The sequence below is a fragment of the Eschscholzia californica genome, unplaced genomic scaffold (assembly GCF_041429995.1).
Source record: "Eschscholzia californica isolate CP2 unplaced genomic scaffold, dmEscCali1.0.p SCAF_6, whole genome shotgun sequence".
NCBI lineage: Eukaryota > Viridiplantae > Streptophyta > Magnoliopsida > Ranunculales > Papaveraceae > Eschscholzia > Eschscholzia californica.
In genome coordinates, this window is record NW_028238483.1 from 9,490,442 (window position 1) to 9,562,252 (window position 71,811).

At 36.9% G+C, this 71,811-nt stretch overlaps 4 protein-coding genes, 1 long non-coding RNA gene and 2 pseudogenes across 5 annotated transcripts; 4 read left to right on the forward strand and 3 right to left on the reverse strand.

The window, feature by feature from the left end:
- The first annotated feature begins 2,099 nt into the window (after nt 1–2,099).
- On the forward strand, nt 2,100–2,687 carry LOC147531626 (uncharacterized protein At5g39865 pseudogene; annotated as a pseudogene).
- Nucleotides 2,688–8,053: 5,366 nt separating this feature from the next.
- LOC147531627 (putative protein phosphatase 2C 59) lies at nt 8,054–17,087 on the reverse strand. Its single transcript, XM_086647528.1, has 9 exons — nt 16,631–17,087; nt 16,081–16,328; nt 10,801–10,928; nt 10,538–10,636; nt 10,297–10,455; nt 9,838–9,924; nt 9,652–9,743; nt 9,007–9,081; nt 8,054–8,680 (listed from the first exon to the last, which is right to left on the reverse strand). Exons 2-9 carry the CDS (start codon nt 16,155–16,157, stop codon nt 8,489–8,491), a joined length of 909 nt encoding a protein of 302 aa, XP_086503654.1. The 5' UTR covers nt 16,158–16,328; nt 16,631–17,087; the 3' UTR covers nt 8,054–8,488.
- Nucleotides 17,088–24,289: 7,202 nt separating this feature from the next.
- Nucleotides 24,290–27,320, forward strand: LOC147531628 (pentatricopeptide repeat-containing protein At4g33990-like). The gene is made up of 2 exons (XM_086649615.1): nt 24,290–26,517; nt 26,917–27,320. Exons 1-2 carry the CDS (start codon nt 24,559–24,561, stop codon nt 26,944–26,946), a joined length of 1,989 nt encoding a protein of 662 aa, XP_086505741.1. The 5' UTR covers nt 24,290–24,558; the 3' UTR covers nt 26,947–27,320.
- A 282-nt stretch (nt 27,321–27,602) lies between these two features.
- Nucleotides 27,603–29,020, reverse strand: LOC147531629 (protein ENHANCED DISEASE RESISTANCE 2-like). Its single transcript, XM_086649616.1, has one exon. The coding sequence runs from the start codon at nt 28,782–28,784 to the stop codon at nt 27,777–27,779; it is 1,008 nt and encodes a 335-aa protein (XP_086505742.1). The 5' UTR covers nt 28,785–29,020; the 3' UTR covers nt 27,603–27,776.
- Nucleotides 29,021–29,631: 611 nt separating this feature from the next.
- Nucleotides 29,632–35,485, forward strand: LOC147531630 (uncharacterized; annotated as a pseudogene).
- Nucleotides 35,486–54,197: 18,712 nt separating this feature from the next.
- Nucleotides 54,198–54,994, forward strand: LOC147531631 (uncharacterized). Its single transcript, XR_015227725.1, has 2 exons — nt 54,198–54,440; nt 54,617–54,994. It is a non-coding gene; the product is annotated as an uncharacterized LOC147531631 (long non-coding RNA).
- Nucleotides 54,244–62,514, reverse strand: LOC147531632 (nucleotide-sugar uncharacterized transporter 2-like). Its single transcript, XM_086648308.1, has 8 exons — nt 62,248–62,514; nt 57,610–57,761; nt 57,305–57,513; nt 57,135–57,228; nt 56,556–56,722; nt 56,285–56,455; nt 55,571–55,701; nt 54,244–54,901 (listed from the first exon to the last, which is right to left on the reverse strand). Exons 1-8 carry the CDS (start codon nt 62,318–62,320, stop codon nt 54,819–54,821), a joined length of 1,080 nt encoding a protein of 359 aa, XP_086504434.1. The 5' UTR covers nt 62,321–62,514; the 3' UTR covers nt 54,244–54,818.
- Between the last annotated feature and the right edge of the window lie 9,297 nt (nt 62,515–71,811).

Below are 71,811 nucleotides of genomic sequence, written 5' to 3' on the forward strand. Positions count from 1 at the left end.
ACACGACTAATTGTCAGACTTTCTTTGGATAATAATGGTATTTATGTTAACTCCAACCATCAAGAAAAGTAGTTATATGTTCCGACCTCAAAGATCTATAAAGGTATGCTCAATAAAAGTATTAGATAGTACGGATGGGTCAGATGACGAAGTCTGATTCGGTAGCTTAACCCCCAGAAACGTTATTCTTTTGTCTTTTGTTACAAAAACAAAGATGAATTTTTTTTGTCATTTTCCTCTATCCAAAACTTCAGGGCTCTCTGCCTCCAAAAACCTTCTCCGCTTTATGGATTCCTCATTTGTGTTTCTAACAGGGCTTCCTGGATCTCCTTTATTTGTGCAAATTACTGTCCCACCGAAAAACTACTCCATTTTTTCAACTCCAAACCTAGTTGTTTAAGCTTATCCCTTAACCCACCTCTTCCTTGTCTCCAGTCCTCTTCATTACACATTCGAAATTTTTATGCAATATCTAATATTTTTGAAAATGAAACGAAATGCTAATTTGGTCAAAACTCATATAATTTTTTTTTTTTGGTCTCTAGGATCAGTCAATTTTTTTAATCTTCAGCTCTCTAGGTAAATTTTTAATTTGCAACAGTTTTGCAGCACGTTGCGACAACTTTGCAACAGCTTTGCAATAACGTGCGACAACTTTGCAACACTTTGCGACAACTTTAACACTTTGCGACAGCTTTGCAAAAAATATTGGGTTTTAACCAAACAAAGTACAATTGTTTAGGTTTCTACCCAAAATAATATAAATTTTGATTTTTTAACTCAAAAAATATAAGGGTTATTTCCCAAATGGCCCCCAACTTTGTGACCAGCTTCCTGCTTGGCCCCCTAGATTAGCAAAAATATCCATATGGCCCCCTTTTTCCGTTATCTGTAACTGTCCATTACTCTCACTCCTCCACCTCATTTCCTCTCTCTCTGCCAAGTCACCTGAAACGCCACATTATCATCTTCTCCGGCAAGGGTCGCCAGCCGTACAAATCTTCAAAAAAAAAAAATTAATCTTTTTTTCTCTCTCCTCTCTCTCTCTAATTTTTTTTTTCTTTCCTCTAGAGAGGAATCACGAACAGACCTGGTCTGTTAGTGAATCCTCTCTCTCTCTCTAGATCTAGAGAGAGAGAGGAAAGAAAAAAAAAAATTAAAAAGAGAGAGAGGAGAGAGAAAAAAATTTAATTTAATTTTTTTTTTATGGTTGAAGGTCGCCGGCCGGAAATTTGGCCGGTCGGAGAAGATGATGATGTGGCGTTTCATGTGACTTGGCAGAGAGAGGAAATGAGGTGGAGGAGTGAGAGTAACGGACAGTTAAAGATAGGGTTATTTCCCAAATAGCCCCCAACTTTGTGACCGGTTTCCTGCCTAGCCCCCTACTTTGTCAAAAATACCCAGATGGTCCCCTTTGTTAGATTCCGTTATAACACCGTTAACCAGTCAACATTTCTCTTTCTTCCATCTCATCACCTCTTTCTGCCACCTCATCGTCTTCTCCGGCAAAAGTCGCCGGCCGACCAATTTTCCGGTCGGCGACCTCAAACATTAAAAAAATTTTCTTTCCTCTCTCTCTTAAATTTTTTTTCCCTCTCTCCTCTAATTTTCTTCTTGAAAAAAGTAAATCCACAAGAAATAGTTGGGGTCGAGATTTCCTTCGAGGAGTTCCTGGTTTTCTTTATTTCTCTCTCTAAAAAGAACTAAAAATCCTCCATCTTCTCTTTTTCTCTCTAAAATTCTCACTCTAGAACTCCAACTGAGAGTTATCTGTTAAACTTATTCAGATTCAGGTCAAGTTCGTAGTTGTGTTTTGTGAGTTCAATCCATGTTAGCTAATCAATAATCAACTAAGAAGTTATCTATTCGATGGAGGTTTGCTTAGGTAAGCTATTTGATTTTGTAGGGTTTTGGTATTTGATTTGGAGATCTCATCTCTTCGAAATGAGATGGCTTGTAGTAAGCGGTTTCCCTTCGTCGGCGGACAGATCGGAAATAAAAGCTGACCTCCTCCTTCCCCACCTCTTTACCATCCTCTAACCTAACCCATTTATCTCCCTAGATCATTCTCTCTCATGTGGCAATCGTGGGGGAAATAAATCCTTCGTTCCTGGTCATCTCCAGTTGCAAATCACTATCTTCTCAAACTATCATCAGACCCACCACCATCATCTTTGATCTCTCTTCTTCCAGATTCAGAAAAGCGAATCGTAATTAACTTCACAAGTCCTCGATTTGTTCGTAGAACATTTGAAGATTGTAAAACTGTTAGATCAATCTTTAAGGGTTTTCATGTATCAATTGATGAAAGAGATCTATCAATGGATGCTAGATTTTTAGAAGAGTTAAAGGGGATCTTAGGAAGGAAAAATTAATTAACATTACCTAGGGTTTTTATAGGTGGGAGGTATTTTGGTGGTGCTGAAGAAATCAAACAACTTCATGAAAATGGTGAATTAAAGAAAATAATTCAAGGGTTTCCTGTAGCTGAATCTGGGGCTTGTGATAGATGTGGTGGGTATAGATTTGTTCTTTGTGATCAATGTGATGGAAGCCATAAATGTTTTACAGAGAAAGGTGTAGCATTTAGAAGCTGTTTATCTTGTAATGAGAATGGTTTGATCAGACGCCCTTCTTGTTCTTCTTCTGTAACAACAACCCTTTCAAATCAAAACCCATCATCATGATTTAGGGGAAATTAGAAACATAATTAAGCTTAAAGAAAAAGTGTTAATTTTCCCTTTTCTTTTTGTGTATAGAGAGAGAGAGTGAGAAAACAGGAGAGGAGAAAGTTTTTTTTTTTTTTATATGTTTGAAGGTTGCCGGCCGGAAAATTGGCCGGGCGGCGACCTTCGCCGGTGAAGACGATGAGGTGGCAGAGAGAGGTGATGAGATGGAAGAGAGAGAAATGTTGACTGGTTAACGGTGTTATAACGGAATCTAACGAAGGGGCCATCTGGGTATTTTTGACAAAGTAGGGGGCTAGGCAGGAAACCGGTCACAAAGTTGGGGGTTATTTGGGAAATAACCCTTAAAGATAACGAACAAAGGGGGCCATATGGGTATTTTTGCTAATCTAGGGGGCCAAACAGGAAGCTGGTCACAAAGTAGGGGGTCATTTGGGAAATAACCCAAAATATAACTTGTAACTAAAAAAAGTTTAAAATTGGGTCTCCATCCCAATTTCCTGTATTTAAAATTGTCGACGCATAATTCCTATGATATCTTCGTAAATATTTAACTATAGCATTCAAGAAACAAATTCCCGAGTGTATGTTTACCATAACTCTATATTTTTCCATGATATGATAGTCAAAGCTTCTTCGGTTTGCCCGAGTATAAGGGGGTCCTCAAAAACCAAAATCAATTAAATTACAAATCTATTATCAATTGTCTAAACTGTTTTGTAGGTTTTCTGTTAATGCCTTTCTCTCTCCACTTTTACATTGCTCCAGCAAAGAATAGTGTTAATGCCTTTCTCTCTCCACTTTTATATGTCATTCACCTTCACTTGGAAATCTTTGGATATCTTGAGAATTAAAAGCAAGTGTTAGTCGACCGATTCCTGCCATGACATATAAACTGATATATAAAACCGATCATGTTTACAAACCCATCAAGTTCTTGGATGGCCTAAACACCTGACCAATAGGTCTAGTTGGTTTCCTCCCAAAGTAAGTTAGGCAACCTTCCCTATGTACTGCAGGCTGTGAAGTTGATGTTGAGAGGAAGAAGATACTTGAGAAATAGGTGGTTGTGAAGCTCCAACTAGTATTTTGGTCCGGGGTATAATCCTAATATAGCTAAATAAATGGAGGTCATATACTAAAAATGTTTCTAACCGTGGGATTAGGACGGGGTATTTTGGTCCGAGGTCGAGCATGTGACTCGCACGCCCCTCACATAACGGCTCCTTGACAGAAAAATGGGCTTTGGGGCTTAATGCCTAAATGAAAATGTTTTTAGAGTGTAGTCCTGATATAGCTAAATAAAGAGGGGTTAGCCAAAACGCCTAAAATTGGGCCAACAATAAGCCCCGGGCCCAAGGCAGATGGGTTATAAGAAGCAGGTCCAAACGCGTCAGACCAAGTCAGAAGGGAGAGGGAAATTACCAATTTGGATATCGCTTTTTCTGAAATTACGAAAAATGCCCCTCCCACAAAATTCTTTCTCTCTCACATTCTCTCCTTTATAACGTGACATGTGTACTTTCTCTCTCTAATTTTTCTCTGTTTCTAACTACTTCACCTCTTTTCACCTTATTTCTCTCTCCCTTATTTATCTCTCATAAATTCTCTCTCTAACTACTTTTATCTCTCTATCTCTCTCCATTATTTTGTTTTTTCAAATCTTAACTACTTTATTTTGTTTTTTCAAATTCGTGAATTAATTTTTTTTTTATCCGACCAAACCTCCAAATCTTAACACTCTATAAGAAATCTTAACAGTTCATAAGAAATTTGTGAATTAATTTTGTTATCCGATCAAACCTTAACAGTCCATAAGAAATTTTTGAATTAACTATTACTAAAACTGAAAATTTGCGGATTAATTTGTTTTTTCTCATAAATTTCTTCTCTCTCTATTATTTTGTTATCCGATTAAACCTCCAAAAAGGTAAAAGTTTTAAGAAATTTCGAATTTTTCTCTCTAACTTTCCAAATTTATTTATTTAACCGATTCCTAATTTCTCTCAAATTTTTAACCAATTTTTAACCAATTTCGAATTTTTCTTTTCAACTTTTCACTCAAAAGTCACAAAACATTTTGTTATGTACTGGACATATTTTTATGTACTGCCCATTTTGTTGTGTACTAGACATTTTATGTATTGAACATTTTCTTATGTACCGGGAACTTTTTTATGTACTGACCATTTGGTTATGTACTACATACTTTTGTACTGGGGATTTTCTTGTGTACCAGAAATTGTTTTATGTACTAGCCATTTGGTTATGTACTGGACACTTTTATACTGGGAGTTTTCTTATGTACCGGGAATTATTCTACGTACTAGCCGCATTTGGTTATATACTAGACACTTTTGTACTGAGAATTTTCTTGTTTACTATGAATTTTCTTGTGTATTGGAGATTGTTTTATGTACTGAACACTTTTGTACTGAGAATTTTCTTATGTACCAGGAATTGTTTTATGTACTAGCCATTTGGTTATGAACTAGACAGTTTTGTACTGGAAATTTTCTTGTGTACCGGCAATTGTTTTATGTACTAGTCATTTGGTTATGTACTTGACACTTTTGTACTGGGAATTTTCTTATGTACCAGAAATTGTTTTATACTAGCCATTTGGTTATGTACTAGACAGTTTTGTACTGAGAATTTTCTTGTGTACCGGGATTTGTTTTATGTTCTAGCCATTTAGTTATGTACTGGACACTTCTGTACTAGGAATTTTCTTGTGTACTGGGAATTGTTTTATGTACTAGCCATTTGGTTATATAATAGACACTTTTGTGCTGGGAGTTTTCTTGTGTACCAGGAATTGTTTCATGTACTAGCCATTTGGTTATGTACTAGAAACTTATGTACTGGGAATTTTCTTGTGTACCGGGAATTGTTTTATGTACTAGTCATTTTGTTATGTACTGGACACTTTTGTACTGGGAATTTTCTTGTGTACCAGAAATTATTTTATGTACTAGCCATTTTGCTTTTATTTCTGTTTAAACATATTTTCTCTCTCCAATCTTACTACTTTCCTTTTCTCAAACATTTTAGCCTTATATATTGGTAGATTTTTCTAAAGATTTTTTAATGAAAAAGATTTCAGAAGTCGGAGCCATATTCCTATGTTGTTCAAAAGCTTTGCAGAATTCAATTAAACTTCGGCAATCAACTATTGCTAAAACCTCAAGCAACTAAACCATCTGAAATTAGCAGGAAATCAAAATTACCTGAAAATCAAGACAAATAAATTAGAACCCAAAACCCTTTTAAGCAATCCCAAATATAATTTTGCACAAATTGAAATTTCTCTAAAACCTATGAATCTCTGTTCAAGAAAAAGATTTCTTTCCCCATTAAATTTGAAACTGAATCTGACTTCTCCAAAATCCTAAACCATTCCAAAATATTTCCAAATCTGGATTTTTCAAAATATTTCTTCACCATAAACTTTCACCAAATTTGTTCAAGAAATCAAAATATTCCAATTTCTTCACCAAATTTCTTCACCATTAAACATTCACCAATATTTCTTCACCGAATTTGACTTCCCAAAACCCTAAACCATTCAAAATATTTCCAGATCTGGTTTTTTTAAAATATTTCTTCACCTTTAAACTTTCACCAAATTTGTTCAAGAAACCAGACTGAATCTGACTTCTCCAAAACCCTAAACCATTCTAATATTTCTTCACCAAATTTGTGTAAGAAATTTCTTAGAGAGAGAAGATAGCTTTTGAAATTTGTTAGAGAGAGAAAGAAGATATCTCTGGAATGTTTTTAGAGAGAGAGAATGTAATGAAAATAAAGAGAAAAGGGTATTAAAGGTAGTAAAATAAAAAGACACATTCTTTATTGTACTTGTCATCTCGGACCCACCAAAAAAATGACAAATTGGACCTGCTTCTTATTTCTGTTTTGGTTGGGGATAAAGCTTATTTACCCCCCTTTTTTTAGTCCTCTCCCTCAAAAAGGCCTAAATAAATAGGGGTCATATACTAAAAACCCCTTTAAAGAACTTATCATACTCACGTTTTTCAATTGAATCTATTTTGACATTAAGGGTTCGTCCGTTTGATACGTGTGAAAATGCGAGTAAGAAAGTCGTTTTCGCAGGAAAATCAGTTTTCCGTCGTTTGGTTGGCCGCTTTGGGTAAGAAAATCGAATTTCTAAGAAAAAAAGTGTTCAAATGGTCTAATTTTTTTCTCACCTTTTAGATGGGAAAGTTGATTTCTCACTTTCTCTCTCTCTCTCTCTCTCTCTCTCTCTCTCTCTCTTCCCATAACTATCTCCTCCTGTTTTCTTATCGTACTTGTCAAACAATTATTTCTTTAATTTCACATGGGAAAGAAAGTGATTTTCTTTCCCGTTAGAAAGAATTAACTCTCTTACTCAGGCATTCTCGCGTATCAAACGGACCCTAAGTTGTAAAACATCAACAACGGTGAAGTCAAAAGGGACCGCGACCTTAGGGCGCGGTGTAGCCAAAAGGGAATCTTCTTTGACATTAAGTTATAAAATAACATTTTACTATATATGTGTGTGTGATGGTGGACCGTGAATGTGACAGTCGTTTGGTGGTGGTGACCTAAGTGACAAAATATGGTAGCGACCTAATGAAATGATATATAAAATAAATCAATAAATTCTTATATATTAATGTACTTTGATATTTTCAAATATTTTAAGAGTATGTACACACACATATTTATTGGTGTCCGAGGTGTCTTTGACAAGGCATTGTTAAGAGAAACTTAATATATTTTGGTGCAACCCCAATACCCCACCACCTGATACTTGAGAAACCCGAAATGTCTAACAGACTTGGACGGGTTTTAGACACCTAAATTTTTAAAATAACACCCATGATTAAACCCGAAAACCCAAACAGACAAAGAGTTCTAAAGCTCGAACGCCTGAGGTGATGAATCATATATGCCTGACCGGCCCTACAAACCTATACGGACTTATGTATTGGTGCCCTTTGACATGGCATTGTGAAGAGAAACTTAATTATATTACATATGTTTGTGAAAACCCGTCACTCGACCACTTGATACCCGAGAAACCCAAAATGTTTGACGGGGCGAATTTTAGACACTACAATCTCTAAATAACCCACCCGATTAAGCACGAGAACCAACACAGAGAGTTCAAAAGACAGAACACCTAGCCTGATGATATAAGCCTAACCGGACCGAATCCCACCCCCATGCAACCTCTGGGGACGTTACTTTCTTGCAAACCTCTACACAACTCAGAAAGAGCTCGTGGCACAAAATAACCTACCGCTATTTTTAACAAAAGAGGAAACTTTGGCCATCTTTCCCTTTCCAAAAACTAATGCAAGACCCACATTTCCACATTAAAAGAAAGATGAAAATCTTATTTGTGTTGGGAGTTTGATTTGATCACCTGTAGACTACATGGAAAGTGGTTACCAAAATGTTAAACTACAAATTTAAGATGTCTCCACTGACTAGCCAGAGTATAGCAGCCAAAAGCCATCTCTGAGAATTTATTGGAGTTGTAATTCTTTCCTAGAAAACATGATCCACTTTTAAACTAAAACACCGAAAACCCAAGGACCTTAGTTTCGGGTCTTCACCAATAGATGAATGTATAACTAGAGACTTGATCCAAACTTCTAAAAAAAAATAGCTGATTGAAATACAAAACCACACTTTAACAGCTAGAGAGAGACAGCTGTGGAGAGAGGAAAGGGCAGCAGAGAGAGAAAATGCTTCTTCCTACAAACTTTCATGTTGGTCTGAGAGCTGGAGCTAACGCCCCCGACACCTCAGGGGTTGTTGTTTTGAGATGGTGAGGGCCGACCGGATGACCCACCAGCTTGAGCTCGATTGGGCATATCTAAGAAACGGACAACCACACAAGTTATGTTGTCTGCACTGCCCCTTTGATAAGCTTCCTGCATTAGTCTCTTGGCCGCCTGTTCTGCATCTTCAATGGGTTTGATCATGGAAACAGCCTCCTGCGACACATTTCAACCAGACAAAGGAGATGCACAGCACAGATGTCACAAGTTGTAAATAAAATTTTGTTCTTAACAGAAATAGTATTAGGTATCTTGTTTCTTTACTCTATACATTAGAAGTTCCAGTTCCTACCGGTAAGAATCGGGTTCCGTACCGGTAAATATCCAGAAGGGAAATCTTATGCAACTAAACATACAGCTCTCCAGATATTTCACAGTATGGCTGTCGCTGACAATCAGCATGACAACGAACAATTCCCATTTTTCTTATGCAGTATTAGAAACAAGCATTGGTACGAAAATAATAAAAGAGAAGAAAGAACCTCATTTGTAACGACATCCCAGAGTCCGTCACTAGCCAAAATAAGAAATTCAAGGGAACTATCAACCACTTCTTCCTGCATTTTGCAATTAAATATATATGAGCAAAAAAAATCTCAAAACTGAAAATATAAGTCAATAAGCAAATCTTATTTCTTCCTTAAGAACTCTATTACTCAGCCAAAATACGTACAGTTTTTTAAATCAGTGATGGTAAGCAAGTAGTAAATGACGTTTAACTTTTTCTTGAAACGGAATAATTATTGCTCTAACGGGTTTTCATTGAAACAAAATATTGTACAAAAACGCAGGTAAATGTGTGAAAATAAAAAAGCAACAGTTATGATGGTTTCTTTGTAAAATGATTTTGAAACAACAGAGAAAGGATGCATTGAAAGACTGTTTTAATGATTTTGAAACAACGGGAAAAACAGGAAAAACAAATGAGGGTTATTGGAAAATGGCGCTACTTCCGGGCTGATCGTAGAAGCTGGTTTCTAACACTGCCTTAAATGAACACATTGTTCAGTAGGTTAATTTTTGGGAGGGCCAAATATATCCTTGCTTTCCTACAATTACAATTTCATTTGCTCTCTCATAAATGCTTCAGTAAACCCTAACGTTAAATCAATACTGAGGCTCAATACCTGAATTTCAGGATCTGCAACAACATATTGTTTCAGGAGTCTATCACCAAATGCACGGGATACAGCAAGTACACCACCCACTCTCCAGGTGCCTGAGCAACAGTATGGTGGTTAATTATGAAACGAAGAAGTGCATTGTGGAAAAATAAGAAGCATTGCTAAATTAATAAGACATGATGGTCTTACCAGCCCACATAACAAACCCTCCGGCATCTTCAATGCGTTGCCGTTCATCACTTTGATCTGGCTTGTGATCTCGAGAAACAGCAATAGCTGCAGAAAATTGCACGACTTCAGTTTGAAAAGAAAGGTTAACAAGGTTAACTAGAACAAATCTTTGAGTCATTTCCGAGAGTCCACCACATATTTCGATGGTTAATACGATATATAAGGACCGCTACTACAAGCAGTACTACAGATACGTTGCTTCTGTAGGCATAAATTTTTTGATAAATTGGTATATCGTCTATGCAAAACAGAAAGATGCAATTAAACACCCAACATGAATCGAATAGATAAGAAAGCTAGTTCATCTCCCATAAAAGTTTTACATCTATCGGAATGTCTTTGTTGGGTTCTGTTTACAAGAAACTAGAAGTACAATCTTCAGGATTCTTGATAAAAGCAGAAGTGCCTAAAATTTACCAGTTCCACCCCTGCAAATAACAGCTCTGGAATCTCCCACATTTGCAACTAGCAAGCGGTCACCAACGAGAATGGCGGTTGAAGCTGTTGAGCCAGCATCTCTATTCTGATTATTCTCGGATTTCAGAAATTCGGAGTCAGTGTGATTGTATGCATCAGCTGCAGAGATGAAGGCATTTAAATGAGCAACACAAAGAAAAACAAAAACCAAACACTTCCAGACTGAGTACAGAACTAGCACCTATAGCTGATTTGGTATCGGAGATGAACTTTGGATGACTGATCAAGTTACTGAAGAGGTTTTGTTTGACATACTCTGCAGCCCTTGCACCGCCATGACCTGAAATAAAGGCAAGAGGACATATACTACAAGTTACCTATTTTCGAAGGCATCCTCTAAGCTATAACATATTTCAACTATGTGGTCATTTTCTAAAAGACTAACCGAACCCACTCAGGAGTCAGGATAACAATACATTTAACGAAAATTCAATTACCACATACCATCAAAGACTCCAAACAGACCAACTATCTCTCCCTCAACTCCATCAATCCTGGTCTCATAGAAATCTTCCATTGATGACCTTTTCCCTGGGGAGCTTGCATATCCATAGCTAAACTTCCCATTTTGGCTGTTGGCAAGAAAAGCTTCCTAATTAGCAGCATATTCATCCACAACAAAATATCTGGAGGAGTCCCTTACAAAACACCAACTCCAGATCGGCAGTAAGCGATATGTTCGTACAAAACGAGGAAGCACCTCAAGTAAAGCAATTCATCATAAATAGATGCATCAAAATTACACACAATGATAAAAATTAAAAGTAATATAATCCACCTCACTAATTAGTTCTCCCTCCATACAACCTGATATCTCAGTAAAGTCTGTGAATCCTTACAGAACTAAACATCTTTTGCGACTTTAGATCAAATAACGCAAACCAATGCATAGCAACTACTCCATAGTTGCAAAATGAAATATTTACAGTGATACAGATGGTCCTCCAACCAAGAACCGAGTGAAGCAGAATAGCAGATGAGGGTGCAAGTGTTCAACTGAAAGAGCTTACTAGCCCATCAGACGAAATGCACAAGATGCGCACCTACGGGGTAAATCTAAATCTAATATATATTTTACATTTTAATGCAACATTCTAAGGGAGAGGTGATCACATTTCCATTTGGAACACCTCACTGAAATACCATACATGGAGGTGGAAAATCCCAACAAAACCAGCCATGCAGATAATCATTCCGCAAGTTATCCTCTTGGAACTTCTAATCCCCGCAAATCAGCCCTTGAAGTATTGGTAAATTTAAAGTGCGTCTCTATCTTCGATTACCAACAAGCCTAGACGCATAATGATGCTCTACAAGGTTAGGACAACATTCATGTTAAAGTAGGCCCACATAAAGTCGAGTTCCAAACCAGAGTATTGGGGTCAGATGTTCAGTACTTCGGTGTGATAAGGTATGAAATAAGTCTTTCCACTAAAAATTCCTGAAAACAAGATTGAGGAGTGATAAAAATTTATTCACCAGTTAAGATTTGGTAATGCAAATCATTGTTTAGGTACACAGTAGTTAGGCGCGAAATTAGTTACGACAAATAAAGAAAATGCCATCTTCAGCTGCAATAAGACGACTACTAACTAATCTAATTCTTTCCCCGCAACATATCATAACAAAGCGCAAATATCCATTAATTCGTAGTAAACAATCTAAAACAAGTGCTGTCAATTAATTTTGATGGCCTTATGAGCCATTGATGCCAGTGCACTCAATAAAGCTCAGTAGGTGATTTGTTTTTTGAAACTTTGAATTAATAGTAAATGAAAAAGGATGTGTACATAGTATGTGGAGTCGAGACACCACTACAAACACCCCATTCTAGCTCTGATCTAAATGTTACATCATCATAGCCTCCCTATTAGCAACAAAGTCGAAAAAGGTTTTATCCTTTGCCCACACACTGTCCTACTCCAATGGAGCAACAATGCCAGGATATGCTCCACAACAAGAATACTATTTGGATTAGATTCTTTAAAACAATTATCATTTCTGTCCTTCCATATCGCCCACATAATTGCTATTGGAATCATGATCCATAGGTCTCTTCTGGACTTACTCTGAGGAATTGCCACTGTTTTATTGCTTGATCAATCGACGTGGGGTTGCACCACTTATTTCCTGATTTGGATGCAAGAAAATCCCAACAGAAACAGGCTTTGTCACAGTGCAGTAAGAGGTGATCTGCTGTTTCTTATTCCCTCTTGCATCTTACGCATCTATTTCGCATTGCCATCCCACAAGTTTTAGCATATCCATTGTTGGAACTTTAGTTTTCAATGCTGCCCATACCATAAAGCACACCCTGGTTGGGATAATCGAAATTCAGACGAACTTTTGTATTTCCTCATAGGGAGTTGGTTTCGACCTCACCATTCTCTTATAACACTGTTTCACTGATAGACTTCCTTTTCTTCAGTTATCCAGACCCTACTGTCTTCTTCTCTCTCCTATGGTTGTATATTTACTGTTGTTTCCATGAGGTGTGGTAGAATAGGAATTTCCCAGTCATTCAGATTTCTCCGTAAGCTGATTCCATGACCCATGACTCCAGTTGAACATTTGAAAAACAGTTGCATCCTTCTTGTCAGAAAGATGAAATATCGCTGGAAATCTGTCCCTTCAAATCTATATTTAGGCACCAAGTATCCAGCCAAAAATTGATTGTTTTCCCATCTTCTAGCTTTCATCTTGTGATTGACTTAAAGGTATTGTACCTGTTCTGGAACCCTTTCCAGACTCCACACTTCCACAGTCATTCTTTAGTGACGTTGTGTTCACATCCTCCTCTCCATACTTCCCTACTATTCTCAAGTCTTTTCCATTGCAAACCTCCAGGTCCATTTAGGCAGCAGTGCATCGTTCACTATTCTCGAGTTTTTTTATCCCCAGGCCTCCTCCTGCCTTTATATCTTGCTATATCAAGTTCCAAGCAACCCAATGTATTATTTTTCAGCCCTCCTTATCGTCCCAAAGGAAATCTCGCAGCCTCTTGTTGATTCGCTTCAGAATGTTTGTTGTTGGAATATCAAACAGAGAGAGGTAGTATAAAGGTATGACCGCAAGGACTGCCTTAACGAGGGTTAATTTCCTTCAGTGAGACAGAGTTCTGGATTTCCATGCTCATAGGCCATAGCTTCCTGTATTATTCTCTAGAACTGGGCTTCACAGCATCTTGCACCTATAACCTTGTCCTAAAGGTAAACCCAGGTATGTAGTTGGGAGAGCTTCCAAGTTGCAACCGGAAATGCTGGTATCTGCTAGCAGTCTGTCTCCTCTAGAAAGTGGTATCATCATGTAAACGAATGCCGCTTATCAAAATCTATAACTAGATTTTAGAAGGATCTTTTATTTTTTTGAAGAGTTTGAATTAATCTTTATTGAATAGAATAATGAAAAATTACAGTAAGACTGAGGAGCTTATGAGTTATATATTACTTCATAAGCTCCTCCCAATGCAAAATGAAATCCATGTAAGTCAGGCTCTTTCCCAGTAGAACTTTCTAGTCCAATGGAATAAGGGTCCTTGGATATCCTCAACCTCTAAGCCACTCATAGCATTACACTCCGTAAAGGTTCTGATATTTCTAAACTTCCAAATAGACCAAACTATTGTGCTTGGGATGAGATCCCTAGATCCCATCCTTCTCCACTGCTCCAAGATCTCCTGAAGCTTTCTCGGTATACACCACTGAATCTCAGAGGCCTTGCCAAAATTTTACCAAAGATTGTAGGCTACGCTACAGGGGATGAAAAGGTGTTCTGTCGATTCTTCTAGATCTTAGAAGGATTAGTAACCACGTGGGGCCACAACAGTGATGATATCATCGTGTGAACCCAGATCATTGGTTTAGAAGATCTTATATCTCCTGCTATTTTCTACCATAACTCTCAACCTATAAGCCGTGGCACGGATATATTTATATCTATCTATACACACACACACACACACACACACACACACACACACACACTGACACACGCACATTCAAGTATTCAACTAGAGCCTCTTAGTTTCCATGGTTATTATATTTATATCTATCTATCTATCTATACACACACACACACTGACACACACACATTCAAGTATTCAACTAGAGCCTCTTAGTTTCCATGGTTATGCATTAACCTAGAGCAGCAGATAAAAAATGAAAAACTCTTGCAACCTCAGAGAGAATTGACAGTTAATGGAGCAATCTGCTTCCTGGTTTCCTGCCATGTTTCTTTCCTACCTCACACATCAATCACAGCTTTAACTGGGGACCATTAACACCATAAATTTCCCTTACTCTACTGAAACCCTAGATGTTGAAAAGTACTGCTGGGACTGGGATTATCAATTTGTTGCTTATTTTTCCTCCTCGCCCTTTCCTCTTGCCGTGCACTCTCCTGTTTACGCTTTTTGACTTCAAGGCAAATTCCCTTTCTCAGATCTACTCCTTATTCATATTTGTCAAGTCACTAATGCGCTAAAGTCCTTTACTTTTTTTTCCGCTTTTTTTTTTAGTTTTGATATATATAAATATGTTACCTATGTATGTGAGTACATGTAAATTGAGCAAACTTGCTACTCGCAACAGGCTAAAGTCATAATATTTTCATGGACTAAATTATTCAAGTAAGCCCCAACGGTCCCAAAATCAACAAAAAGAACTTGGAAGACTACAAGAAAAGCATATAACAAATATTCTTAAGGCAGATTCACTTAAAGATATCCTTCCAAGGTTGAGTGAAAGATGAGCTAAGACCAGGTATAGTTTTTGGGATTTGAGAGTCCAGACAAGCCTCGAAGAACCTCCAACAGTAAAGACTGGAGTAGGGAATACAGCACTTTTGAAGATTCTCTCCTTCTCAACATGATACTTCTCAAGTTTCCTTTCATATGTCAAGATAGTCCAAGAGTCTTCCCTATTCTCTTTCTTATATGTTTCGCTTTACTATAATCCATCATTATTTGTATCATCATCGAAGTCTCAAGTATCATGGGTGGTTCTGTTATTCACCTTGCCGCAGAGTAAGTCAAGTTCTCCATTTTTATTCTTTTTAATTTTTGCGATTAATTGTATAATGTCAGTTAAGCAACCCCGCTGTTCTCTTATTCGTCAATTTCTTTGTGCTTCCACACTCCATAAGTTCCCTAGTGACGCCCTTAGTTTTTTGTTTCCATATGATCCCCTACAATGTTTACTCTCTTCGGATAGTCTGTCACATAGTCTCGGGATAAGATAAGTTTCACTTATAGTGCTTCGGGAGATCAGTTTTAATATTAGTCGATCACGACAAGCAAGACAGTAATGCTTGCCACAACTGAATAGTGTACCTTTGTTATCTATGTTACAACATTATCCTAACCAACTAGATTAATAATAGATAGTACCATGCTCATATAAAGAAGAACCAAAAGACGAGGAAATGTATATTTTGACGATTTTTGTGGGGACTCCAAATAGTCAATGAAAAAGAATATCTGAGACTTGTCAACAGCTCTACTGGTCAAGCACTCAAGCTGATGTTAAAAATGAATGGCCGCATATATTGGAACAAGGTATAATTAAGCTAGATCATAAACACAATAAGAAAAAGAAAAGAACACATAAACACACCTTCAAAGAAGGAAATCAATTACTTGCCAAAAATAGCAAAAGAAACTAAACATGGTCATTAATTGCATGAAAAACTGAGAGTGAAGAATGATAAGAGGAAGAATTGATTTACCTGAGACCCCCACCACTAACAGGGGCATCATCAACCTGAGTTCCGCTAGTAGAAAGAATGGAGTTCAGGTAACCCATGATCTATGTTTATCACCAAAATACCCTAGAAACAGATACAGTTTCCTGCTCAATTCTAAAGAAAACTAACAAGGAAAAAAGAAAATTCTATCCTGCCTACGCGAATAAATAGCCAGAGACCCAACTATTGTTGAATCATCTCCTTCATTACAAGATCTCAAGCTTATTAACCTACAAATTGATCAAACAAGAAATAAGATAAGCGGATTCATCTAATTTCATGTCAAATAAACTGAAGGCAAGACATAATTCATTCAATTTTCAATTCCAATAAAAAGCAAAAAGATCTCATAGTCGAGAGCTTCAACAAATTAAACTCTGAATCATAAGAATACAAAATCAAGCGATCAAAGATAAACAATGTAAGATCCAAAATTCAATCTGCCAAAAAAAGTCTCTAAAAATCAACTCAAATCATAAACCTGCAACAGCTACATCTAAAACTCACACGGATGAGAGAGAGAGCGTCAGACCTGAAAGAGGTAAGGCCGAATGAGAAATGCCATGAGAGAAAGCTCAAAAAGAGAAGTTACAGGTGTTCCTTCCAAATAGAAGACAAATCTTAGAGAGAGAATAACAAAAATAAGCAGAGGATTTTCGTTTTGGAGGAACGGAAGAGGAGAGGGGTTTGAAAGAGGGGGAAATGGAAAGAGAGAAAGGAGAGAGAAGGAGAAAATTATAGAAAGAGAAATGAAAGAGGTGTTTTTCTTCTTTCTGTTTCTTGTGTACTAAAAATGGGAGAGGCCATACGTGTCTTAGCCGGTTCTGACGTCAACAAGCTTGATAACCCGGTCAAGCCGATATTACAACCGCAAAAGTCCACTCTTCTCTCTATATTCCACGCGTCTCTCTTGTGGCTGGTGGTAGGATTGGGAAAAGCCTTATACTCCAGTTTTTCATCTTTGGGTCTCCATTCTCGGCCTTTTTTTTCTTTTGGGCCACCGCTTTGGGGAAAGATAAATAGTTTTCGGGGTGTGAAATTTTAAAGGTAATATGTAGAATTTTAGAAATTTTCCGGGAAAATAAATTTTAAGGAGAAATAAAAAAAAACACTCCACCTCACCTCACTCTCTCTCCACCTCACCTCTCTCTCACCACCTCACCTCTCTCTCTTCTCCGACAAGGTCGCCGGCCGAAAAATTTTCCGGCCGGCGACCATTAAAAAAAAAATAAAAAAAAATCACTCTTTTTCCCTCCTCTCTCTCTCTCTCTCTTTTTTCTTCTCTCTTTCTCTCTCTAGATTTGTTCTAGAGAGAGAGAAGATTTGTTGAAGGTCCCGAACAGGACCTTCAACAGATCTTCTCTCTCTCTAGAACAATCTAGAGAGAGAGAGAAGAAAAAAAAATAGAGAGAGAAAGAGGAGGGAAAGGGAGTGAAATTTTTTTTTTTTTAATGGTCGCCGGCCGGAAAATTTTCCGGTCGGCGACCTGTCGGGGAAGAGAGAGAGTGGTGGGGAGAGAGAAGATGAGGTGGAGAAAGAGAAGTGAGGTGGAGAGAGAGGGAGCTGAGGTGGATGCTTTCCCCCTAAATAAAATTGTCAAACAAAATTGACCAATTTTTGACCAAGTCTTCACACCCCGGAAACTATTTTGCTTTCCCCAAAGCGCTGGCCTTTCCTTTTTGCTCCGGTTGTGGGAATGGAGAAAAGTTCTCACAGAATAAAAACTTGGAATATTTAGCATTTCGGTCAAAGAAAAATACCAGAATTAGCTATTGGGTCGAGAGTTTGTCCGTTATAGAGTGGACAAATCCGAGGGAGTTAATCAAAATCATGGCAAACCAGCATTAGAAAGAGAAAAAGGTGAAGTTAAGAGCATACCTGCTTTGGTTTTTTTGGAAGGGGAGAAATAAATTGATCTTCTGAAATACAACACCAAACATCTATTATATAAAATAGGATGTTTTTCGCTGATTAGGACAAACCAAAAGATAAATCCAGTCGTTCGTTCCCTTTGTTGTTAAATTTTACCGTTAGATTTCTTACTTACCTAGAGATATCATAATTCGTTTACCAACTCACTAAATCTATTAGTTAAATCTCAACCTTTAAATTTTATCCCAAATTATAACCGCTATCATTAAGTTAGTGACAAATTAATTTTATACTCTATTATATAAAATAGGATGTTTTTTGCTGACTGGGACAAACCAAAAGATAAATCCAGCCGTTCGTTCACTTTGTTGTTAAATTTTGACCGTTAGATTTCTTACCTACCTAGAAATATCATAATTCGTTCACCCATTCACTAAATCTATTAGTTAAATCTCAACCTTTAAATTTTTTCCCAAATTATAACCGTTATCATTAAGTTAGTGACAAATTAATTTTATACTAATGACTATCTATATAACCATTGACAATTTATTATCTCCATAACTTTTTAAGTATTAATTGTGTTTTAGGTTATGAAATCGTTGCCCTTAGATCTTAATCCCTAATATCTCTTTAAATCATAACTCTTTATATCTCTCTCAAAACCTTTCTATCTTCATAATTTTCCAAAAAGTAATTGTCCTTCGGTTATAAAAGAAGAAGATTAATGGATCATATTCCTCACTCCTCTCTCTATATATATTTACCTTCTGGGATCTTTCTTTTTTATATTTTTTTTTTCTCTCTCTCTCTCTCACTTACAACATTTCTCATTTGTTAGTGGAAGAAATCTCTTTCGGTAACAAAATGGTTTGAAGTTAGATTTTCTTAATTGATCGTTTTTCTTAGTTGATTTAGTATTAGTTTTTTTTTATTTTATTAATATTAAATTAGTAATGTATGATTTAATACATAAATTTTTTTGATTTAGTATTAATTTTTCTTAATTTTGATAATGTTTAATTAGTATTTTTGTGTATTCTCCATAAGTTCAATGAAATGTTTAATTGTAAATACACTTGGTGATAAATGATAAATCTCTATTTACTTATATCTTTTTCTCTTTCAATCTATGTTATTTTAGTTTTCTATGTTAATATTTCGCAAGTAAATAAATCATTTTTTTTGAAGGTTTGACTGTATGATTAATACATAACATTCAGTATATATAACTTTTTTTTATTGATATTGTGTATTTTCCATAAGTTTACTAAAATGTTTAATTGTAAATATAATTTGTGATAAATGATAAATATCTTTCTCTCTCTCTCTCTCTCTCTGTACATGTATCTCTTTCTCTATCAATCTATGATATTTTTTTTCTATGTTAATCGTCAGGGCCGTGTGGTGGGGGGGTGCGGGCCGTGCACCTGCACAGAGCCCCCCACCACATGAGGCTCGTTTTAGCTTTGAGAAGTATAGGAAATTTTTTTCTATGTTAATCGTCAAGGCCGTGTGGTGGGGGGTGCGGGCCGTGCACCCGCACAGAGCCCCCCACCACATGAGGCTCGTTTTAGCTTTGAGAAGTATAGGAAATTAAGTAAAGAAAAGGTCATGTTTTAAGCATCTAAATGGAAGCAGCTCAATTGGTTTGATGTTTCATTACTAATACGGGAAGTCCCGAGTTCAAGTCTCATGGATGACACTTTCCATTTCTTTGTTATGACTTATGTGTTTTGTTGCTTCTTTTTTAAGAGCAAACCACTTTTTTACTTTGCTAGCTAGTTACTAATATTTTCCATCAAGCTAAGAGTTATGCATCAGGTTATACCATCACCCAAGTAGACACGAGAAACGAACCACACCAGATCGATTGGCTTCCTCCACAAGACCACAAAATAAAGATTAACTTTGACAGAGCCGTAACCAGACACTGAGCATCAATAACAACCATAGTTAGAAATTGGAAAGGAGAAATATTAATGCGAGAGGCACAGAGATCGATGGACAAACTGGTCTGGAAAGTGAAGTAAGAGCTTTGATGTTAGTCGTTCAGCTAGGAAGGGAACTAGGGCAACCAAATGTGATAATAAGAGGGGATTGCAAACTTCTTATTGAGGAAATAGTAGACGGTCGTGATCTGATCCCGTGGTGCATCAAACCCTACTTTCTAGAAGCACAAGCTTGGCTGCACGAATTCCCTCTATGGGCACTCCATTACATCTCACGTGAAGCAAATAATTTGGCCCATGATCTGGCCCATTCTGATTTACCTAATTCTTGACTTGTTTTGCTAGTTTTTCTCTATTAACTTCGATTATATTAGACTATTTTGCTTTGGTTTTATATGAAGGTTGTGTTTAATAGCAACTTATGGAAAGAGAAAAAATTTACTCCAAAGAAAGAATTACTCTAAGAAATTTTTACTTTGAGCAGAATCATTTCCGTATTTTTCACTCTTTGGATCACCGAGAAAAAAAATTATTATTTTCCTTCAAATTCTTATATTGGCTTCATTTATTTAGCTACTACTGTAAACAACATAAACCTGTCATTACCCGTGATCATTTTTCATTAATTGAACCAAATAAGTGGCAAAGGTCTTGTAACATGAACTAACCTTTTAAGAAAAACTATACTCATTTCTGCTATAAAAGTTAATGTAATGGACATGATGGTTTTGTAATTGAGAGAGAGAGAGAGAGAGGATTTAATGGAGATGATGCTTTGTAATTGGAATGTTTCTGTTAGAAGTGACTCGATTATGGATTGATATCAAACCCGGTTTACGACCCGCCAACCCATTTACAAGGTCTCGGCGCCGAATTTTGGACCTGTTAGTGGAGCTGATTACTGAGACAGAGCTGGTATGCGAAGTAGGGGTGTGAGGCAGAGTTGGACTCCGAGACAGAGCTGGAAATGCGGAAGCTAGGCTTATGTCGGTGATTAGTGTTATCCGTGTATAATATCGATTGTAGAGAGAGCCGGTTGTAGAGAGTCGGTGAGGCGGAGAGATTAGGGTTTATTGACTATATAAACTAAACCCTAAAGAGATATCAGTAAGCACAATCTCACGAATCTCTTGTGTAAACTTGTTTGCTTATCATAGTAGAAATCATCGCGTTGTTGTCGCCGTGGAGTAGGTCTCACCAACCGAACCACGTAAATCTCTGTGTTTTGTTCTTGATTGTTCTTTACTATTCATATTGCTTGTTTTTTATTACTCGTATTGTTCACATTAACCCCGATTGGCATAACAAACTGGTATCAGAGTTAAGGTTTTGAGGTTTCTGTGATGGCGAAATACGAGATAGAGAACTTCGATGGAAGTAACGATTTTAATCTTTGGAAGATTAAGATGCGAGCAGTATTAGTTTAACAGGGTCTGCTGAAGACATTGAATGGGAAGGCTGCACTCGTTGAATCACTTTCAGAAACAGAAAAGGAAGATCTCATGGAGAGAGCTCATGGTCAGATTCTACTCTGTTTGAGCAATGAGGTCTTGCGGAAAGTAGCGATGGAAACTACAGCCGATGGGATATGGAGTAAGCTAGAGACAGGTATATGACAAAATCTCTAACTAATCGTTTGTATCTAAAGAAGAAATTATTTAGTTTACAGATGTTAGAAGGGGAATCGTTGAAAGACCATATGGATGAAATCAACCGAGTATTCTTAGATTTGGCAAATATAGATGTCAAATTCGAAGAAGAAGATAAGGCAGTACTATTGCTTGCATCCCTGCCACCATCATATGAAAGCTTTGTTGATTCTTTTATGTCTGGTAAAACAACTACAACCTTTGAGGATGTTAAAGCAGCATTGAACTCGAAGGAGTTAAAACGGAGGTCAATGGAAGAAAGTAGCTTAGGAGATGGTTTGGTTGTAAGGGGAAGGTCGCAGCATGTGGTCGATGGGAAGGGTCGTTCACGGTCTAAATCGAAACCTAAGAAGTACAGATGCTTTAATTGTAAGAAGGAGGGGCACTTCAAAAGGAATTGTCCTGAGCTTAGGAAGAAGCCAGCAGAGGCAGCAGTCATCGAAGAAGATGATGGTAGTGTCTTGGCAATCATTGAAGAATGTCATGAAACTATGGTTCTGGCGAACAATGCCTGTTTCGCAGAAGATAGGTGGATTTTGGATACTGGTTGTACATTCCATTTATGTCCTCATAAGGAATGGTTTTCCACTTACACAGTCATTAACGGCGGTAAGGTATTAATGATAAACGACGCTCCTTGTAAGGTGGTTGGAATTGGTACTATTCAGATCAAGATGCACGATGGTGTTGTGAGGACTATAACAGACATCAGACATGTTCCAGATTTGAAGAAGAATCTAATCTCTTTGGGAACTCTGGATGATAATGGTTGCAAATATGTTGGTGAAGGTGGTGCTCTTCGGATTTCTAAGGGGAGTCTTACAGTTATGAAGGGGTTGAAAAAGAATGGTCTATATGTGCTACAGGGTAACACAATTACCGGATCTGTAGCGGTATCATCATCAGACAAGGAAGTTGAGACTACCAAGCTATGGCATATGCGGTTAGGGCATATGAGTGAAAGGGTGATGGCTATACTGAGCAACTAGAGTTTACTCTGTGGGCAGAAGGTTGAAAAACTAGAATTCTGTGAACACTGCGTCTTCGGGAAGCAATGTCGGGTAAAGTTCAGTACAGCGGTTCACAATATCAAAGGAACTCTGGATTACATCCATTCAGATCTTTGGGGTCCCTCTCGGGTCAGCTCACATAGTGGGGGTAGATACATGTTAACCTTGATAGATGATTTTTCCAGGAAAGTATGGGTCTACATACTGAAACGCAAAGATGAGGCATTCGTCAAGTTCAAGCAGTGGAAGACCTTGATCGAGAAGCAGACTGGAAAATCGATCAAACGCTAGAGGACTGACAATGGCATGAAATTTTGCGGAAATGATTTGATAGGTTCTGTGTAGACGAAGGGATAGTGAGACACCATACGATCAGAAAACCCCATAGCAGGATGGGGTGGCAGAACGTATGAACAGAACTCTATTGGAACGAGCTCGTTGTATGCTTTCGAATGCAGGGTTGCCGGAGGTGTTCTGGGCTGAACCAGTGAACACGACAGCGTATCTGGTGAATATTTCACCCTGTACATCTATTGAGTGTAAAACTCCTAATGAAGTATGGTCTGGTTATCCTGGTAATTATGAGAACTTGAGGATCTTTGGTTGTCCGGCTTATGCACATGTTAAAGAAGGTAAACTTGAAGATCTTTGGTTGTCCGACTTATGTACATGTTACAAATTTGCGGTTAGGGAGTCCGGTGGTTGGATAATTTTCGGCGCCTATAGTATTTCAGTTTTTTGGGTCGTCTCCTAGTAGTGACGCCCGTAGTCCTTTTGCTATGCTTTTAGTGGCGGACAAACTTTACATGGGTGACCTAGAAAAAGGACTCTTAGGGCCTGTTATTCGTTAAGGTCTTTTTAATAGATCTTCAAAGTCCGGATCTTCAAAGATCCAAAAGTTTTTTTGTGTTCCGAGACATTTTTTATTAAAATTTTGAAGGTCCAGAATCTTTTAGGTGTTAAAACTTTTTATGTTTCGAGACATTAAAAATCCCAGAAGATCTGGGTAATAGAGATGGCTACTACTGAATTCTACCTAGTCATCTGGGTAATGTTCTTCGACTACACAAACATCATGATGAAACATGGTATCATAGAATAGTCGGTAACCTTATTTGCTACAAAAATAAAAATTACTTACAGAAGCTCAAAACCGAGAAGGTGAGGAAAACAACTACCAACCGAGAAGAAGAAGAAAACGGCTACCAACCGAGAAAGAGAAGATTACCTGTTTCAGGGTTTTTTTGAGACTTGGTAGGAGTTTTTATTTATTTATAATAGAGAAAAGAGTTTTTTTTAGTTATTTAACCCATTATTTTTAATATCCACCCATGGCAGTAAGAACTCCAAAGATCCACCTATATAGGTGAAACTTTGAGTTTGACAAATTGTGAGTAAATTTGTCTCCAAAAGATCTTGGGTCGGACATTAGATTAAAAGTTCTTGATTTTTCTAAAAAAATGAATAACGCGTTCTTTTAAAGTTCTTAAATAAAGGTCTGAACCAATAACACTAAACTTTGAAATTCTTAATAAAAGATATGAACCAATAACGCCAAATTTTAAATTTCTTAAATAAAGATCTGAACTAATAATACGAAACTTCAAAGTCCTTAAAAAGAGGCCCAAACCAATAACGCCAAACTTTTAAGATCTTAAAAACATTGAAGATCTCACAAAAATTCGGAAGGAATAACCCCCACTTAAGAGACCGAGAATCCTTTGGAAACGAGACAGCGGAAGCAATAACCGTTGGAAACTAGGGAATTCGCAAATAATTCCATTCTTCTTCTTCGACGACGAGATTCCGAAGATTCTTCATGGCTTATCTTCTCCTCGCCGCTTCTTTCGTTCTCCTCTTTCTGAAAATGTCCCCATCATCTCCACTCTCAGATTATCTCTCTTACATCACTTCCATTACTTAACAACTCATCATCATCGTCATCAAACCAATACCATTCTGAGTTCTTGCACTAATATGAAAACACTCAAACAAATCCACGCTCATTTAATATGTCACCAATTCGAACAACATATCTCCATTTTTGTTCCAAATCTAATAACTCTTTATACCCATTTCTCCGATCTTAATAGTGCTGTTTTAGTTTTTAAATCTATTCCAAACCCCACTACTTACTTTTGGAATTTGATCATAAAATCCCATGTGGATTCTGGATTTTTTAACCAATCTCTTTTTCTATATCAACAAATGCGAGAATCATGTGTTCCTCCTGATAATTTCACGTTTCCTTTATTAAATAGAGCAATTTCTTTGCTTCCTGATCATCTCAGATATGGAGAAATGATTCATTGTATTGGAATTAAAATGGGATTTGGAAAAGATTTGTATTTTTGCAATACTTCAATCGAGCTTTATTGTAAGCATTTTTCTATTAGCTCTGCTTGCAAAGTGTTTGAAGAAATGAATTTCAGAGATTTGGTTTCTTGGACTACATTGATTTCAGGTTATGTTTCCATTAGTAATATAATTGATAGTTTTAGATTGTTTAGTGAAATGTTGATAGAGGGTTTGGAGCCTAATTCGGTTACAATGCTGATCATGTTTAGAGCTTGTTCAGTTTCAAAAAATCTGTTTCATGGGAAAGAACTTCATTGTTATGTGATCAAGAAAGGTTTAGATAGTAATCTCTGTGTTTGTAATTCAATCTTAACTATGTATAGTAAGATAGGAAATTATGAAGGGGTGGAAATTATGTTTCATGAAATAGAAAACAAGAATGTTATATCATGGAATATCATGATTTCGGCTTTTTCTATGAAAGAGAAGTCTTCTTATAGAGTAGTTAATAGTTTCATAGAAATGAGAACTGAAGTCGTACCGAGTGTCGAGACCTTAACTTTGGTTATTTCAGCTTTGGCCAAGTCTGGAAATCTGCTTCAAGGCGAAAAAATCCATGGTTATGCAGTTAAAACAGGATTTTGTGACATTGTTTTACAGACTTCTTTAGTTGATTTTTATGCTAAGTGTGGAGAAATCAAGATATCAGTTAGATTGTTTAAAGAACTGCCTCATAGGAACAACATTACTTGGAGTGCTATGATTTCAGGTTTCATTCAAAATGGTTATTCGATCGAGGCAATCGAAATGATTCAACAAATGCAAATAGCAGACATGGAAACTAGGATTGAAATATTAAGAAACTTAGTTTTTGCATATACCCATTTGGGTGCTCTTGAATTGGGTAAAGTTCATGGACTTGTCTTGAAGAACATAAATTACATCTCTGACGAAGAAAAGACAGCCATGGAAACTTCAATCCTTAACATGTACGCGAAATGTGGAAGCATAACTTATGCAAAGAGATGTTTCGACAGAATGATTATTAAAGATGTTGTAGCTTGGAGTTCAATGATTGAAGCTCATAGTAGCCATGGACAGTGTATCGAAGCTCTGCAAACTTTTGATCAAATGCAAGAAAAAGGAGTTAAACCAAATAGTATTACTTTCTTAAGTTTGTTATCAGCTTGTAGTCATTCTGGCCTAGTTAATGAAGGTTATAGGATTTTCAGTTACATAAACTCGAGATTCAGCCTTAAACCAGATATAAATCACTATACTTGTTTGGTAGATCTTCTTGGTCGATCTGGAAAACTTCAAGAAGCAGTTGAGGTCATTGAGAAAATGGATATAAAACCCGATAGTCGAATATGGGGCGCTCTTCTTTCTGCTTCTAGGGTTCATTCGGATACGAAAATCGGTGTTTATGCAGCTAAAAATCTTATGAAGCTGGAGCCTGATAATGCTGGTTATAATACTTTGTTGGGTAATCTTCATTGCAGTGCTGAGAGATGGGAAGAAGCTGAAAGAGCGAGAAGTGAGAAGTATATTAAGGGAAAGAAGAAACCAGGATGGAGCTGCATTGAAACAAGAGAAGGGTTTCATGGATTTGTTGCTGGAGATGGATCACACCCTCAGGTGAGAGACATTTATGAAACTTTAGAATGTTTGAACAGAACTACAGAAGAATTTGGGTAGATTTCTGTTAGCTAATTTCATTATTTTAATCATGTTTTTTAGTTTCTAACTTTCAAACAAGAGCTACCACGTACTACTACCTAAATATTATCACACATCCGTCAACAAAAAAAAATTATCACACAAATTCGGTGAACTTGGCGTGATACACGATTCAACGCCTCACAATCACCCTGTTTCATCAAGAGAGAGAAAGTGGTGTTAATCTAACCGTCTGATTGAAATTCACCCCAACTGTGTCGATTGCTGAGACATTTTCGTTTCACTTATTTTGACCTAAGTGACGTCTCAAGATTTTGCATTTCCAAATCAACCTTACCTAATTTTCTATTTTTGCAGAAAAAGGAAAAATATAATTCCTATTGCTAGAAAATCCGTGGCTGCATATAACTAGTGTATGTCTGATAATGAAACTTGGACAAGAAAATAACTATGAGGTATCGAAAATTCGAAATGAAGGATCTGAGTAAGAAGAAAATCTGAGAATAGATTAAAGAAAAGGAATTTATGGCCTACAGTTATTGTGGGATTCTTATCTACTATGATATACAATGAGATCGACTAATTTAATTTCAAGTAAGTTGGAAAAGGACATAATATTATGCACCCTACTATAAGTTGAGATGGATGGGGTAGCCCAAGTCTCCTGCTTGAAAACCCTATCTGGGATCATGGGTTCTCTTCTCCCATATACATCCCACTTGCTTGGGATAGTGGTTTTTTTTGTTCTCTTTTTCAGATTTTCCTATACTTTTTGGGCGGAATTGTAGAAAGTGTTAAAAAAATCAAAACCTCCTCTCCGTAAAGAAAATTAAAAAATTAAATTAAATTAAATTTGAATATCTTTTTAAAGACATTGACTAATGTCTAATTTAAACTCTTACAATTTTTTTTTTTAAATCCAACTATAGTAAGACTAACCACCAAAAAAAAAAACCTAACTAAACGTGTGACCTCTAGGAATTTTATGTCAACATTTTGGACAACTAGTAATATGATCCATACGAATAATAACAACTACTCTATGAAGAAACTAAACATTTTTTGTCATTTAATTTGGAAATACAATCAATAAGAAAGAAAAACAAATCCAATCTCTGGTCTCTCCTACCAAAGTTATTGTTATCTACATTCCATAATTTTTAGAACTCCAAATATCAGAGAAAGAAGATAAATCCCCCAAACTCAAAACCCTAAACTTAACCTTCTTTTCGCAAGTCAATGTCACCACCACCACCACCACCACCTCCACCACCACCAGATATCTCTACCTGTTCCTCACTGTGATGATTCACCTTTGAAAAACCTAACCCCATGCAACAATTCTTCCCTCCTTTGCCACCACCACCACCATTACTAACAGCCGTTATAGTTGCTGCAGGAGTTGTTACTTCCATTTCCGGCTCAACAAACGTGGGCGATGACATTTCCATCTGAGAAATTCTAACAGCACCTAATAATTTCTCAGGTAATTCTTCTCCAGTTTGTGATTCAATCAAAAACCCCATATCAATTGTAACCGCCGTTACATAACCTAACGCCAAATGCAAAATTGCACTAGCAATAGCTGAACTTCCAATATCAACATCAATTTCCAAATAATTCTCACCTCTAAAGTACTTGCAATTTAAAGCTTTACCTAATAAACAAGCTGAGTAATTTCCAACAGCTGTTTTAACGATCCAAGGTCCTTTAACTATTCGATTCACAAGTTTAAATCTTTGATTACGAAACGAATCATCTCCATTAACGAAACGATAAAGAAGTGATCCGATTTGAATCGGCTCATCAGTAGAAAAATAGAATACTGAACTGTGAGTTTCTTTACCTGGAATTTGAAGATTAACAGCGAAAATGAAAGATTTTGATTTTGATTTTCTGAGTGAGTTCATGACTCGGTTATCTGATCTACTGAGTACGTTTTCGAGTTTTGATGTTGATTTAAGCCAATCTACTCCTGACGGTTTAAGAAGATAATCACCAGATGGAGATTTCTGTTTCTTCGTGAAGAAGTTTTTGCTTCGTAAATTGAATAAATCTCCTGGTGGTGAACTCCAACCGTTGATTCCTTTATGAAGATCTACTCGTTTTAAAGATCCGCCGTTGATTGCTTCTTCTCTCCAATCAACTCCATTTTTATCGGATTTTGAGCAAGTTTCTGGAACTTCATTGTTAGAGCTCTGTTGCTTCTGCTTCTTCGGACACATTTTCCGGTAACCTTTCCGATCGAACAAGTTTGCCGACTATCCAACAGAGTGTTTGGAACTAACAGTCTTGTTGACCGCTATTTAGAACAGTTGGGAGGAAAATCACGATGATAGCCTTACGAGTGGCAATGCCTTCCTGTTATTATAGGTGTGGATCTTTATATTCCGATATTACCCTCACACTCGAAGAGGGGAGATAATGAAAAATACAGGATGACACTGTACCCAACTCTAGTTTTACTCTTTTTTTTTTTTTTTTGGGGGATTTGCTGTTTGGACCCCCTTTCGTATAATTGACTTGCTGTTTGGACTCCCTTTTTTCAAAGTTGCATTTTGGACTCCCTTTTGACGGAATCTACCGAGAATATTCCATCTCTAACATTATACTTATAAAAATACCAACTCTACCCTTACCTAATTAATTGCAATTTAGACTCCCAAATTATTTATCTCAACTAGTTTGGAGTTCCTCGACTAAAAATTTAGACTCCCCAAATCTTCCTTCCCATGGGAGTTCTTCATCCTAATAAGGATTAATACAATTAAGCCTCCCAAGTTTTTTTAGTTTGCCATAAACAGTGCAGACAGAGAGTGTGTAGAGAGAGAGGGAGATGATGGGAGAGAGAGAGAGAGTCGTAGGTTGCTAGAGAGAGAAAAGAAACGTGAACTGCTACAAGTGAATCCCAGTAACAGCTTCGAAAAAAATTTGGCTTGAATTTTCCTCCATTAGAGAGAAAGAGTAAAGAGATATGGAGTTTAGAGAGAGAGAGAGAGAGAGAGAGAGAGATTTGAAGAACAATTTTCCAAGAAATTCAAAGTCAAGAAGAGAAATGAAAACGATTTGGCCATGAATCAATTCCTAAAGACAGAGGAGGGGAAGTCTGTAAAAGCCCTAATTTGCAGTCCAAATTTACCAGTCACGGTCGAAATCCTAAATTGTTTGCCGTCTTTAGGTTGCGTTTTGACAATTAGTTCTGGTGTTGATCATATTAATTTGAATGAGTGTCATGGGAGACGTATTGTCCGTAATGCCGGGAATGTTCACTCTGAAAACGTAGCTGATTTGGCTGTTGGTCTTTTGATTGACGTTCTCAGACGAATCTCATCGATGGATCGTTTTACTCGTGCTGGAGTTTGGCCTCTAAAGACCGAGTTTCCTCTTGGTTCTAAGGTACCTACGATTGACTTCAATTTAACTTGATTGACACCCACTAATTTGGTATACCAATTAATTGAGATGGTTACTCACTGGTTTGATTTCAAAAAGCAATGTGAGAGGTGATTTCAAAGTGATACCTTAAGTGGTTTGAGGTGCTTGCAACAGTTCTTCTGTAAGAAGACAATTTAGTTAACAGTGAATTGCTATAAAGGAAAAGTGATGGATTTTTATTAATAGTTTCAGACTTTTGATCAGAGACCGCCACTTATATATATATATATATATATATATATATATATATATATATATATATATTGATACAATAAACCTCTCTCCCAAAACACCTTAAGAAGCATCCAAACTCACCATTCAATCATGATTGAAATGGTGGTTTTAGAGAGAGAAAGTGAACAGGAGAGAGAGGGACATTTTTTTTTAGAGAGAAAGTGAACAGGAGAGAGAGAGGGACATAGGGTTCCGAATTGCAATTAATTAGGTAAGGGTAGAGTTGGTATTTTTATAAGTATAATGTTAGAGATGGAATATTCTCGGCAGATTCCGTCAAAAGGGAGTCCAAAATGCAACTCTGGAAAAAGGGATCCAAACAGCAAGTCAATTATACGAAAGGGAGTCCAAACAGCAAATATCCCTTTTTTTTATGAAAAGTATTACTATTAAACCAGAGTCTATTACAAACCGACTAGAAATCTGAAAAGAAAGAGAGGACATCATGGCAAGTTTTCTTATGACCGTGGGTACGACCCCATTTAGCTAATGCATCAGCATAAGTATTACAATTTCGAGATATATGAGTGAATAATATTCCTGTAAATTTGTCCTTCATGTCTTTGATCTGTTGGATGATTCTTTGTGATTGCCAGTGAAGATTAACTCCCTTGCCGTTGAGCGCTAAGATTATTGCTTGATTATCGCTTTCTAAGTGCACATAAGGAATTTGAAGTTGCATAGCACCTTGGAGACTAGATAATATTGCTAAGCTTTCACATTCTTCCGCATGTTGCCCTCAAACAATATCTGCCACCGCTATTATGTAGTTAGCTTCTGCACCTCGTATGATGTAGCCAATTCCCGCCTGTTCATTTAAACTGACAATGAAGCATCTACATTGATCTTAATATATGGTGTCGATGGAGGTCTCCATGTTTGGGTATTCGTTTTACTCAAAAAACTAATTAAAATAATGTGGCAACCAACAACAAAAACAAAAATCACATGTAACCAAATTTCTTTCTTCATAGGACACACAATTTTATTTTACTCAAATAAATTATTAAACAAAAATAACTAATTAAAATTATTGTTTAAATTGTCAACAACTGGTAGCCTAGTTGGTTAATGCATTACTTTGCAATGTAGAGGTCTCATGTTTGATCCAATGAAAGTGCAATTTTGTCGGATTTTAAGCCTCTTTCCATGGTTTAACTTAAACGGAGTCGATTTGTGAAAAAAAACACCAAAAATTTTAAAAATTAAATATAACTGAATTTTCCTCTTAAAAGATTTTGAGGTTCAATTTTTTTTTTTTTGGAAAAGATTAGCACAATTTATTATTCATAAATAAAATTAGTCTAATATTGAGCTAAAAAAACAATCAAATATTAAAAAATAATTAAAATAAGTATATTCCAATCAGAGCATCCTATGCTGTAATTCGAGGTAAAACTCAATAGATCCATTCGAATGCGCAAGGTTGACAATAGCGATTCCAACCTAGCTATATATAATCGTGGAATTTGAACATTTTCTTTCAAAATTACCTTGACGAAGACATTTCTCTTATTAGATATAGCAAATGCAACAATTTTTAGTTGTATTGGGCCACCTCCTCTTAGTGTGGATAACTTATATTTAGTTAATTAGAGATTACAATATTCGAAGTCCGCTTTATATGTGCATTCGAATTACTTATGTGTTTATCTAACTAATTCCACTAAGCAATAATTAATAATTAATGATTCAAAATATAATTTTTCGACGCAAAAAATATGTATAGAGAATATATTTTTTCTTAAGAGTAAAAGAGAGATATAAGGTACCTTCGACATAGTTCTGTCTAATTTAATGGGGTTCTTCAATAATTTTTCTATAACAATTTTTGTGCAATTTTAAGGTTATATAGAATAAAAAATTAGATTGTGCTAGAGTCAAATTAGTAATCCTTTTCAACATGAAATTAAAAAAATAAATTGAGCTAGAGTCAAATAGGTAATCATCTTTAAAAAGAAATTTTATTTTATAGTCATCATTTTTCGGGTTAAATTGGAGTAATGTTTTTTTTAAGATTCTCAACATAATATTTGTTGAATAACGTCAACACTTGGTTGCCCAAGTGGTTCAAAGTGTCGACATAAACTCAAAAAACTTGGATTAAGTTCGATTTCCATGGAAAGTGGAATCCATGGTTATTGAAGTGGAGTAAAGGTACAACTAACGTAATAAGTATGTCGGGCTTTAGGCCTCTTTTATGTTGTTGGGATTTAGGCCTCTTTCAGGTTAACTTTGACAGTTGTCGTGCTTATCACATCTTCATGATGTATCAATGTCGATTTTTCAAAAAAAAAAAAAAAAAAATATTTGCTGATAACACCAATACAATAGATTTTAGTTTTATTTTGTAATTTAACAAAAAAAAAATTGGGTCCAGTAAATAGTTTTTATGTTTTAGCAATTTGAGATTCAACATAATATTTGTTACCTAAACCAACAAAACAACTTCGCGTGTTGCTTAGCAATTTAATTAAAAAAAAAAAAGAGGTTACGTCTAGTAAATAACTTTGTGGAGCAATTATGCAACTTGGTTTAGCATTTGGCAAAATACAAGAAACATAAATAATTTGATTTCATTCTCCCCAATTAGAAAATTCAAAAGCTATTTTTACTTTGTAAATTTCATGGTATATAATTTCAAAAGGCCGTGGCTTTGGGGCATAAAAATAATCTTCGCCGAATAAATTATTTAGGGAATTCATGTTTTTTTTACATTTTCGAGCGGATACCTTTTTTACTCTAAAAATTAACTTGATCAGACATTGTGCCATAATCTTCATCTTCACCTTCATCACCACGACTTCCCACCACCACCATTCCGACCACCACTGCCACCTCTTTTCTCTCCTCTCCTCTCTCATTCACTATTGCCCTATATCTCTCACTATTTAGCTCTATTTTCTTCTCCCGCTTTCTTTCTTCTTCTTTCTTTTTCCTGCTCCATCTCCCTATAACCCTTATTGTTTCTCTCTAGGTCACTTTTTTCCTCTATCTCACTCGACATCTCTCTCTCTCACTCGACATCTCCCTCTCTCTCTCTCACATCTCAGGCAAACGAAAATGTCCCCTTCGACAAAACTATGTTTGTGTGAGAGGGGGAGAAAGAAAGAGAAACAATGAGAACTAAACAGAGGGTAAAAGAACGAAAGAGAGAATGCAACATAAGAGATAGAAAGATAATGAAGATCAGAGGGCAATGTTTGATCAAGTCAATTTTTGGACTAAAAAGAAAATATGCCCCCTAAGCCAATGTTTACTGACTAAATTTTTATGCCCAGAGATTCTTTTTTTTTTTCCCGAAGGCGCGGCCTCTGAAAATCGCTGTACACAATTTTGAAATTTTGCCACGAAATTTTATGTTGAACACGACCTTACTTCTTGATCTTATTTACTTTTTTTCACATCAGAAAATCAAAAATCAAAAATCAAAAATCAAAAAAAAAAAAAAAAAAATTGGTTTTTCCTCATCAATCCCTACTTTAGAATTCGTAAAAAAAATACTTTAAGTGGAAATTGAAGAATTTTATCTTCTTTCGTGGAGATATTTTCTTCATCTTTTAAGGATTTACGAAATAAACTAGTAAAGTTATAGAGGTTGTAAGTTTACTTCCAGTGATGTTAAAAGAATTTGGTCCCACATTTTAATGGCGTCGAATTCTCTCAAATTCCTCGGGAAGGCAACGATCTGGTTGACGATTTAGCTAATGCACTAGAATTCATAAATGTAATTACATTTGGACCACAGTTCTACTTTTTATCTCGCACAAGTATTGTAATAATACTCTTGTTGATTAATTTTAAAGTATTTGCAACAAAAAAAATAAGAGTAAAAAGAACATAATGAAAATGCCTTTTAATTAGTAAGGTTTTCGCTATTTTCTGTTAGGTCTCCTATTTTGTGACTAGCTTCCTTTTTGACCTCTTGTTTTTCGTAAATTCAAAATTGATCTCTTTTTGTGAACACCGTCAGTTATTTTTTGGGTTAATTCCATTTTGGCCCCCTAAAGATGACCAACTCACCAAAATGGCCCCCTAAAGATGACCAGCTTCCAATTTGGCCCCCTTCTGGGTTATTCAGTCAGTCAAATTTAACCGTTGACTTCACTTTTCCTTTTCTACCCCTCTCTTCAAACTCCTTCCCATCCTATCCTTTGTCATTTCCTTTACCAACTTCACCATTTAAAAAAAACTTTAATGTAATTTTTTTCTCTTTTTACTTTTTTTTTTATGAAAGTCTCTCTTTTTACTTAAACACCCTAACTTCCTCCCTCTTTTCTTCTCTTCATCTTCCCTCTCTCTACTTTCTCTCTGTATAAATGCTTGAGGGTGATTTTGGATTAAGTGGTAATGGGAGGCAAGAAGAAAATTAAATGTAATTATCTTCCCCAAAACACTTGTCATCCTCACAATCATCTCACCTCTTATTCCTCCACCTCTATCATCACACTTCCCTCTTTCTCTCTCTCTCTCTAAAATCCTCAAGCCCCCTTCTTCCTCTTTCTCTCTTAAACAAATCTCCAAACTACAATCATCACCTCCAAATTTCAAGAGCCCTATTTTTCTCTCTCTAGAAAAGTGAAGATGTCATCAGGTGATGTATTGCATGAACAACCACCAAAGTCACCCTTACAAACCCAAAGACTACTTTCATTTCCCTAATTAAATGCTCTGGCTTTAATAATAGTCTTATCAGCAAGTGGAATGGTAAGTATACAAGATTTCTCCTTTGTTGTCGTATCTTTCTTCTACATTTTCTTCCTCTCCAAAGTTGCATTCCCACCTTTATCCCCATCGATTGAAAACCCACCGATCTTTGGTGAAAAAAGACGAATCTTGACTATTTATGTCTCAATTGCTGCCCTAATTGGTTTGTTCTTACCCATTGCTTACATTTTCATAGAATCTATGATGGTGATAAAGAAGAGATTAAAGCAGCAACTCCCCATGTTTTCCTTTTAGCTAGTCAAGTTTTTATGGAAGGAGTAACATATTCAGATCGATTTTCATTGCCAATTAGGGTAATGGTACCTGTTTTTTATAATGCAATGAGGGTTTTGAGTATAATGAATGGTTGAGAGCTGAAATAGGGAAAGTTGATGAAGTATATAGTGGATGAGAGATGAGATTGTATATTGGAAGAGGACTTGCTTTTGCTAATATGGGTTTTTGGTCTTTTAATTTGTTTGGGTTTTTGTTACCTGTTTATGCACCCAGGCCTTTCAAAAGATATTATGGGTACAAGGAGAAAGTTTGATTACCACTTAATCCAAAACCACCCACAAGCATTTCTAGAGAGAGAAAGTAGAGAGAGGGGAGATGAAGAGAAGAAAAGAAGGAGGAAATTAGGGTGTTTAAGTAAAAAGAGATAAGAATTACATTAAAGTTTTTTTAAATGATGATAGCTGGTAAAGAAAATGACAAAGGATAGGATGGTAAAGCGTTTGAATAGAGGGGTAGAAAAGGAAAAGTTAAATCAACAGTTAAAGTTGACTGACGGAATAACTCAAAAGGGGGTCAAATTGGAAGCTGGTCATCTTTAGGGGGCCATTTTGGCGAGTTGGTCATCTTTAGGGGGCCAAAATGGAATTAACCCTTATTTTTAATGGTTAGTTTTTTTTTGTTTCCATAATTGCCCTTCTTATAAAAGTTATTTTGCAAATTCAAAATTAACCTCCTTTCAAATATGTGTTAATTATCAGAAAATTCTAACCTTTTCAGAACAAACTAGGGGGCCTAAATGGAATCGTTTAAGAAAATTAAAAACATTAAACACACCCAATCTCTCTCTCTCTCTTCCATTTCATCACCTCTCTTCTCCACATCATCTCTCGCCACCTCATCATCTTTTCCGTCGAAGGTCACCGGCCAACTAAATTTTCTGGCGACCTTATAACGCTTCTTAAATATTCTAAAGTAATTTCACAAAAGGGATTTATTGACATCCCTTGCTTGAGAAGAAAACTTTCTCGCTTCTAAAAGACTATCTCTGTCTAAATTAAATGAGAAAGAGATGATGTGAGAGTTTTTAGAGAGAGGGAAAGACTCAATAGAGTGGATGTGAAAGAATTAAAAAAAAGATAATTTTAGAATTGAAGATATGACTTTATCGGTCAATGGACGATAACAACAAAAAGGAGACTATCTGAGATTTTCGATGAACTAAGAAACTAGACGGGAAGCAGGTCATAAACTACGAGTTATTCGGGAAATAACCCTTTACATCCATTACACCGTTATTTTACCAAGAGGTCACTAAAGTCTAAAAGGCATCTTCAACAACAAATAAAATAAAAAAAGTCTAAAAGGTAACAATTTTAATTGAATATAAAGTGTCATAAGATTACTTTAATCATACCAAATCAACTCCAACTTCTAATTGCGAGAGGATCCTGCTGTCAATGGAGTGTATATATATATATATATATATGTGTGTGTGTGTGGTTAGACCTGGATTTGAATGATCCAGCTGACAAAGAAATCTATATAATTATGGCATTTATGCGCATCCAGCTAAATATCGTTAATGGAAAACCGATGGACCATTCCAGGTGAGTTGTTGAAGACCCCATAACCATTCTGTTAGGAGTATCCCATCCTCAATTCTCTTTTTGTCCCACAAACCACACCAGAACTAATTTGTGGACATCTTTTTTTTTTGAAGATAATTAAACTTGCATTAATTGGCCTTGACAAAATAGTCCTTAATATAATAAACCAACTAAAAGTGTAAAAGAAAGAACTAAGCATAACCGAAGTTTCCGAAGAGTTGTTCGTGGTGTTGGAGAACGATACTCGGTTGTAGGAACTTGGCTAGAGATTTGGTACAGTACTTGATCCATGATGGCTCTAATACCTATTTTTTGGAGGGACGTTTGGCATCCAATGGGTTCATTAACAGATTACCTTATTGCTAATAGACGGTTTGATACAAACGTAAGGGAGGACGCCTTAGTTTCAGAATTCTTAACGAATGGAAGGTGGGCTATTTCTGATCAACTTCGGCTGAATTTTGGTGAGGTCTTTAACTCCTTAAATGAAGTCGAGATGGGTGGATTGGAGAAAGACATGGTTGTCTGGAAAGTTACAAGTTCAGGACAATACACTGTGAGGGATACATATCACTCTATAAGGAGGAAAGGGGACCAGGTCAATTGGTCTGGTGTCAGGAAGGAATCCCGAGACATTTGATGTGACACGAAAATGTCACATTTGGAGGGTTTAACTTAGACTAATTAGTTCTTTTCGAGTATTATAAATAATATTTTATGTGTTTTTCATGTTAGGTACCTATTTTGGAGTTAAGCGTGTAAATCGGAATAAAGGGAACGAATTGTCACTATCATTTCATGTGCCCAAAATGAGAGAAAAAGATTTCAAGCAAATCAAATTACAAGTGGAGGCAATGACGAGTCCAACGGTGAAGACGGAAGTCAATTCCGAGTTCGGACGAGGAAGTTGTGAAAGATAGAAGCCAAGGTCTTTTCTTGAAGGCACCCCCCTTTGGTTCTAATTGTAGAGGCTAGATTAAGGCACCTCCTTGGTCTATAATTCAAAGCCCAACATCTAAGCCCAAAGCCCACACAAGCCCAAAGAAGAATGACAAGAAAGAATATGAGCACCCTCTCTTTATGGATTAGAGTCAACAAAGTCTAAATGAATTGACTAAGTCAAGAGACTCTAGGGTTTTAGTAGTTCAGGCTACTATTCATCATCTTGAATCATTCAAACCAAGGAGGAAGAGAGAGAAAGAGGCTAGGGTTGTGCTAGGGTTTGTTCTTGAAGATTCAAAAGGGTTGAGAGCTAGAAAGAGAGAAGGAAGAAGGAGGAAGGCCGGCCAAGCATAGGTCGGCCAGCACACAAGGCCGGCATAGCTTGGCCGACCGAGCTGCAGCTCGGGACTGCAACACGAGAGTAATGGAGCAGCAGCCCGACAGGAGCACGGGACGTGCACAGCTCGGACGGGACAGCAACCTTGGAGCTGATAAAGAAAGGATGCTCCGAACAGCAGCTGCTGTCTGATCTTCATCTTCAACCGGGACCAACAAGCACGGGATGGGAAGCTCTCATGCTCGGGATAGCTCAAAGACACGGGACGGCTATGGGACGCGCTCGGGACAGCACCTTAGAGCTGGCCGAACCTTCATCTTGGTCGGATTCCATGGTTCTTAGGGTTGGCCGGAATCCTCATCATTTTGGCCGGACTTTTCTAGGTTTTCTGGCCATCATTTGGGCCGGAAAACTTGGGGTTTTTACTCCCCATCATCTTGGCTAGCTACCCATGTGGTTTGATTTGGTTTTGGACTACAAATTTCTAGAGAGAGAAAGCTAGGGTTAGCTTTAATGGAAGTTGTGTTCTAAATGGAGAAGATGATGGTGGTCGCTATGGGGAACCCAGAATTTGCTAAGGGGAGATCGGCTGCACCTTAAAGACTCATTTTTTCCGATGATCTTAGCCTCGAACCACATCGGAAAAGGGGGATTCTCTCATCATTTTCTTTCCATTTCTTATTCAATCACCATGTTAGCTAACTTTAGTGTGTCGATTATATGAGATGAAATGTGATGAATTCGTGATTATGTTTAATATGATTTGATGTTTTGATTACAAATTGATGTTCATTTATTTCGATTATCGTTTCGCTCGTATTTTCATGTGTCTTGTCAAGCACTTCGCATAGTTAATAGACGAAACGAAGTATTTGATTTCGATCGTAGTCTAAGTCATAATTTCATGTGTCTTGTTATGCACTTCACATAGTTAGGCGACTAGACAACACCCTCGATGACTCGGGTTTAACCGATTATGATGTTTGTTTGACTAAGTATGATCTCCGGATATACGTAGTACTTAGAGACATCTACTTTAGGAGTCGAACATCGATTATACTTCGACACATTAGATTGGATCATACGTAGTCGTAGGTTTATCATTATGGATTCCCGGACTTCGACACCTTGCTCACTTATTTGTCTCCCGACTTTTGTTGCCTCTCGACTCTTGTTCCTCTGTCTCTTCTCTCGAATCTCTCTCGCCCATTACATTAGATTATCTAGTTAGTTTTATTCATACTAAAACCCCCCATTTATCATTGTTCTTTTCTTTTTAGTCTAAGTCAACTTTTAATATCTAGACCGAGGGATAAGACCCTTCGATATCCAAACTACCTTCCTATCCGTGGATCGATCCCGGCTTTGCTGGATTACTACTTGATACCTCCGCTTGGGTGTGTAACCTTTTCGGGTGCATCAAGTTTTTGGCGCCGCTGGCGGGGATAGGTTTAGTAGTTAGGATATCGTTTGTTGTTTTGTTCATTAGTTTAGTATTATTTGCTTCTTATACGTCTTTATTTTATTTTGTACTTTCTTAATTTCATTTTCTTTTAGGTACCATTACAAGAAAAGAGCCAAAAGTGACATAAAGGCGAAGTAAAAGGAAGGATGCGAGAAGCTTAAGAAGAAAGACGAACGAATCTGACACGTTTAGACTTTGTTTAGACTTTTAGGTGAATCTGACTAACCCATTCACTAAATCTAAGTCTAATTAACCTGTTGTTACATTTTGTTTAAGTTGCTTGGTGGAGTCAGCTTGATTGTGCTTCTTTTCCTCTAGGGTCTTCGTAGTGATTCATTCGTTGCGAGAAAAAAAATTTAAGACCAAAAGAAAAGAGTCAAGTTTCGTTTTATAAGTTTCAGTTCTCATCTTGTGACCGTGCCTTACCATATTGAATACTTTAGAGATCATGGCACGTTTTTCTAACAGTTGGACGTACCCTGTTGATGATGATGACCTTGAGGGACCCGTCATTACCCGACCTAATATGACCTTGAGAGAATACCAACAGTTGCGTAGAAACGAGCTTAACAGACCAGGTATGACCCTAAGAGAGTATCAACGAATTAATGAGGGGAATAGGCTAGTTGAGCCTAACCGTCCTGGTATGACCCTAGGAGAATACCAATAAATGTGTAGATACGAGCCTATTAGTGAGCCGAATAGACCAGAACCTGACCGATCTCGTTAACATTAGGAGAATACCGACAAATGTATAGAGATGGTCATATTAGTGATGGATATGGTCCGACACCAAATATGTATGAGAGACCATATAGTCCACACTATTCTGAGACTTATGATTTTAGAGGTAGGTATGGTCTTAGTATGTACGGTGGGAGTTATCATCAAGAGTCTTCCTTTTGTTACACGTGTGGGCCTTATTATGAAGAGACTCTTGAAGATAGATCCCAATCAGAGTCCGAGAGTCCTCTTATCGAGATGATGTCGCAATTTGTAGAGGCACAGATTCAAATGAAACAACAGTTAGATCAGACGTTTGAGTCTCTAACAAATCAATTAAAGGTGATTGAGTCACAGTTATTCGCCGACAAGGAAGGGGTTTCACCACCCCAAACTCAAGAGGGTGCTAGGTACAATGACGAGGTTAATACGTCTAACCCTAGTACTAAATTAAATGTCAATGAATTTACTGAGAGTACCCTAAAACCTGAACAGTCTGATGACCTTGTTGTCTTGTTTCCTCCACCTATGTCGTCTCACCATGATAGAACTACATTAGATGTTGACGTTCAGGATGATGGCTCTATGAGCAAGTTTGGGGATAAAACGATTACGAACTTTCCGATATTTGACACTTGTAAGGAGTCAATCTTAGATGAAATGCTAGGAAGGCATGATATTATAACTGACTGTGAGGCTTCAGATGTCTTTGAGGACATTGATGATGTTAGAGACATGTTAGATAGTTTATCAGATTATTTACCTAAGGAAACCATGGACCTTGACTTGGTCCCCGAGCCTATTGCCTTACCCTTAGAGTCTAGTTTGACCTTCCACGTGGTCTCAAACTCGGTTGTTGATCCCTTTTTGGACACTTCAGACGTTTCCTCGAGAACGTCTATGGAGATACTGGATGTTCTATCCACTAAGCTTGCAGATGACTTTTTGCCTTCGACGGATATATTGGCCCTTCACTGTTATGTCGATCCTTTTGATAACTTTCTAGTCGTTGGTCCTAGTATGTATACTTATTTTGTGGACCGTGCATCCACTATTGGGGATTGTCCTTCTTTCTTGATAGTCTCACATGCACTATCAACAATTCACAAAAATGTGAGACTATCATTCACTAAAAACTTTGTGTTTTGGGTGGACCCACTGATGTTTCGATTATTGGTTTACAGTTAATCACATATTCGTAATCCAGTAGGTATAATTCTTTCTATTTTGTCGAATCATCTGTTTTGTCTGGCTGAAGACATTAAACTTAGCGCTTTCTAGGAGGCAACCCACGCTTAGGACTTCTGAATCTGGTAATAACTTTCCCTCATCCTGTTATTTTTGCATAGTCTTCTAAACATTGAGAATAAGGCATGAAGCCAAATGAAGAGAATTTTACTCAGGGAAAGAATAATAAGTCCTTTTCGAATTATGATTGTTTTTAGCAGAGTTTGTTTAAAAAAAAGGTCGAAAGAAGAAAAAAGTGTTTGGTTAGTTTAGTTTGAGCGTTTATCCAGAAATTCTTGAAGATTTGAAGGCATCGAGTTCTCAGGAGTTCTAGTTCATCTTTAGGGTCCGTTTGATACGTGAGAAAACCTTGCGTAAGAAAATCAACCTTTTCTAGTGGGTAAGAAAATCAACATTTTCCTATGTAAATTGAATTTTGAAGTGTTTGGTACGGTTGTAGGAAAATGGTAGGTGCCTTTAAAAACCGTTGACATTTCTTGTATTCACATGTTCATTGAGGGTGCCTTCAAAATTCGTGATGATATTCTTCCTTAACAGGAAGCAATCTTAACTTTTCACCATAATATCATGGGTTGGTGAGGAACTCACTTCTCACTCACCATTGTTTAATTAAATTGAACCAAAAATCTTTTATTTGGTGGGATTCCAATAGTTAGATCTATGATCTATTAAAGATAGATTATTGTAGTATGCATATTTTACTTGAATGCTTCCAAAAGAAATTGCTCCAAATAATTGTTATTGACTTCTGACTATCACTTAATTATTAGTAGACTACCCCGATAACTCGTTGTTCTTGTGAGTGTATGTGGAAGACTAGAAGTTTAATGAAAGACTCTTTCAACTACCTCGATAACCCGTTGTTCCAAAAGAAATTGCTCCAAATAATTGCTACAAATACTTCATCGAAAACTCGGTAAGCTTCTTCAATGACTCCGCATTTTGAGTACAATGAAATCAAAGAACTACCTACAAAGCTTGACGAATCAAAACTTGTTTTTAAGCATAACCCTTGTATTTGTTTGCCAAATTCTAGTAATGTAGAATTGCCGCAAACCCGAATAACACTCGAAAAGGTAAAATCATTAACCTCCAAATCCTCTAACAAAGCCTGTTTGAAAAGCCTTAGAGCTTCTTCATCTTCATCCATTTAAGCATACTCATATATCTTTCCACTCTAAGAAACTAACATTTTTATTAGGCATATTATCAAACATCTTGGGAGCTTTTTTTGTAACTCCACATTTAGCATACATATCAACCACTGAACTACCCACAAACACATCTGAATCAAAACCCATTTTGATGGCAAGAGAATGAATAGATTGTCCAATATCTGATCTAGACAAGATAGCACAGGATTTGGTTGCACTAGGAAATATATGATCGTCTGGTCTAATACCATATTCCAACATTTTCGAAAGAATTCAAGTGAGGATTAAGGGAGTTCATTTTGAGCAAAAGTAGAGATGATTGAACTCCAAGAAGTAGGAGATTTATATGAGATTTATATGGGGTTTCATTCGTTGTCATCTTACTGTTGTAATATTGGAACAGCAGGAAGAAGATCATCATCAAGTTGGTGATACTTCCCAATCTTCCAATTAATTCTCATTCTGACACTTTCACTAGGATTGGTTGAGAATTTGAAGCAACAGAAGATAACACTTTGATCCATTGAATCTTTTTCCTAATTGTGATTAAAAAAGGAAATGAGTAATTCGCCAACCTGATGTTCATCTTTCATTGTTGGTTGTTATGAAGATGAAGCTCCGAAAATTAGGGTTACATGAATTAGGGTATTTTCCAGTTCAAACAAGTTAGGATAAGGGTTTCTGCAGATTGGGATGAGGATTTGAACACATCGGGATTTAGGTTTTTTTTCTGGTTCAATCTCATCTACAAACTAGAAAGAGAAATCAATCATCAAAAAGAGAATGAGAGCGAGAGAGGTGATTGATCTGAGCGATTTCAATTGATCGGGATTTAGGGCTCCAAGACTTGCAATTTTAGAGAAAAGATGATCTGCCATTTTTCTAGTCCAGAGAGATGTTGCAAGAGAGAGATATAATCTAGTCGCCTGAGAGAGAAATCGTAGACAGAGATAAAGAGTTAGATCTAGTTCACCGTGGAAAAATGGAGCTTGAGTGTTCTTGGAGCCATGAGAGATGGTCCTTCGACCATGGAAATAGAGAGATGAGAGTTTGAGAGAGAAAGACGGAAGACTGGAAGAGGAGAGAGAGCGCGTTTTGGCAGAGGGTGTGAATTAGGTTTTCCCACCTTTTTTGTGGGCAAATAAAACTCCCTTTTTTCCCACTTTTTTTTCCATGAGAATTCGGTTTTCTTACTCATAAAGACCAATCAAACACCAGAAATCAGTTTTCTTACCCACTTTTCTCACGTATCAAACGGACCCTTAGTGTCTATCGACCTCTAGGAAGCAATGTTAGATAGTTGATCGAGTGAGAAGAGTTGCTAAGCTTCCCCGTGCCGTATTAGTAGTTGTTTCCTTCCTATGAGACCAGTCGTTCACAAAAGTTATAGTCCGTCCTTTTCATGTGTTGAGTTTTCTTTCATATTCATACTAACACATAGAGTGAACCATTTCCGAGTGACTTAAATTTTTGAGTGTATGACCGTGAGGCAGTAGTCGAGGCGAAATGTATTGAGAAGGTAATTAAGGTTTTGTCTGTTCAGAACTAAAATGATACTCATATGGGCTGGTCACGTGCACTTCGAGTCAAGATTAATAGTAAAGGGATTTTTAGCATTTGTATGATTTGGTCAACTTCGATTTCTCTATTAACTTTCGAAATCTACCGGATAAACATTTTTAGTCAATATCATATTTAGACCCTTCTGCTTTTTTAAGATTTTTGAATGTTGTGGGTATATTCACTGCAAACCCTCACGAGACAAAACCCGTCCTTTAAGGCAACCTAGAGGTTTAACGGCTTGTTGCACGTGCTAAGTGCAATCAGGATTCCCTACGAAAGTGGTGAAGTGGGTTTAGTTTTATTTTTCTGTTATGCTCGAGGACTAGCAAAATCTAAGTTTGGGGATGTTTGATGAGAAATGAAAATGTCTTATTTGATTCTTTTAACTTGGGTTAGTTAGTCCATCTCGAGCTGTTACTCTGATAAATCACTTGTTTCTCTTGTCCAGGTGTCTTTTACAGGATTGAGCACGAAAAACTGATAAAATCGAGAGAAAGACACACCTGGGGGCATTTTTGTCATTTGGAGATTATTGTAGTCCGGTGATTTGGAAATTTTGATGCTCGGATGAAATAAGACTCCAAGACGAACTCGGAGTCTAAATGAGTAAATTAGATTAGGTCAAAGTCTTAGTCAAAGTTAATTGATAAAAGACAAAGATGGACACGTGTACAGAGCTGATGGTGTTCGGGATATATTCTGGCACAGAAGGACAGCGATCGGGATTTTTGTTTGGCCTCAGCTATGGTGTAACGCAAGCCATAATATCACCATGAACCAGAAGAAATCTAACAATTGTTATGCTTTTCCCTTACGTGGCTACATGTTGGATTCTGTTTCAACTTATAAGGAAACTCCGTGAAACACCGAATGGAATCTCTTCCAGCCAACATGGTTATGGCTGATTGGCTGACACTTAACGTCCCTTTGCTCCCTTATCTTCGCATTTTATTTTAAGTTTGAAATTAAAACAGAGAAATGGAAGGAAAGAGGGTGACATATTATTCAGAGATAAAGATTAATCTGAAGAGGAAGGAAGGTATTCGAAAATGGAAGAAGAGGAAAACAAAGGAAACTTCTTATTACCGATTAGAAGAGATTTAGAGAAAGAGATTAATAGAAGTGTGATAGAGCTGGGATACGATTCTCAGTGGTTTGAGATGGATTGAAGATATTAGAGATAGGATGAAACCATTATGACAGATATTAGAGAGATGATGGAGATATTCAGTTCACGATGGAAAGAAGAAAGGAAACACAGCAAAGAAGGGAAGCAAGGTTCGATAATCAGTTTTAGAGAGGGAGGAAGCTCGGTTGGCTGGATATGTTAAAGAAAAATATATTTTCTTCTCTCTCATCGGTTGGAAACAGGGATTGATGGAGATTTGGTTGATTACTGATTTCAAAGAGAGAGAGATTGTTGAGTTGATTCGATTATGCTTGGAAAATATGTTGGACTCGGAGCCGATTTTGGCTCGACCCGACTCGTCAAACTCAGAAACGGAATACACCATTGCGTTTGTCTCGTCGAGCCCTTAAACTTAGAGCCAAGAATCACTCGAATCCGATTCCGGATGAATGAGAAATTCAAGTTTGAAGTTTGTACGTAGTTCGGTTAACAAAGGGACTAAACAGGCAAAACGGAAAAATTCATTTGGGGGTCATTTGAGCGAAGAGGACGCAACCAGATCTGGACGGTGGGCGTTCCTTCCGCGGGATTGCTCCTGATCGAACGGTGCGTGTCCTCTGCGTTGTGGGCTACGTTAGGGATTTGGTTAGATCTCAATCCAACGACCATATCTCTACTCCGCGTCGGGACAGTGTCGGGACAACAAGATCAATCGGATGGCTGGCGTTCCACTCGAGCTTTTTAGAGAAATCTGGCGGCCCAAACTTTAACCGACTATTATAATCAGTTTTCTCCAAGTTGAGTCCCTGGTTCCGAACAGTTGTGTCCTTTAAACCCCAAAAGCCACATGCATCCATTCAACTCCTATATAAACAACCCAAAACCATTCCAATTCACACATCAATTCATTCTCTTCTCTTCTTCTCTTCTCTTCTAACAATTAGAGGTTCTGGTTTGCCTAAAATATCTAATTGGGAAGTAATTCTAGCAAGATCAATCGGATGGCTTGCCTAAGTTCAATCGGATGCCTTGCCTAAAATTCCATCCAAGTTAACGAATAAGAGAAAATACTCTTGAAATGTGGGGGGAACCGAGAAGGAACGGAAAAGCTAATTATAAAGAAAATGGCATATAGAACTCCAAATTCTCCTGAAGATATAACGTCATAACGACGTGAGAAGAGAGAAATTATGGAGTACCTCGGAAACCAGATTTGAACAAAAAGAATGTTTGGTCGATAAGGTTTCATTGAGCTAAGAACTGTAGTTATATATACTAAGTTGTGACAAGATTGAGAAATCAAGTGTGTGAATATAAGTGATGACGTGAATGTCTAATTCACTCAACAAATCTGGAAAAACACAAATGGAAAGAACTTCACTTTCTAATCCTAAACTGAGTAACGAGATTCAACCGTGAATCATTTGTTCAAAATAACAGACGATACTAGTTAGAAATAAGAAAGTGTTTGAGAAGAATTGATTCGATGTTTTTCCAAATTGAATCGTTACTCATGATTGATAATCTAAGTACATGGTTAGACAGAGAATGGTAGAATAACCACTTAAGAACCACGATAACCATAAATGCATGAATTTGAACAAATTCAAGAAAGAGTTATCTGAGTAACAAATAGTTCTTAGGTATCTGAGCAGACTCGTATAATTTGGTTGTACATATCATAAAAAAAATGAAGATATGTGGACAACACTCGAATCTCAAATACAAAGTCTAACAATGTATTTGAAAAATCACTAAGGGCTACGATATCACAAAATCCTCAGAGGCAGACGTGCATAGCTGGATCAACAATGTAATCCTAAATGCCTTGATGGATACATTGCTCTGGAGAAAGCAAAGGAAGTAGGTGAACTTCTTGGAGGATATTTGTTTGTGATTGAAGCCAGTGCACGCAATAAACCTAAGTAGTTGTTGCGTAGGCACTAATACGGTAAGTCTAGAGAATTCAAAATAAATAGACTAGCACCGTAAAGCAATTGCTCTCAAGGAATGCATAAATTAAAATTATGCTCAATCCTAAGTTACCTGGAAGATCCGTAAAGAACAAGGGTGAACAAGAGAGTTGAAATTGCATCATCAAGGGGAATGTGGCAAAAAACGCCTAAAGTAAATGAGTAAAGGCATGGTGAAACCCTACCTAGATAACTAGAGATCTCACAATCTAGGTTCAAAGGTCAACTGAAGCTATATCCTAACTCGGCAGTAACACTGTAAGAGATTTCTATCTCTTACCCATTCTTAGGATGAAAACAGTGTTGCCTGGAATGAGAGGCTAAGCATTAAGCTTTTAATGAATCCGAAAACGTAGAACTTGATTCTAACGTGAGGTATAGCAGGATACCTTATTATGGATAACCTATATGTGTGTGAATTGGTGCCGGTTTCGTGGGAAGGTCGTCTAGGCCGACTTCTCTAAAGCACACATGAATTCAAGATTGTTCAGGGCCGAAATGAACACAACCGAGAACCTAAGTAGGTAAGGGATTATCTGTGTGACAGCTATTCAGGTTTATAATTTTCAGGACTCAGTTCAAGACGATAAGTTCACTACCGTCCTTGTAGACCTTGTAGTTATTCACTAGGAAAGGTTCAAAGTCGAAAAACTACCTTTTTCCGATGCAGCGAAGTTCTGCATATGAGCTTTTTTAGTGTCAGTATGTCAGTATAGTATATATATATATCATAGTAAACCTCAATTTTCATTCATGTGGGGATTGTTGGAATCGGAGCCGATTTTGGCTCGACCCGACACGTCAAAATCAGAAACAGAATGCACCATTGTGTTCGTCTCTTCGAGCTCTTAAACTTAGAGCCAAGAATGACTCGAATATGATTCCGGATGAATGAGAAATTCAAGTTTGAAGTTTGTACGTAGTTCGGTTAACAAAGGGACTAAACAGGCAAAACGGAAAATTCATTTGGGGGTCATTTGAGCGAAGAGGATGCAACAAGATCTGGACGGTGCGCGTTCCTTCCGCGGGATTGCTCTTGATCGAACGGTGCGCGTCCTCTGCGTTGTGGGCTACGTTGGGGATTTGGTTAGATCTCAATCCAACAACCATATCTCTATTTCGCGTCGGGACAGTGTCGGGACAACAAGATCAATCGGATGGCTGGCGTTCCACCCGAGCTTTTTAGAGAAATCTGGCGGCCCAGACTTTAACCGACTATTATAATCAGTTTTCTCCAAGTTGAGTCCCTGGTTCCGAACAGTTGTGTCCTTTAAACCCCAAAAGCCACATGCATCCATTCAACTCCTATATAAACAACTCAAAACCATTCCAATTCACACATCAATTCTTTCTCTTCTCTTCTTCTCTTCTCTTCTAACAATTGGAGGTTCTGGTTTGCCTAGAATATCTAATTGGGAAGTCATTCTAGTATATCTAGAAAAAAGGAAGAAAGAAGTTTTTGAGTGAAGTGATAATCTTAAAGCGTCTAGAAGATCAAATTCATTCCCTTCTTCTCTTCTCTTCTAACGATCAGTATCTGATTGGAAAGTACTCTAGTATATCTAGAAACTCTTCTAATAAACAACATTCGATTGGGAAGTATTCTAGTATATCTAGAAAAGGAAGAGAGAAGTATCCGAGTGTCTAGAAGATCTATTCGCCTCAAGAGCTCATATTATTTACGAAGGTTCGCCCGCTTTCAGAATATAGAAGTACCATCTTAAAATTCTGAAAGGATAGTCGTTGTATCCCGAAGTGCATACACCCTAACTTTTGGTACTGTTACGGGGTTGTAAAATGTCTTAAGGAAAGAGAATATATTCTCGCCTCGACTTCATTATCTTTTGTCTATCTCGGTTAATCCGAAAGAAGGAATTACTGATAAAGTCGGTATTTGCTTATCGTTTATCTCTCTATAACTTAGAGAAAGGAAGTTCCCTACTTCAACCCAGACTCTGGCTTATCAAGACCAGACAGAGTTAAAGTGAACTCATATCATAACCAGAGGAACAACAAAATCAAAATAAACAATGGAGATCAGAGGAGGATCAGACAGAGAGTGATCGGAGATTTTAAAGAAGATTCAATTGAGATTTCTTGCTGTTAGAAATCAGAAATAGTAGATAGAGAAAGAGTTAGCTGAAGATAGAAAGAAGATACAGATTCCATTGACAGAGTAAACAGTAGAGAGAGAGAGAGAGAGAGAGAGAGAGAGAGAGAGAGCTTGAACAGAAGATTTGATCTCTCTTTTCTTTTCATCTATAAAACAGAGAATTGTAGAGGAGGCACATTATCTCTGAACCGGGGGTCATCTCCTCTCGCGCTCAACTATTACAGAAAGACCAGAGAGAGAGCAGTTCATCTTCTTCACTTTCTTCTTCTTTTTGTGAGAGAAAGAAGAAAATCAGAGAGCATCATCATCTTATCCTTCTTCTTCTGTTCATATTTTAGTGAGAGGAAGAAAACAGAGTAGTAAGAGAGAGAGAGAGAGAGTATGTAAAAGATAGAAAGAATTGTGAAGAGAGAATTGTAGAGAGAGAGAATTATTTTCTTCATCTTATATACTATTCTCCTTCAATAAATAGTAGAGCTTCTCTAGAAAACGGATTGGATAAGAAACATTAGAGAGAGAGTGAGGGAATTGAGAAGAAGACCTCCTTTGGCTTGCAACTACTGCTAGAAAATTATTTTCCCACACTGTTGGAAAAGTATTTTCCTTGAGGGAGTGTTTGGCTGCCAGACGGAAATTCAGCGAGAAAAGTTTAGTTCTTCTCCTTTTTCTCTCCTATTCATCATACTTATAGTTTTAACCCCATTCATCATGAGTAACTAACCATCTTATCTAGGGTTTAGATGAAGTCAATTAATTCCTAGATTGAATTCTCGTATATTGTTAACTTCTTACTGTTTTAATGAAAATATCATCCGGATTTTAAACCATTCATGTTATAAAACCCGAAAATATCATCCGGATTTTAAACCATTCATGTTATAAAACCCGAGTAACAGAAAGAATTAGTTGACTAGTGCAAGTATATCGTCTTTAGAATTGTAACATGGATGGATTCGGAAAACCCTAGGTTCCTCCTCATTTTAGTTCATTTTCGTTATTGTTTTTTTATATAATTATATTTTCTCACCACAAAACCAAATTTTGAAAAGAAAAAGTGTTACTTCTAAGTTTTAGAATAGGTTTGACTAGTCTCTGCGGATCGACCCCGGTACCGTCTTATCGGGTTATTACTACTTGACGCCCGTATACTTGCGGGCGTAGACCTTTGAGGGTAACCTTTGAGGGTAACCTTTTAGGCCTATCACATAACGCCCATCATAATCTTCAACTTGAAAGATGAATGGACCTTCAATGGCTTAACAAAAACATTATCCACTTCTTCAATTTAAAATTTCATATCAATCTGGTTTTTATCGTACTTTTTCATAACTAATTTGTCTACTTGACCATCATCTGGCTTGTACTTGGTTTTGAAAGAGCATTTCAACCCAATTGACTTCTTTCCTACAAGAAGAGAATTTAACTCTCAAGTATTATTTTTCTCAATTGAATGAACTTCATCATCCATAGCTGAAATCCTCCCCACATTTTTTAGTGCTTCTTTAAAAGTGGTAGGATCGGTGGGATCACAAGATGCAAAAGATACAAAACTTGCAAAATCCTCGTTAGACCCATCATTATCATTGCTTACAACATAGCCATTAAACCTTAACGACATAACTTGAATACGAGTTGAACTGGGACATAATTCTGGGTTTGAATTATCATGAATATTGGGAGAATTAGGTGTAGTCTCAATTACTTGAGATTCTGAAGCTACTGTGTCATCGTCAATATCAATTTTTATTTGATTATTTTTTTTTACCATGACAGTGCCAAACTTCATCTTCATCACTTTTTACCGAATAATCATCTTCATCAATTCTGCGAGTTAATAAAAGAGTTTCTCCTTCTTCTACATCATTTTGAACAAAGTTAACATGCTCAGAATGTTTCTTATGAACTCTACATTCTGGTTTACAATGACCTAATTTTTTGCAACGAAAACATCTAACTTTAGATTTGTCATACCTTCCAATATTTTTGGATTCTTTACCATGGCTTTCTTTCATTTTTTTCGATAGGTGTTTCACCACTAGAACCACTTTATTCAAACAGAGTCACTTTGCTTTAAAAAACTTGTTCTATTGACCCTGCAACAACTCTTTAGTTCATCCTATGTTCGTGAGAACATGAATGAACTCATCAAACCTTCAACTGACATAGTTGAAAGGTCTTTTCTTTCCTCAATTGCAACAACAACATAGTCAAAACGACATGTCAATGATCTCATGATTTTCTCAATAACACGTAGACCAGTTAATTGTTCACCATTAACCCGCAACTGATTTAACAATATATTGAACTCTAGAAAAATAATCAGAAAAATTTGCAGAGTTAATCATATGTAGAGATTCAAATTTACCTCGTAAAGTCTACAACCTTACATTTTTTACCTTCTCATCACTCTTGTAGGATTTTTGCAACAAATCCCACACTTCTTTAATTGTTTCAGCTATTGAGATTTTCTCGAAAACAATCTCATCAACAACTTGATTGAGAAAAACAATGTCTTCTTATCCTTCTTTTTGTTCTCTCTCCAACTATCTTTTTGGACCTGGGAGAGAGCTTCATGTGCTACACCATCAACTGGTTCTACATACCCAAATTCGACAAACTCCCAAATTTCCTAGAAGCCACAAAATATTTTCATTTAGATACACCATTGATCAAAAAATTTTCCACAAAATCGCGGAAGCTGAGGTTGGATTGACCCGTTCATTTTGCAATTCGGTTAGTAATCACAAAAATATTCCCAGCTTTGATACCAAATGTTGAAAATTAAAAAGACTTTAATTTTCGAATGATAAAGGAAACTAATTTTGCACAAACAAAGAAGAATGATGAAGGAATAAACTGAATTGAATTACTTGACTTGATTTGGTTTGATATAATTAACTACAAAGACTGGTCTATTTATAGACCAAATTTTACCCAGTAACTGTGATAACTACTCACATTATGCCCACTAGCGTGACCATGAAACCCAGTAAAGAAAATAACTTCCCACTAAAATGAATCCTTTAATTAATCAATTAATAAAATTACTATACTCATTAAAATTGAGTTTAAATAGGGTTTTTTGAGCTTACCCCCTTAAGCTTAATTGGTAATTGAGTTTATTCCCTTCAGTAATTGGTAATTGAGCTTACCTCCTTAGACTTACTATTAGTGACAAAAATACAAAGGTTATGTTTGGCGTACGTGAAATAATTGCGACTACCAAAAACAACTATTCTTCAATATGATTCCTAGTATAGATTCTACCTCATTTTATTGTTTAATTTAGTTGGGAATATGATTAGTAAAGATTGATTTTGTTTATATATTATTTACTTTATGATTTTATTTTCACATCCCAAATATATCCTTAGCAATTTTGACAAAAAAACTAAATTTGAAGGGGTAAACTCCGTTACCAATTACTGAAGGGGGTAAACTCAATTATCAATTAATTTTGAGGGGACAAGCTCAAAAAACCCTAAATAAAATTTAACTTTACGTATCTATTTAATTAAAATTTGAATCCTGATATGACTTTCCTCATCTTGGAGGATCTTTGTTTTACCTGGATTGATTTTGCTTCCGATCGAACGAAGCTTGGATATCAATTGAAATAGAAAGACTAAGATCTGGTGCCCCTCAATTTAAACTAGTGAATTACAGTAGAACATCTAAATCAAACCCCCCAAAATGATTAGGATCAAAGCTGATTAAGGCACTATTAGTTCTTAGATCTACTTTCTCCCTTTTAGTTAGAGAGAAACCTCTGATTTCTTTCTTCGAGATTCCTAGATATGAATCAAAGTTGATTAAAGCACTATGTACCTGATTGTGTTGTTCAAATACTTTTAGGTTGTTAGGGTTTTCTTCTTGCTAACCCTTACCTGCTGGTGAAGTTCTAGATAGATAAAATTTATTATAAAGGAAGAGATGTAGATAATAACAGAGAGAGAGAGAGAGAGAGAGAGAGAGAGAGAGAGAGAGAGAGAGAGAGAGAGAGAGAGAGAGAGAGAGAGAGAGAGAGAGAGAGAGAGAGAGTTTTTTTTTGAGAGAGAGAGAGAGAGTTTTTTTTTTTTTTTTGTTGAACTAAAGAGAGAGAGAGAGTTTGATGTGGAAAAATTAAAATTGGGATAATTTTGAAATAACAGTCAACAGCGAAAATGGAGTCATCTGAGAATTTTTGATAAACAATAATTTATTTTCCATTACAAACAATTGATTTTGGCATTCAAATGTTTCCCCCGTCACAGACCATCTTCAAAATTCTCTTTTTGAAAGTTCAGTCCATCTTGAAGGTATTCTTATGGAAAGTTTACTTATCCATATTTATGTCTTACGCCTTCTTCACGTACTATGTGTGGGTTGTGGGTGGATTTGCACACAAATCTTATATGGACAGACTTGAATCTTTTTGCGGCTTAATACTCTCTTAGACTTGTGGATAATTGTAGAGTTTAGGTTTGTCAAAGACTTTAGAGTTTCGGTTTGAAATCAAGTGTGAAAAGGTTTTTCTTGGTGGATCTAGGTATTGAGCTTGCAGTCGTCAAACTCAAAACCAGTGAGGGGAGAAGACCTAGATATATTATTGATTACTAGACCATCCCTCTCATGAAGGCTATTGTTACAGTAGGTTCATTAGTGATCCACTTACCAACTGTCATCAGTGTCATAATATAATGATGCTTGTTTTGATATCCTACTCCTTATCTTTGCTTAGAAGTTATCCTTGTAAACTTTAATATATACAGTCTAAGAGAGACCATCTTGCAAAGTATCAATTGTTGAATCCCTTCCCAATGGGGCCTACTTATCTCTTCCTGGAATTATGCCATAATTTAATACTTTCAATTGAAGATTTCATGCTATAAAGAGAGCTTACTAAATGTTGATGAATCTCACTCACAAGGACATTAAAACTTATAAATCATGGCAAGAAGTTTTGCTTTATCTACCGTCTGCTTCTTGTTCATTTGTTTCATCTTTGTTCGAAGTACCCCCTCCGCTACTTTAGGTAAGTAATAAATTTATTCATCACTTCCCGGTTGGAATTTTTAAAACAAAGAATCACAATCTTCAGGTAAGTAACGAAGTAACCTCCGTCAGTTTGCACGCAATCCAACTCATCTACAGTGTATTGAAGTTTAAAGAATCAGATACAAACCTAATTTGGTTAATGATTTGTTGCAGATGAGATTCCATTGAATAGTCCAGCTTGTTGGAGAGAAGCTACAGATTGTTCCGGCAAAGATAAGAACTACTGTTTACAGTTATGCAAATCATTGAAGCCTAGAGATAAAGTCTTCTCGGGTGCGTGCCTGCCTCTAACACCAACTGTACCAGGTGGTTGTCTTTGTTGTTATATCCCACAGCTGCTACAAAATTCAGTAGCCTAGCCTATAGCAACAGAGCAGAGGCTTCTTGACGCTGCTCGTCTCGCAGGAGAGATCATCAAGTCAGCCATGAACTCATGCACTATTGCATAGTAATATCCCCATTATTGTTATCATTATGATCCATGTAACACAATATGGGTACCTTATAATAAATCAAAGAACTAATCCGTCACTCGTTCTTCATTGAGGTGACAAAATTCAAAAATGGATCACATAATCTGATAAGCAGCAGCAGGATACTTAAAAAACCGAAGTTTCTCTGGGTTTTCTATTTCTTAATAGTGTTTAATTGTACAGTGACCAATTTAGAGTTACTATCTAAAGTAGTCAAAAATCAAACAGATGGAAATGAAGAATTGTTGTTGCAAAATAGATTATACACACAGAAGTATCAAATCAATCATCTATACTAAAGGTAATCTGAAGTTCAATACAAGTTATACGATCTACGTTTGAAACCATGCTAAGGGTTTTACCCATACAAAGCACAGGTTCATAACTCAAGTATATGATGAAGGGGTGGTAATCAAATTGCAAACATACATGTAATTCAAGACTAAATGAAAATCCAAACTAGAAAAAATCATGGTCAGTAAGTTTCTTCTGATCTTACTCCAGGTAACGTTGATGTTCTCTAGATGGGTTCACCATTAGATTTTGTTAAAAAGAAAGGTGCTTTATCTTGGAGAAGCCATGTTTGATTGTTGCCGAGAACTTTGCAAGTTAAAATAAGTGTATACAGACATACCTCCAAGCGCTGTAATCGCCCCACAGATACTTGTTATGCCAGGATTCGAACGGAACAGTAGAAATCCTCCTACAAGAATAACACATGTTTTGAACTGCCCTAGAACCACATGAGTTGTTGCAGATGTTGCCCTATAAAACAACAAGAAGAAAAATATAATGAGCTTATGCTTCTAGATTATGTGTAATGAGGATGTTTATGTCTATCGCGCATGTATAACACAGACTGATATGGGTATCAGTATCAGTATCAGACAGTTGAACAAGGTTTCGGTTAAGGCAACTGCTATATGCATATATATATATATACATATATATATATACATATATATATATACCGTTTTTGTTATATAGTCCCCCATTATTTAATTTTGGACCACCAATTGTTAGGTCGTACAAAACTTACATTAACCTAGCGCGGTCTTTGGTGCCCTATCACAGTTTTATGCTGGTACATAAGGTTTACAAAAATCTCATATACTCGTTGAAGTGACTGCTAGCATCTGGTAAGTATTCCACTATTGGGTACAAAAAACTGTATCCAAATCTCACATGTTACACTGGTTTAAGATTTGCTTTTATCAAGCGATGCATGACACTTGCTTAAAAAGAGTAAAAGGCCACGCCAGGCGCTTCGTGGGTACTCAAGTGTAGTTTCAACAACCCATGTCGTAAACCCGAAGTAGTTGCCGAAATTATACTAGAGATAACATACCCAAGCGCTAAAGTACCAGACAGCTGAAGCAAAAATCCAAGAACAGCTGAAACTAAAATTGCAGAAGTGTTCCTTCTGTTCCAATCAAAGGAAAAGACACCTGGGGGATCAAGCCAAGGCATCAACATCATCAGAAATACCAAGGTGATTGGTGTAGTTTTCCACATCAACCTGCCATAAATGGTTTAACCGAAGGAAATTTAAAATATATCTTCACATAGAATCAGAATACAGGGCATAACAATAATGGAAGGACGAGTAGACCACTTACGCCAAGGCCGTCCAATTCTGCTGCTGCTGTAGGTTAGACTTGAGGGTTTTGTTTATGGCACTGGGTATTATCCATGCCAATGCTATACAAGCACCAAAGAAATGGAACTGTAGATCCGTAACAGTAGCCACAGCCACACCAATAGATACTACACTAAGCGCTAACACCTGCACAATTGTAGATACGATATTCCTCATTTTTGTGGTAGATTAACTCATGCTCTCTCTAACAATGATAGTAATTGAAAGACAAGCCGTTAAGAAGGTGAGTGAATCCCTATTAGAAGGCAGAGAAGTTCCAATCCTCTTCAATTTTCCTACCTACAGATGCATTTTGAATTTTCAGAGACAAGATACTAGTTCACCACTAAACAGAAAAACAAATTATGGACACATTTTTAGGATTTGCGTCTGCAAAACTTTATGTCTTGATCAAAATGCAAAAATATTGTTCGTGTTACAGAATAGTCATTCTTTTATGTATTAAGGCTCTTGAAGTCACTGTTGGAGAGTGGAGACACGAACAAGACGATAAAAGGGAAAGAACTAGACGAGAAAAGTCTGTAAATTGAGCAATTACCTTCTGGTTAGAAACTGTCTTACTGAAAAAACCAAATTCCGCAAGAACAATTGTTGGAGTTACAGCAATTTTAGCCATCTGATAGAAACCCACACTAAAAACATTGATATCAAGATTACATAATGACCACGCTAAAAGTAAATGTTTCCAAACAAGGAAGACACATTTACCTATTATATTTTAAACTGACATTAGCAAGGCCATTGGAGAGAGCCATGACCATGCTGAGAGTAAGCAACGAAGAAAATGGAGTTGATCCTGAGGGAGGGCACGCGGGGAGAAGTGAGAGGCTTTTTAGAATAGCCATCAAGAACCAGCTCAAGATATAGTGGATAAAGGTAAGGAAGATAGGGTAGTTAAAACCAACTCTTCCAAGTACCTAAAACAGCTTAAGCCCATCAAATTTGTAAAAATAAATAAATCTGTAAGGTACTATTATTCAATCAAAAGGCATCAAAGATGTAGGGGCACATACCAATTTGTTGATCAAGATAATACCAACAGAAACAACGAAGTTGAATGAAAGTGCAGCTGTTGGACCACAAATCCTTTGTTGTTGTTGCTTCGCTCCTTCAGATGTACGCAGGTCAGTGAAAAAAGAAGCTTGATGGTCTTCAACAGTTCTTCCTGTGATCAAGTACCATGAAGAAACAAAGCCATTACTTAAGGAAAAGAAGAAAAAAAAGGGAAAGATCCATGAACAGATCTGCAGTACTCCAGGAAGTTCAAGTTATTTCGGGAAGAGAGTGCAAGGTAGGTGATATACAAACAAATAATGAAATTGATTTGAAAACTTCGTAAAACAAAAAGGCATCACTATCGGGCCACCCAAACAGCTTCTTCACAATGTCTATCTAACAGAGCAGCAATCCAAGTTCCCGTTCCAACTAGTTATAAGTTAGAGTAGTTTTACGGGGTAACAAACAAGACATCCTCTTCAGAAATCACTAACTCTTTATAAAGAGGCAAACAAAAGAAGAGCATAGGAGACCCAAATGGTAATGCAAAAGATTCATTGCATTACAGATTTCTGCCAAAAAGGTCAATCTCTAAACAAACCAATCTTTCACCATCACCACTAAACTCGATATCTTTAACTATAAGCAGCTCTAACCCATAATATGGGTTTTTCGCAGAAGCATTCCATGCCGAGTCCACACATTAAATTACCTTGGCTCTACAAAGAGACTACGAGTCTATTCACATCCTGTGCAACCCACCTAAACTACACAAATGAGCATAAAAACGGTAGTATGGCACCAACCCAACTAGATTTCAGTAAGCTATATCACACCTCACATACTTCTCAAAACTGGACTCAGGTACAAAAATTAAAACCAAATTTGCAGTTAGTTAAAATATATGTTGGTTGCATTTGTCTTGGTTTGAGTTTTACATATCTTTGAACGGTTAAGGAAGATTACAGCCTTCTATTTTCTTCACCCCTTTCCTTTTCACACTAATTCAGAACATGCGACTCTGCATCAATGAATATTTAAGTACAAAGGTAGCTTATATCCAATAAAAAGAGTTAGGAAAACAAAATAAACAACCCAAGATTTTCGAATCCGCAAGTTTCAAACGAGTGATAGTTTCATCTTTAAAGAGATGTAATATCGTTTTATAAATGTAGGATCAATTATGGATGTAAAATTTGATTGATTTTAATCCGAAATCCAACAAAGATGAGGCCATTTTAACCATCTTCAAGAACAATTTTTTTGGTTGAAACTGTTCTAAAATGTATTAATGTAGTGGTCAAATTGGATTCATATTCTACTTATGTTAAACTTATAAGATTCAACAAAATCACCTTTCTTTACAGGGATAATTTGACACAGACCACCAATTCTTGTGTGATGTTTGGTTTCGACCACCATTTTCAAAATATGACTGACATAGACCCCCAATTTCAGATTTTTTCTTTATATCCAGGTTAAGTGGCTTTTGTGTCAATGACACGTACCATACTTGAAGAAATTACCTCTCTCTGTACGAACAATTTCAACCCAAAAACATATATTTTCATCTCTACCATATCACCACCTTCAAATACCAACCACTATCATCTTCATCTTCTCCTTCACTAAGAACCATCACCACCGTCTTCTCGTTCACCAAGCACCACCATCTTCTCCTTCACCAAGCACGACTATCTTCATCGTCACCATTAACCACTGTAAATTTCACGAGTAGATGACTATCATAGACATGAACGGAAAGTAATAAACACCATATGTAACGTGGTTAAGTCAAAGATTTTCCCCCCAGTAATCACCACAATAATAGATTACCAGTAATCACCACAACAGTGGGTTTGATTCGTTACATTCTCCACTATGCAATTCAATGAACAAAACTCTAGGACCCAACTCATATTTATACAGTGTATTAGGGTTTCCAAGTTTCAGAATTAACCGAACTAATCTATTATTAGATAGATTATCCAACAATAGGTTAGATAATTACTAGAGATATCCTAAATATATGTGTTGAACGAATTATTGGTCAACCATGACCATGTCAAGAAGTCAATTGATTGACTTGGGAGGCACATGTTGAAACCCTAAATACACACTAGCAAGACTTTTACAAACCAAACAGAGAAGTGGACTCGAAAGAGCTCTGCCATCTGAGCTCTGAAATGGAGGGTCGACACGAGTCTCCTAGGCACTTTGAGCTATGTCATGACTTAAAGCCCAGCAGCAGAGTGGAACTGAGTCAGCTCTGCAAACTGATCTCTGGAACGAAAGATCTGAAGAAGTATGTTTGGCACCTTGATCTCTGCTCTGCCTAAGAGAAATGTCTGTTACGTGGAAGGTCAGATAGTGCCCAATATCCGCTTGCCATATCTAGAGGAGAGATTATCGTATTGCCTATGATTAGAAATATATATTATCGGCCCTGGCTCGTGGCCCTCAATAAGTCGATGATTCATTATCGTCACGCAAGCCTATATAAACTACACAGATTTGCCTTGAAAATGGATCTGATTGTAAACATTCGATTTCTCATCGTCTCTACAACACAGAACTGACTTGAATGTCGGAGTGTCTACCCCCCATTCTCATCATGTCCACGATGACAAGGAGAAACAATTGAATAAAAGGTAACAAGGACGATTTCAGGGAAAGCACTTTCAGACATCATCACTTTGGCGCTAACGAAAGGGTTGTCACTTTAGAAACCTCGCACGTTCGTTGTCACAAATCCGACAATCTTAAGAACATTTGAGCACTCGAATCTAAAGTCACCATTTCTAGAGATTGAGATTTGGTAAAAAGTAGTTTGTCGGAGAAAAGAAAAGAGATGCTGGTACGATGTCTAGGATGTCAATAGCAGTCGAATGCTTCATAAGCTCAAGGTGCTCAGTAAGTGCGTTAGCAAAGCTTAAGGCAGAAATCACCGACACCTTCATCACAGATCACCACCAACACAATACCAACATCTTCTTCATTAAGTTCCCTGTTAAACTAGAGAAATTAAACTTTTTGAAGCTTTTAGTAGCCAATTTCAGACCTTTATACTGATTTTTTTTGGGTTTCGAATCCATTTGATGTTAGAGAATCAGTAATCTAAATCTTTTAAAGTGTCAGATGCTTCATGTCCAAAGTTGAATCAATTTTCAGATTTTCTGAACTCTATCTATGTGAAATCTTTGAAATTCTAGGTTACTCAATCTCTTAAGAAATACTATTAGCATTTAATGCAAGATAAAAAAAGAGATCGGCTTTTACCTACTCCACCATTGTTTGCGAATACTTCAACAACAAGACCAAGATCAGTCTCAAACTCAACCCAATATCGAGATCAGAATCTTCAAATTGATCGTGATGGGTAAGTTAACTAAACTTAGTGCATGTACTCTGGTTTCTCTTGAAGAATGTTTTTCTTAGTTTTTTTACTATTCTAATTATGATCCAGTAATGGATCAATATCTTAATGAAGCAATTCAAGATCCTGAAAATCATGTTTATTCTCCTCCTCTATCATCTTCATCATTACCAACATTACCTCCAAATATATCATGTAGTTGTAGTTAAAAAAACAAAATTCCGATGACTAGATTGTCACACCAAATCCAGAATCGAAGAAAAAAACCATTGAAACAACTTTATCTAGACAACTTAAATTTAGATTGAGAATGAGGATTATTCATGAATCTAGAAGTTTTTAGGTTTTGAGACTCAACTAAAATATATTTTTGAGGTTCAATATCATTGAAGTTAAAAGTAGAAAATAATCGATCAGACATTTTTAGATTTTTTGCATTAAAGATCCATTAATAAAGATCTGAAATTGGCTACCAAAAGCTTCAAAAAAATTAATTTATCTAATTTAACGGAGAACTTGGGGAAGAAGATGATGGTGTTGTGGTGGTAGTGATAATGGTAATATGTGGGTAAGATGGTGGTGGTGGTGGTTGATTGGACACGATAAAAATGGTGGTGATCGATGGTGGCGAAGATGGTGATGATGTTGACGATGGAGATGATGGTGCTTGGTATGGGAGAAGATGAAGATTATAGTGGTGTTGGTCAGTGAAGGTGGGGATATGGTGGGGAAGAGAACAAATGGCTTTGGGTAGGAGTTATTCATATAGAGGGCAATCAGATCAAGTGTGGCATGCGCCATCAGCACACAAACCACTTAACCTGGATCTAACGGCAAACTCAAAAATGGGGGTCTATACTCTATGTTACTCTTATTTTGAAAATGGCGGTCGACCCCAAATATCGCTTTATAATTGGGGTTCTACATCAAAGTATCCCTAATTCCATTTCAACAAAAAAAAAAAAAAAGTATCCCTAATTTAAAATATTCTAAAGCCAACATTTTAGAAACCCTAAGCGAAATTAGAAGAAATTCAACAACTCATTCCCATAATTCACTATGAAAAATAAGTTGACTTGTTGGATCGGTATGGAAAATGCAGATAAAGATGCTTTCACTTACTTTTACAAGAACTGTTTCTGTTGCAACCAAAATCATAAACAGAATTGATTCCAAACAATAAAGACACAGAAGCCCTAATTTTCAGAAGTATAAAAATCACTAAACTGAGTAAAGAACAGAACAGGGAAAAAACTAATGATTAATAGTGTCAGAGTACCTCTCTCATCGGCATCACTGTCTTTAAGCTTGAAAATCTTCGTTAAATCTTTCGTCTTAAAGAAATCTAACATTTTCGGTCACACGGCATTCCCTTTACAGACTGAATAGAGTGAAAAGGTTGAGAAAGAAACCTAAGATTCAAACTCATGAAAAGCCACAAAATGATATCGGCATCAGGAAGGTACATTTTTTTTGTTGTTGAGAGAATACATTGATTGACAAATAGAGAGAAGAAACAAGATCTGACACCGAGTGCCACGATTGTCATGTAAGGTTTTTCCTTCCCCATTTGGCTAATTTGTCCGCTTCCTTGTTTACTTGTCTCGGGGCATATGTGAAAATCAGACCGTGAATCCTTTTCTGAGCTCAGAGATGTCGTTCATGTGTTTGCGTGACTGCCATTGGATTGCTGAGGAGTGATCCTTGAGATGTCTGATTAAGTTCTGGTTGTCGCTTTCTATTTGTATGTGTCGCAATTTGAGATTATTCGCCCATTTGAGAGCATGAAGGATCGTCTGGCATTCGCATTCTTCTGAGTTTTGACCTCAAATAGTGTCTGCTAACGCGGCTATGAAAGTTGCTCGTTCGTCATACATTATGCATCCAATACCTGCTGGTTAATTTAGTGTAGTAAAAGATGTGTCTACATTAGATTTTGATGCATGGGCTTGATGGTGGGATCCAAGCACTTGATTTTTAAACTTGGTTATCCTTTTTCTGACGGGTAATGCTTGTCATCGTTCCTTTAATATGGTTGATTACCTACAAGGGAGATTGATCTTTCGAGGAAAAAGTTTTACCACATCTCGCTTTCCAAATAGACCATAAAATTTTAGCAAATAAAGTTACCTGTTCTTCTTCCATATCTTTCCATTGTATTATCCATTCACAGACGTTACTGATAGTGTCTGTCATGACGTTGGAGTGAAACCACATTGTGCGTGCATAGTCGCATTGCATAAGAACATGTAAAATTGTTTCATCCATGTCACAGTAGGTACATTTTGTATTATTTCCAATAAATTTGCCTATTTTGTTCCTCACTGGTAGACTATTGGTGCAACATTTCCAAAGAAATAGTTTGATTCGAGGAGTAGTATTAATGGTCCATATAAATTTCCATTCAGGCATTTCATACTCGTAATTGTTAGTCCGAAGATGATGGTACATAGATCGTACTGTGAAGTTACCAGATTTGGTCAACGTCCACTTTATTGTGTCCTCCTGTGATTCATGCAAATTGATACTACAAATAGCGTTACATATGTCATTACTAATGATTTGTGATATAATGTTGACATTCCAGGAGTTATTGACTATAAGTTGACAAACCTTTGTTAGATTGCAATTGTTCACATTATCTATCGGCGGTGGGTGCTCTGGGATCCAGTGGTCACTCCAAATGTTGATGTTCGTGCCTTTGTTAACGTCCCAGAAGATGAGGCTGGAGACACTCTCAAAATGTTTAACGAGCGATTTCCACATCCAGGAATGATTGGATTTGGCTTTGCTTGGTATAGAGTCCTTGGGGAAATATTTAACTTTGAGGATCTTTGCCCAGGGGTGTCAGGATTTTCCAGCGTTCTCCAAGACAGTTTGCTAAGGAAGGCTTGGTTGTCAAGAGAGGGGGTTCGGAATCCAAGCCCTCCAAGTTTCCTAGGTAGACAGATTTTGGACTAGTTGATGGTGTAAATAGATTTGGATTTTTCCCCGCCAGAAAGACCATTGCAAGATCTCAATGCGCTGACTGATGCCCTTTGGGATGGCAAAACACTGCATTTGGTATCGGGGAACGGCCGCTGCAATGGTTGAGATAACTACTGAGCGGACAGCTTGAGAAAGAATGTTGGTTTGCCACTTGGAGAGCTTGTTATGAATTTGAGCCAGAAGAGAGGAGAAGGCCTGCTTCTTGTTAGCTCCGATGAACAGGTGAGTTCCGAGGTATTTGTCTAGAGAGCAACTCTAATGAAGTTTCAGGTTGCGGATGATCATTCTTTTAAACTTTGGGTGAGAGTTCTTAGAAAAGAGAATAGTGGATTTGTTATAGTTGATCATCTAACCTGATGCTTTACTAAAGATGCTAAAAATGTGTTTCAGGTTTGAGATGTTATCCAGGGTGTTTAGACCAAAGATGATACAGTCGTCTGCAAACAACAAATGTTTGATGTTTATGTGAGATTTAGGAATCGGAAATCCTACGAAGTGATTGGGGTGATTATTGTTCTCCAGAAGTCTACTAAGACCTTCCATCGCCAGGGTGAACATGAAAGGAGATAGGGGGTCCCCCTGACGGATGCCCTTGGAAACATTGAAGTTGTTACCTGGCCTACCATTGATAAGGACTGGCATGGAAGACGTTGCGAGGCACGAGTGGATGAGCTGAATCCAATTATTGTCAAACTCCAGCTTGTCCGTAATTGTCTCAAGGAATTTCCATACAATGCGGTCAAAGGCATTGGACATGTCCAGTTTCAGGCCAAAATAACTTTTGAAACCTTTGACCTTCTTGAAGTAGTGAGTGAGTTCCTGGATAATAATGATATTGTCAGTGATTTGACGACCGAGAACATAGGCTGCTTGGTACGGAGAGATGAGATCTGGGCGAGTTCTTTTGATCAGCCTGTTAGCAAGGATCTTGGTGATGATTTTATAAATGGTATTGAGTAAGCTGATTAGTCTATAGTCAGAGGTATTCTGGGGGGTTTTGTTTTTGGGGATGAGGCAAATGTGTGTGTGATTAGCCATAGGTGGAAGCTGAGACGTGTGGAAGAAGTTCAAGATCAAAGTTATCACATCTTATTTAACTGTGGCCCAGTTGGATTGGTAAAAGAAAGGAGGGTAACCGTCCGGACCCGAGGCAGCATCGGTTTTAAGGGAGAAACCCGCACTTCTAATTTCTTCCTCGTCCAGGGTACTCGTGAGCATGTGATTTTGAAATTCAGTAATCTGACAGGGAAAAAGGATGAGAATTTTCTCTGTGATTTGAGAGCCCAAAGAGGTGGAAATGTTACGAAGATTTTCAGAGAAGATGTTGGCTATTTCCTCGTGGTCGTTGATCCATGTGTTGTCCTCTTTTTTAATAGTCGTGATTTAGTTCTTTCTATTGCGATGAATGGCTTTGGAGTGGAAGTATTTAGTGTTACGGTCTCCGAGCTGGATGTTAGCTATTCGAGATTTCTCCCTCCACAGACTTTCTTGTTGGTTATAGGCTTCTTCGAGTTGTTGCATTAACTGCGGGTAGGTTTCCTGGTTGTTTACCTGCTGAAGAGTGGAAGTGATGTTTTTGATAGTAGTGTGCAAGTGCCCGAAGACATTCTGTTTCCATTTGGAGAGCTTAACCGCTAGCGAGGTAAGCTTATGTTGGATATGGGTGGGAGAAGAGATCTAGTTGTTATTAATGAAATCACTGCAATCCGGACGCGACATCCAAGTGCGAATGAATTTGAAGGGTCTTGGGCCAAGTTTGGGATGGGTATAGGTGGTGATAATGATCGGAATGTGATCAGAACCTACCCCAGGGAGGTGGTTAAGAGAATAATAAGGGAAATCTTTGAGCCATTGATAGTTAGTCAAGGCTCGATCATGTCTCTTTTGGATAAGTTTACCGGTGAATTGTCTGTTCGACCAAGTAAAAGGGGGCCCGCTGAATCCAATATCATAGAGGCCAAATTGGTTAATAAGGGACTTTATTTGTTTGGCTTGATTCAGAAAGGCTTCTTTTCCTCCAAGTTTGTCGTCAGGATGAAGGAAGGTACATTGCTAAGAAAAATCAATTATTCGAATCATGAACGCCTTATTTTTTAGTCGACAACGCCTTATTTTTGAGTCTTGGTTGCATTTTTGTAATTTATCTTATAAGCTAAGTAAAAATATGGGTTAGTTCCATTTTGACCCCTAAAGATGACCGACTCGCCCAAATAGGTCCCTAAAGATGACCAGCTTCTAATTTGGCCCCCTTTTTTACTTTTCCTTCCATTCCTCCGTGAAACGTCAATAACACATCATGCTCTTACCCAATTTGCCCCTCTGAATAAAGATTTTTGTCATACTCAAATTTTTTGAAGTTGGGGTGCATAGGGGTTAAATGCTAGATGTGTCTATTTTTTTTAATAACAGCCATAGCATCTATTCATTCATCATGAAAAGGAATTAGATTGTTGCTATGATGAGAAGTGGAGCAAGAGGGGATACAAGAAGAAACATTTGTTCCACCTTTCCTAGTGCTAATTGCTAGAGAATTAGCTTTAACATTTAAGCTTCTAGTACATACAAAAATTTTAACATTTCAAAAGAGGGGGTGGATTGTTTGATCTTCTTTAGGACATGTCTAGCTGTCTGGTGCATTGAGTTTGTTAAACCATTCAAAAAGTTGTTGACATTAACATAATCTCCCTCCAAAATGAGCTTTCGGATTCCATGCTTCTGGGCCCACAAAATACCTAACTCTGCTGCCTTCCCCTCCCCCTCGTCTACTGATCCAGAGCTGGTTAGGAAGGATTCTTGTCCAATTTTTGTTTCCGTGTGATCATGAATTATAATAGCCAGAGCTGAGGTTAGTGAAGACTTCATAAATGATACATCATAGTTAATTTTCATCACTTCTATAGGTGGGGGAATCCATTCATTTGAGTTTGACAAAACACTTAGAGGATAATTTCTCAGATTTACAGCCTGAGTTTGTATGAAGTTCTTGATTTGTATGATCAGTGAGGTTCAGATTCTTGAAATTTTTTGTCACACACCTGTATTTCCAAATGTGCCAGAGAGTAATGGATAACTCCTCAATCACCATTAAATTATGGTCCTGAATTTCGCTCATAACAATCTTCTGATATTGTGAGAACCATTCTTGAAAATTTAAGCATGAGTTCGATTGAACCTTGTTTCCTAAAACTGATACCAGAAGACTATTTACCACTTCACAGTGTTTGATGAAATGAATTGTACTCTCTTCTTTTTTTAAGCAAAGAGGACATATAGGAGAAACACCTGGGAGATAGTACGATAGAAGTTTGTTTATAGGGAGAATATCATTTGCAATTTTCCAGAGAAACAACTAAACTCTAGGATGGATTCTTAAATTCCAAAGCTCTTTCCAAAGATGAAAATTTGTTGATGAAGATTGGTTTTGAGTGTAAGTCAAGTGTTTATACAGAGATGAGACAGAGAAATCTCCTGAGTTTGAAACTATCCACTTTTGTTTATCTTGATTCGCATCAAGAGGAATGGTTTGTATCTTTTGAATAACATCTGTAGTGAAAAGGTTTTGGAGAACTTGGGAATTCCAAGCTTTATTATCAGTAATGAGTTGGGAATTCCAAAATCCACATGCCTTTACTACAGAATAATTGATCATTCCCCTAACCCGTGTCAAGCTCCTGATGAAAACCCAACCAGCAGAAACCCATTAGTTCAAGTTACAAAATGCACTCCATTGCCGGTTACTCTAGAATCTTTGTTTGGTTTTCGAACAGAGATGGAAGGAAAACATCCAAAAAACCAATCCAAAACCTTTGCCCCAAACTCTATCTCTATAGGCACCAGAAAGCTAGTAGTTCTATCTCACCAATTCAGGGTTGTGAACTCCCACCTATAGTTCACACCCCTAGAGCAAAATCTAAACCTCAGTCAATGAAGCCAGCAATTACTAGTTGGACCAAACAATTCTTGAGAAACACACATGTTGAAACTAACAAAGCTCCTCAAACAAAAGGAATCACAATCAATGAACCAAAGGTACCAAGTTAAAAACAAAAAGAACCTGCCATGGATCCAAAAGATAAAGGAAAAAGGTATAATGGAACCTGAATCAGAAACAAACAATACAGAGCTCAGCAGAAGAGAGAAAAGGAAACAAGTCTTAGATGATGAAAATTCAGTGAAGTGTACTACATTTGATGACACAGACTCCTTTGTAGAGGGTCTCGAGCACTTTTAGAAAAGGTATAAAGAAGACAAACACCTAGACTGTCCACATATCTGGGATGAGGATCTGAGTCAACATCTTTCTACACCCCTCCCTTCACCAATTGCAAACGTAAACTCTTTCCCAAATATCCCGAGTACTTTTTCTGAAAGCATAAACTTTGAAAACATCTTTGGACCTTCCGAATCTCTCAAGGGACAGCAAAAAAGTAGGAAACAAAGGAACTTTAAACCAAAAACTCTAGCTAAGGATACTGCAAACAGAGATGGTATAGTCCGGAATGTCAATCAACAAAATCAGCATAACTAGAGTTCTACTAACAATCAAAGCATGGGAGGAGCAACTCAAAATGTAATTCTTCAAGTACCTCCTACCAAAGGACAAGCTAACTCCTCACTACATAACAACAATAAGGTAAACTTCTTCCTTCCTATCTTAGTTACTGTTCTTGTTGTTTTTATCATGATTACAAATTACCCCATAACTGTTCTGAGTTGGAATTGTCAAGGATTGGGTACAAAAACCACTAGATATCATTTGAAACAACTCATAAACAAACACAAACCAGACCTATGCTTCCTTGCAGAAACTAAACAAAAAGATAACTATGTTAGAAATATAATGAATCAAAATCATTATGATCAATGTGTTATCCAATCTCCTTTAGGTCTTAGTGGTGGTTTAGTGGTAGCCTCAAATAATACCTTTTCTCTTGAGATGATATCTCAAACAAACAGATGGATTCACCTCAATGTCTTAAATCTCAATATTGAAACTAACTGCTCTATCATCTTCATTTATGGTGAGCCAGATGGGAGCAAAAAAGAGAGTTTTTGGGACTCTCTTCATGCCTATTGTGACTTAAATCTAGACAACACTAAACCTTTCCTCATGATTGGAGACCTCAATATCATTCTGCATTCTCATGAAAAAGTGGGTGGTACCCCAGCTGAGCTTTCTAAACTCATGCTGTGGAATAATATTATCCAAAACATAGGATTCCTAGAAGTCCCTCATCAAGGTTCACCTTATACTTGGACAAACAACAAAACTCAAAATCTTCTTGTTCAACAACTGTTAGATAGGGCTCTGGCTTCTCACTCTTCAGAGAGAATTTTGGTGGGGATCAAAAGAAAACAAGAAGAAGATCTATTTCAAGAAATGGACTGATATTTGTAAACCTAAAGCTCTGGGAGGAATAGGCCATAGAATCATAAAAGATGTGTCCATTTACTTTTCATTTATTTCTTTTTGCCAAACTCCACAAAACACTCTTTCTTTCTAAATCTACACATGTCCAAAGAGTACTACCTGTTATTAGTCCACCATTAGCAGCAACAGAGAGGTTTGTATGGAATCAAAATCATGATATATATCAATCAAACTACAAATGTCAAATAGTAACCCTAGAAAGAGAGAAAATTTTGTTTGAGAAAATGGATATTGTCATGAACCACTAAGAGGGTTGTTGTCCATTAATAAGGATCATATGGGTTTTGTGAAGAAGGAGATAAGTCTTATTGTTGGTTTAGTTTAGATGAGATTAATTATAACAAAGTTGATATGAAAGAAGAAAGAAACAGTAATTAGTAAAGAATTAGCTAAAGGTGGTGGCTTTGATTATCCTATTTACTTGATTAAGAGGCAGTGAACATATGAAGAAGATGGGTGATAATCTATTATCGGTTTGTTTGTTTTATGTTTCCATGAACAATACTTGATTTCTTCTATATACAGTATGACAAGTTTTATGCTATATTAATTTGCATGTCAATGATGAAAATTATTCATGTTTACGATGATTGATCATGATTGAAATGGGTGAAATCCTTTCTCACCCTCTCTCTAAAATATTCTCTCCCTAAATTTTATCATCTCTTATGACGATTGGTTCCGATGATATTTTACTTAATTTGACCATGATTTAAATAATTTTATTTTTCAGTGATGGATGTGTGAAGAACAATGGTAAAGGATTTTATGTTTCCAATTGAGGTTTTGGGATTATAATAGAAAGTTGATGTAGAGAGAGAAATAAGTTTTGGCAAATTAAAAGGGGAAAGAACATAAGTTAAAAAAATTATTAAAAAACTTATAAAAGTTAATTTGATTTGAAAGTTTCGGTTGATTTTAATGGATGTTTTGGGTATTTATGGTGAGTAGTTGAAAGGGTATTGATGGTGAGTAAACTTCATTGAATTGATTTGACAACTTAGGGACCGTAAAGATTCTTTGTGCATCATCCAAGATATGGTAGATACGGGAAAGGGTAAATATGGCAATAAATTGTCAATTCACTAACTTCTAACGGAGTAAAATACGGAAAAACGAAAAATGGGGTCATAATGGAAGCTGGTCATCTTTAGGGGGCCATTTGTCAGTTGGTCATCTTTAGGGGGCCAAAATGGAATTAACCCTAAAAATAAATATCTCTGAATATCAATTTTGTCCCACATTTTTGTAATTTATAGTATATAGTGAAAAGTCCAAACTAAAATCAATTCGAAACCAGACATACTCTTTCTAAACCAAGTTTTCTTTCTCGAAGAATTTCGTTCATTCTCTCTATAAAATATTTGATTCTTGTCTCATTTACTTACCCAGGCGATCTTCAAATATGTTGATTTTTTTTAACAATCTTTGTTTTGTGGTGTCATCCTTTTAAGAAAGATTTTAGTTTTAATTTTTCTCTAATTGTAGTTTATACTCTTTTCTTTAATTAAGAAAAGATCAAAAGTCTAGCGGGTCAGACCGCGTCAAGTCAACAAGAAGGTGAATCTGAAGAAGGTCTGCCGCTCAAGCCTAGAATTGAGAGGTCGACAAGATCGTGCCCTGGCTCAAATACAACCAGGTCTGCCATGGGATTTGCGAGAAGGATAGAGGGTCCACGTAAGCAAAGGATAGAGGGTCCACGTAAGCAAGGTCAACACCTTAAGCTCGAAACATGGGAAGGTGGAAGTGTGTCTTACGCTTATTGACTTAATCCCGCATCTTATCAAAGATCTCAGTATGTGAAAATCTCGAGTATTTACCATACTTGGGCTTCAAGAGTCTCGAGAGGAGGAAACATTTTGTAGAAGAATCTATCAACTCGGTATGATATCTATCGAGGATCCTAAAATAGAGGAACTTTTAGATATCAAAGATACGAGATAACTCCAAAGGGGACCCCTAAATCTCCTAACTACGAAATAGTAGTCTCAATCTCAGACGGTGGATCTAGCCCGCCTCAATGTCACCGTCTATCAACAGTTGGAGATAACAACCAGTTCCCAAAATCACCTTCACCCCTTTTCCTCTTTACAGGTTAATTCGAGAGAATGGATTGAAGCCGTAGCAATGGCACAGACACAAGCCGAATACATTAATACGAGTCTTATGGAACAATGTCTTTACTCGATTCGGATTGTCGAGGATCTAGGTCATAAACCTGTTTGGAATCAAAAGTCATATGATTTGTAGCACCAGAATCAATTATCCAAGTACTATTCGGAACATGTGTAGACATATTTAAAGTCTTGCCTACATTACCTGTAGTGGCTACCGTCGATGAAGTTTGCTTAACAATTGGATCTACAAGGGTCTTTTTAGAGTTTTTCTTTCGATTATGATGGATAGCCTAATAGTTCATAACAA

What these genes read in the sequence shown, in the direction of transcription:
- LOC147531627 (XM_086647528.1), bottom strand. Translation starts at nt 16,157, where the DNA reads ATGGGTTACCTGAACTCCATTCTTTCTACTAGCGGAACTCAGGTTGAT. An exon ending in TATTTGCAGGGGTGGAACTG is followed by an intron (nt 9,925 to 10,296) that starts GTAAATTTTAGG and finishes AATTTTCTGCAG; the next exon opens with CTATTGCTGTTTCTCGAGAT. An exon ending in GGGATGTCGTTACAAATGAG is followed by an intron (nt 8,681 to 9,006) that starts GTTCTTTCTTCT and finishes AATGTGTCGCAG; the next exon opens with GAGGCTGTTTCCATGATCAA.
- LOC147531628 (XM_086649615.1), top strand. Translation starts at nt 24,559, where the DNA reads ATGAAAACACTCAAACAAATCCACGCTCATTTAATATGTCACCAATTC. An exon ending in GAGATGGATCACACCCTCAG is followed by an intron (nt 26,518 to 26,916) that starts GTGAGAGACATT and finishes CTATTTTTGCAG; the next exon opens with AAAAAGGAAAAATATAATTC.
- LOC147531629 (XM_086649616.1), bottom strand. Translation starts at nt 28,784, where the DNA reads ATGTGTCCGAAGAAGCAGAAGCAACAGAGCTCTAACAATGAAGTTCCA.
- LOC147531632 (XM_086648308.1), bottom strand. Translation starts at nt 62,320, where the DNA reads ATGTTAGATTTCTTTAAGACGAAAGATTTAACGAAGATTTTCAAGCTT. An exon ending in TTATCTTGATCAACAAATTG is followed by an intron (nt 57,514 to 57,609) that starts GTATGTGCCCCT and finishes AAGCTGTTTTAG; the next exon opens with GTACTTGGAAGAGTTGGTTT. An exon ending in CAGAATTGGACGGCCTTGGC is followed by an intron (nt 56,456 to 56,555) that starts GTAAGTGGTCTA and finishes CATTTATGGCAG; the next exon opens with GTTGATGTGGAAAACTACAC.